This window comes from Phoenix dactylifera, unplaced genomic scaffold, assembly GCF_009389715.1.
Source record: "Phoenix dactylifera cultivar Barhee BC4 unplaced genomic scaffold, palm_55x_up_171113_PBpolish2nd_filt_p 000207F, whole genome shotgun sequence".
Taxonomy (NCBI): Eukaryota; Viridiplantae; Streptophyta; class Magnoliopsida; order Arecales; family Arecaceae; genus Phoenix; species Phoenix dactylifera.
In genome coordinates this window covers 390,456-446,368 of record NW_024067723.1, presented here as the reverse complement: position 1 = coordinate 446,368, position 55,913 = coordinate 390,456, and the positions used below count along the sequence as shown (strand labels likewise).

At 42.3% G+C, this 55,913-nt stretch overlaps 2 protein-coding genes across 3 annotated transcripts; one reads left to right on the top strand and one right to left on the bottom strand.

The window, feature by feature from the left end:
• The first annotated feature begins 29,160 nt into the window (after positions 1-29,160).
• LOC103723958 (threonine--tRNA ligase, chloroplastic/mitochondrial 2) lies at positions 29,161-38,948 on the top strand. Its single transcript, XM_008815057.4, has 8 exons — positions 29,161-29,495; positions 32,462-32,608; positions 32,745-32,892; positions 32,998-33,251; positions 35,484-35,861; positions 36,699-37,007; positions 37,125-37,325; positions 38,406-38,948. The coding sequence occupies exons 1-8, from the start codon at positions 29,190-29,192 to the stop codon at positions 38,664-38,666; spliced, it is 2,004 nt and encodes a 667-aa protein (XP_008813279.1). The 5' UTR covers positions 29,161-29,189; the 3' UTR covers positions 38,667-38,948.
• Positions 38,803-42,347, bottom strand: LOC103723960 (tonoplast dicarboxylate transporter-like). 2 transcript variants are annotated; one of them, XM_017846844.3, is made up of 6 exons: positions 41,446-42,347; positions 40,583-41,063; positions 40,179-40,222; positions 39,981-40,076; positions 39,362-39,872; positions 38,803-39,268 (listed from the first exon to the last, which is right to left on the bottom strand). In XM_017846844.3, exons 1-6 carry the CDS (start codon positions 41,866-41,868, stop codon positions 39,243-39,245), a joined length of 1,581 nt encoding a protein of 526 aa, XP_017702333.1. In that variant the 5' UTR covers positions 41,869-42,347; the 3' UTR covers positions 38,803-39,242. The 2 variants fall into 2 exon arrangements, with proteins under 2 accessions (XP_017702333.1, XP_026656101.1); XM_026800300.2 differs by having other exon boundaries at positions 38,803-39,872.
• Between the last annotated feature and the right edge of the window lie 13,566 nt (positions 42,348-55,913).

Here is a 55,913-nt window from a genome sequence, read left to right as displayed (position 1 = left end):
GACTATCGGGCCCACATGAGGGGAAAACACGGGGCTCCCCTGCCAGATGTTGGCCGGTTCCGGAGCTTCACGCAAGCGTCCTTCACCCCTCACCGATTTTGCTTCTCCCCAAAACGCATCTGCAGGATTTGGAAACACCCGCCTCATATACCCAGGCTCTGAAATGAGCCTCATGATCATGCTTCAAATATCATTTTCATAAAGTATGCATATGAAACCGTGCCCCCGGCATGCCGTGGTCGTGCTCTTAAATGCTACTGCGAAGTCATTCTTGGCCACTGGCGAGACCGGCTCAGTTATTAGGCGGCCACTGGCGGGGCTGGCTCAGTCATTCTCGGCCACTGGCAAGGCCGGCTCAGTTACATTGGGTCAGTAGCTCTTAAGAGTAGACAATGCTTCGTATAGGTAGTACCTCATAGATGCTACGGCGAATTCATTATTGGTCACTGGCGGGGCCTGCTCAGTTATTAGTCGGCCACTGGCGGGGCTGGCTCAGTCATTATCGGCCACTGGCAAGGCCGGCTCAGTTGCATTCGGCCCGTAGCAATAAAAACCCTTAGGTACCCCTTGCAAGCAGTGCACATAACTAGATGCAATTCATTATCTTATTTCATATGGATATCACAATTACATAGCAATGTAACCCAATTCATCTTGCATGCATAATAAAATCTGCATAAGCTCAATACATGCATAATCATACATTATATGGCTAGAACATACCACTCATATACATGATGCATAATTCATAACTCAAGATACATAATTCACAATAAAGTTGGGACAGGTCAATTACATGCATGATCCATAGAAGATTAGGATAGGTTACTTACATTTTATAATACACCCATTCATCAAATATATACACGAATAACACTTTAAAATCTTAATAAACATAGTACTCACATGATCCACAATAAGATTAAAATAGATTACTTACCGTGACTCGCTTTCCAAATTTCTCAAATCCAGGTGACAAATCCTTAATTACCTAAAACAACATCATAGGAATTACATTATTTTCTATTTATTTATTATATAATTTCTCAGTTCATCACACTATGAACTTACTTGCCTGGATCCCATCCAAGGATCTAGCCCAAGTTCAATTTACCCAATTTGGAACCTTTGGGCTCGGTTTAAAACCAGATGGGGTTCATATAGGTCAATTAGGCTTAACGGGTTTCGGACCCGAACCCAGATCTGACCCGATAGGATCTTTTCTTTTTCTTTTCTTTCTTTTTTTTTTCTTTTTTTTCTTTTTCTTTTTCTTTTTCTTTCTTTTTCTTCACTGTTTCTTTTCTTCTCCTTCCCGAAGCTTCCCCTTCTCCTCCCGTTCTTTCTTCTTCTCCCCTTCCCCTCTCTCGCCTTCTGTGACCGAAGAGGGGCGACCCTCTGCCGAGGCTCAAGGGGGGGGGGGGGGGGGGGGGGGGGGGGGGGGCCGGCTTGAGGCCGACGGCGCCGGCTACGCCCGCGGCGGTCGGCCCTCTCTCGATCCCATGGAGAAGAGAGAGCTCGGAAGAACGGCGGTCGGCCCTCTCTTCTTCCTGTGGAGGAGAGAGAAAGCTCGGGAGGGGAAGAGCCCGCGGCGGGGACCAACGGCGCCGGCGACGCTCACGGCCGCACACGGGTGAGTCCCCTCTTCCTTCTCTTCTTTTCCTCTCCTCTCCTTCTTCTTCGATTTTCCTTCTCAAACCTCCCATATTCTCTCTCGCTCCCAAGCCCTCTTTCTTCCTCTCTCTATTCTTCTCCCGTGAAAGACGGAAGCGCGCTTGGGAGGGCCGGGCCATGGCCGGCGGTGCCCGTGGCCGGGCTCGCGGCGTCCTCAGCCGTGCTTGCGGCTGAGCCTGCGGCCACGCCCTCGGCCTGCCAGCAGCCGACGCCCGCGCCGACGGTAATCGCGGCCGTCGCCGGTGACCGTCGCCGGTGGCCCTCGGCCTGCCAGCAGCCCCCTTCCTCCCTTCTTTCTTCCTTTGTTTCTTTCTTTGTTTCTTTCTTTGTTATTCTGAATAAATCAGGAGAAGAGAAGGCATGGGGCTTACCTAGCTTCTGGGGAGTACTAGCGACGATCCTTGCTTCAACGCCTAGGCCGACGGTTCTGAGACTCAGACTCCGTTCTGTGGGAGGAGGAGGAGGAGGACAGAGAGGGGGGTTTGGGGTTTCTTAAATGATGGTAACTGCTCAAGCTGCTGGCAGCTGTCCCTTCCAGCAGCCAGCTGTCCATCCCCTCTATTGACAGTAGGACCTCCCCAAAGGAGGAGGTGGCGACCTCCAAATGGCTGGCTACATTGGGCTAGCCCACAGGCCCAACTGGGTATAGGCTGCTGAATGGGCCGGTCCTCACATTCTTCTCCCCTTAAAAGAAATTTCGTCCTCGAAATTTACTTACTTAAGGCTCAGGCTTTAAAAGTACTCAACCATCACGTCATCCTCAAGATCTCAATTAGTCTCCCTCTCGAAGTACCTACTTAAAAAATTTTGACATAAAAAAATTATGACAAACAAAGTTATGGCATCTCAAAACTTAATCCTTTCCACTTACGACACTTAGGAGTTCTTTGATCTCTTCCAAAAGAAGACTAATCTTCCACCTTAGATTTTAAATGCTATGATTCTTGGCCCAAGAAATTAATTGCTCTCGATTAAGTCCACACAACGGTCGTAATCGGGTTAATAGAAATAGGTGAGAGCATTAGCATCAAATACTTTTCATAATCTGTAATCCTCTTTCTTCTCTTAACTTTGCCTACAATTTAATGATCAACCTTTATCCTAGCAAAACCTCAAACCCCTTTCGAAGAGAAAGATTGAAAATGTTATAGCTAGGTGTAGGGGCCATTCCAGGTCTAAGCCCTAAGGAACCATCAATCCGTTAATACTAAATTTAAGATGCTCAAAATCTTCCAGGAATTGCCACAATAGAAAAACTCACTGGTGAAATTATATAGCTATCTCCAGATTATTCAGAGAATCAACAACACTTTTCTCCATTAGAATTCTAATTCAATTTTTTTTTTTTTTCAATAATTCTATTCATCAATACAGTTTCATCATTAGATCTTATCAAAAGAATAAGGTCTAACATTTTCAGATTTGATTCTTTTGGTAGGTGATCTAAATCAAACTTTTCTCTTATACACAAAAATCTACATCTCAATTCTGAATAAGAACTTCGAGTTTTTTTGTCAAAGTATCAACTGCTCTCGATTACCCGATCTATCACAAGATTAGATCATAAACAACTTCAATCCACCCTTGATAGATATTCATCAAAGTCAATTGACAACCTCAATTTCTTTCAATCGAATAAAGGATGGATATTAATTAAAAAAATTCAAGCTTCAAATTTAGGAGGGAGAAGGTTCATACCAACATATTCTAGATCCAAGATCAAAATCGATGATCTATTAATTCATGTCAAAAGATGCTAAGAAGTTTCTTAGCATGACATAAAACTGGAGAATCTAGGATAGCACAGTGCTATCCAAAAATCAGAACATTCTTCTTTTATTTATCCTGAAAAATCTTACTACACAAGAAAACAGATCAAATCTTTTGTTATTAAAACTTTCCGAATCAAAAGAATAATACTTCTGGCCAACTTAGATAAATAATTCAGATCACTATGTTTTCGCTGCGCATTCTGATCAAATTCCTTTGAATTCACAAATAACTTTTGATCAACATACTATTTGCCTACAAACAGAACTATTTAATTCCTCATCTGTATTTGCATTTCAAATCTTTCCTCCATCTTGATCGAATGTTACTTAGCCAAAACTTCTTTTTACTTTTCCATGAGCGAGCAAAGAAAGGGTATCCCAACATAAGATCCTCTTAAATAAGCGACAACGCTTTAAAATGAATTTTACATTTTCAACAACTTCATTCATTGAAAATAAGCCTTCTTTCCTAATACGAGATAAGCTCTCAAGTCATCTTAGGACATTTTAAGCTCGAAATTGTGTAAACTTCTAAAAATTATTTCTCAATATCCCAATCTTATATTAGGTATCTTTAAATTGCATGAACAATAATCTGCCCTACTTTAGCATTGCTAGAAGGTGATTCTGGATCTCACATCCCCGTTAAAAGAAAAGGATGTATACTTTTGTTGTAAGATCTCTATTTAAAAATCTTCTTCTATTGTACTCTTTCCACTAGACGATGATATGTGGAATTATCATCCATAACTTTCAGCTTCCTCATGAAACAATTTAAACTTGCTTCTTAGTGATAAACGAAAGCATTTAATAATTGCCCTTCTATTAGAGATGAAATAGTTTACTTCAAATCTTAGAAGCAGGGTCACTAAGTACAAACCCCTGAAACATCATGTGCTATTGGGCCTGTTCCCATATCAACTCTATTGCTGATTCCGCTCGCATTTCCTAATGACCCCATGTCATCATCATTTTCTCTTCTTCTTTTTTTTTGTCAAAACATCAACTAATATTCGTTTAATTGATTTATCACAGAATCACAAACTACTGCACTTTATCCATAGTAGAACATTTGAGCCTAAAATATTCTTCAAGATTGAAAATTATCTCAGAATTTACTAAATGACTTTCAATCAAAATACCAATCTTGCATTGTAATTTGAAAAGATCTAATATTTCACATTTCAAGTAAACAAAGGAGAAACTCTTAAATCTCATCCTCAAATATATTTTCTTCTTATATAACAGTTTCATGCATAATTGTCATACAGATTTCGAAGATTCATCTTCGAAGAATAAAAATATCTTTTCTTGTCCAAGCCTTAAACAACTTATGAATGAACACTATCTTGGTATCAAAATAATCAACTTCAAACTAGAAATAATATCCACAGTACTCAGTATCAAGTTAAACTTCCAAAATCACATATATACTGATACGCAATGTACTTTAATACTCCACTTAATATTCGTCAAAATATACTTTAATCATAATCCAAATACAAATTACTCCATCGAGAAATCTCCAAACTAGCTTATTCTTATTTTGGCATGGCTTGCTAGCATCCTGATTCAAAATACCAAAATCCTTAGTAGTCTTAAGTCTTGAATTCTAATACCATACCAGTCACAATCATGCCCCTAGAATGGTTGTGTATTAGCCCTAACTTCTCTCTTTTTTGTTGCTCATTATCACCTATCAAAATATTTGTGTCAAACAATTTTCGTGATTGACCGATGATACGACTAATAAAATCTTTTCTTTCTTTCCAATTATGCGGAATCTCACCGAATGAGACTTAACTACCCATTTCCTTATTAAAACTTAAAATTTTTACTCATGATTAACCTATTGCTCTGATACCACAAGAAATGTCACGCCCCGGACCCGGATCCGTGACACGGCCGTGCTATTGCCGACTACCGCCCACAATAGCACGCAGCCTCATACATGGGTAACAGGGTAGTCAAACCAACCAAATCTTTTTCATATGAAAGCATTCTTAGTACAACATGCTGGTCAGTACCCAAATACAGAGCTTCTATATAGTTTATGTACACAAAAGTATACTTATTTTACCCCAAAGGAAAGAAGCCCTGATACCAAATTAACGTGTCTCTGGCAGCTATCAGTGGTAAGGATCTGAAAGAAAAAGTAAATGAACGGATATGAGCTACACGGCTCAGTAAGTAATCATACATAATCTTACCGGATCGAACATAACGGTAACCATGTTTATGCAGGGTTTGAGAAGCTGACATGCATATTTATCTAATCATCATCATGGCATAATAGGTATGCAATTTAAAGGAGATAGCGGTTATAGCAAAATACAACATTTCATAAGAATATATTCAAAAACCCGTTGTAAAACAATGTATGCTTTGGCCAAGCACGTTCATAAATGTCACGGCCCGCCTGCGCAGGGCACGTGACTATCGGGCCCACATGAGGGGGAAACACGGGGCTCCCCTGCCAGATGTTGGCCGGTTCCGGAGCTTCACGCAAGCGTCCTTCACCCCTCACCGATTTTGCTTCTCCCCAAAACGCATCTGCAGGATTTGGAAACACCCGCCTCATATACCCAGGCTCTGAAATGAGCCTCATGATCATGCTTCAAATATCATTTTCATAAAGTATGCATATGAAACTGTGCCCCCGGCATGCCGTGGTCGTGCTCTTAAATGCTACTGCGAAGTCATTCTTGGCCACTGGCGAGACCGGCTCAGTTATTAGGCGGCCACTGGCGGGGCTGGCTCAGTCATTCTCGGCCACTGGCAAGGCCGGCTCAGTTACATTGGGTCAGTAGCTCTTAAGAGTAGACAATGCTTCGTATAGGTAGTACCTCATAGATGCTACGGCGAATTCATTATTGGTCACTGGCGGGGCCTGCTCAGTTATTAGTCGGCCACTGGCGGGGCTGGCTCAGTCATTATCGGCCACTGGCAAGGCCGGCTCAGTTGCATTCGGCCCGTAGCAATAAAAACCCTTAGGTACCCCTTGCAAGCAGTGCACATAACTAGATGCAATTCATTATCTTATTTCATATGGATATCACAATTACATAGCAATGTAACCCAATTCATCTTGCATGCATAATAAAATCTGCATAAGCTCAATACATGCATAATCATACATTATATGGCTAGAACATACCACTCATATACATGATGCATAATTCATAACTCAAGATACATAATTCACAATAAAGTTGGGACAGGTCAATTACATGCATGATCCATAGAAGATTAGGATAGGTTACTTACATTTTATAATACACCCATTCATGAAATATATACACGAATAACACTTTAAAATCTTAATAAACATAGTACTCACATGATCCACAATAAGATTAAAATAGATTACTTACCGTGATTCGCTTTCCAAATTTCTCAAATCCAGGTGACAAATCCTTAATTACCTAAAACAACATCATAGGAATTACATTATTTTCTATTTATTTATTATATAATTTCTCAGTTCATCACACTATGAACTTACTTGCCTGGATCCCATCCAAGGATCTAGCCCAAGTTCAATTTACCCAATTTGGAACCTTTGGGCTCGGTTTAAAACCAGATGGGGTTCATATAGGTCAATTAGGCTTAACGGGTTTCGGACCCGAACCCAGATCTGACCCGATAGGATCTTTTCTTTTTCTTTTCTTTCTTTTTTTTTTTCTTTTCTTTTCTTTTTCTTTTTCTTTTTCTTTCTTTTTCTTCACTGTTTCTTTTCTCCTCCTTCCCGAAGCTTCCCCTTCTCCTCCCGTTCTTTCTTCTTCTCCCCTTCCCCTCTCTCGCCTTCTGTGACCGAAGAGGGGCGACCCTCTGCCGAGGCTCAAGGGGGGGGGGGGGGCGGCTTGAGGCCGACGGCGCCGGCTACGCCCGCGGCGGTCGGCCCTCTCTCGATCCCATGGAGAAGAGAGAGCTCGGAAGAACGGCGGTCGGCCCTCTCTTCTTCCTGTGGAGGAGAGAGAAAGCTCGGGAGGGGAAGAGCCCGCGGCGGGGACCAACGGCGCCGGCGACGCTCACGGCCGCACACGGGTGAGTCCCCTCTTCCTTCTCTTCTTTTCCTCTCCTCTCCTTCTTCTTCGATTTTCCTTCTCAAACCTCCCATATTCTCTCTCGCTCCCAAGCCCTCTTTCTTCCTCTCTCTATTCTTCTCCCGTGAAAGACGGAAGCGCGCTTGGGAGGGCCGGGCCATGGCCGGCGGTGCCCGTGGCCGGGCTCGCGGCGTCCTCAGCCGTGCCTGCGGCTGAGCCTGCGGCCACGCCCTCGGCCTGCCAGCAGCCGACGCCCGCGCCGACGGTAATCGCGGCCGTCGCCGGTGACCGTCGCCGGTGGCCCTCGGCCTGCCAGCAGCCCCCTTCCTCCCTTCTTTCTTTCTTTGTTTCTTTCTTTGTTTCTTTCTTTGTTATTCTGAATAAATCAGGAGAAGAGAAGGCATGGGGCTTACCTAGCTTCTGGGGAGTACTAGCGACGATCCTTGCTTCAACGCCTAGGCCGACGGTTCTGAGACTCAGACTCCGTTCTGTGGGAGGAGGAGGAGGAGGACAGAGAGGGGGGTTTGGGGTTTCTTAAATGATGGTAACTGCTCAAGCTGCTGGCAGCTGTCCCTTCCAGCAGCCAGCTGTCCATCCCCTCTATTGACAGTAGGACCTCCCCAAAGGAGGAGGTGGCGACCTCCAAATGGCTGGCTACATTGGGCTAGCCCACAGGCCCAACTGGGTATAGGCTGCTGAATGGGCCGATCCTCACATTCTTCTCCCCTTAAAAGAAATTTCGTCCTCGAAATTTACTTACTTAAGGCTCAGGCTTTAAAAGTACTCAACCATCACGTCATCCTCAAGATCTCAATTAGTCTCCCTCTCGAAGTACCTACTTAAAAAATTTTGACATAAAAAAATTATGACAAACAAAGTTATGGCATCTCAAAACTTAATCCTTTCCACTTACGACACTTAGGAGTTCTTTGATCTCTTCCAAAAGAAGACTAATCTTCCACCTTAGATTTTAAATGCTATGATTCTTGGCCCAAGAAATTAATTGCTCTCGATTAAGTCCACACAACGGTCGTAATCGGGTTAATAGAAATAGGTGAGAGCATTAGCATCAAATACTTTTCATAATCTATAATCCTCTTTCTTCTCTTAACTTTGCCTACAATTTAATGATCAACCTTTATCCTAGCAAAACCTCAAACCCCTTTCGAAGAGAAAGATTGAAAATGTTATAGCTAGGTATAGGGGCCATTCCAGGTCTAAGCCCTAAGGAACCATCAATCCGTTAATACTAAATTTAAGATGCTCAAAATCTTCCAGGAATTGCCACAATAGAAAAACTCACTGGTGAAATTATATAGCTATCTCCAGATTATTCAGAGAATCAACAACACTTTTCTCCATTAGAATTCTAATTCAATTTTTTTTTTTTTAATAATTCTATTCATCAATACCGTTTCATCATTAGATCTTATCAAAAGAATAAGGTCTAACATTTTCAGATTTGATTCTTTTGGTAGGTGATCTAAATCAAACTTTTCTCTTATACACAAAAATCTACATCTCAATTCTGAATAAGAACTTCGAGTTTCTTTGTCAAAGTATCAACTGCTCTCGATTACCCGATCTATCACAAGATTAGATCATAAACAACTTCAATCCACCCTTGATAGATATTCATCAAAGTCAATTGACAACCTCAATTTCTTTCAATCGAATAAAGGATGGATATTAATTAAAAAAATTCAAGCTTCAAATTTAGGAGGGAGAAGGTTCATACCAACATATTCTAGATCCAAGATCAAAATCGATGATCTATTAATTCATGTCAAAAGATGCTAAGAAGTTTCTTAGCATGACATAAAACTGGAGAATCTAGGATAGCACAGTGCTATCCAAAAATCAGAACATTCTCCTTTTATTTATCCTGAAAAATCTTACTACACAAGAAAACAGATCAAATCTTTTGTTATTAAAACTTTCCGAATCAAAAGAATAATACTTCTGGCCAACTTAGATAAATAATTCAGATCACTATGTTTTCGCTGCGCATTCTGATCAAATTCCTTTGAATTCACAAATAACTTTTGATCAACATACTATTTGCCTACAAACAGAACTATTTAATTCCTCATCTGTATTTGCATTTCAAATCTTTCCTCCATCTTGATCGAATGTTACTTAGCCAAAACTTCTTTTTACTTTTCCATGAGCGAGCAAAGAAAGGGTATCCCAACATAAGATCCTCTTAAATAAGCGACAACGCTTTAAAATGAATTTTACATTTTCAACAACTTCATTCATTGAAAATAAGCCTTCTTTCCTAATACGAGATAAGCTCTCAAGTCATCTTAGGACATTTTAAGCTCGAAATTGTGTAAACTTCTAAAAATTATTTCTCAATATCCCAATCTTATATTAGGTATCTTTAAATTGCATGAACAATAATCTGCCCTACTTTAGCATTGCTAGAAGGTGATTCTGGATCTCACATCCCCGTTAAAAGAAAAGGATGTATACTTTTGTTGTAAGATCTCTATTTAAAAATCTTCTTCTATTGTACTCTTTCCACTAGACGATGATATGTGGAATTATCATCCATAACTTTCAGCTTCCTCATGAAACAATTTAAACTTGCTTCTTAGTGATAAACGAAAGCATTTAATAATTGCCCTTCTATTAGAGATGAAATAGTTTACTTCAAATCTTAGAAGCAGGGTCACTAAGTACAAACCCCTGAAACATCATGTGCTATTGGGCCTGTTCCCATATCAACTCTATTGCTGATTCCGCTCGCATTTCCTAATGACCCCATGTCATCATCATTTTCTCTTCTTCTTTTTTTTTGTCAAAACATCAACTAATATTCGTTTAATTGATTTATCACAGAATCACAAACTACTGCACTTTATCCATAGTAGAACATTTGAGCCTAAAATATTCTTCAAGATTGAAAATTATCTCAGAATTTACTAAATGACTTTCAATCAAAATACCAATCTTGCATTGTAATTTGAAAAGATCTAATATTTCACATTTCAAGTAAACAAAGGAGAAACTCTTAAATCTCATCCTCAAATATATTTTCTTCTTATATAACAGTTTCATGCATAATTGTCATACAGATTTCGAAGATTCATCTTCGAAGAATAAAAATATCTTTCCTTGTCCAAGCCTTAAACAACTTATGAATGAACACTATCTTGGTATCAAAATAATCAACTTCAAACTAGAAATAATATCCACAGTACTCAGTATCAAGTTAAACCTCCAAAATCACATATATACTGATACGCAATGTACTTTAATACTCCACTTAATATTCGTCAAAATATACTTTAATCATAATCCAAATACAAATTACTCCATCGAGAAATCTCCAAACTAGCTTATTCTTATTTTGGCATGGCTTGCTAGCATTCTGATTCAAAATACCAAAATCCTTAGTAGTCTTAAGTCTTGAATTCTAATACCATACCAGTCACAATCATGCCCCTAGAATGGTTGTGTATTAGCCCTAACTTCTCTCTTTTTTGTTGCTCATTGTCACCTATCAAAATATTTGTGTCAAACAATTTTCGTGATTGACCGATGATACGACTAATAAAATCTTTTCTTTCTTTCCAATTATGCGGAATCTCACCGAATGAGACTTAACTACCCATTCCCTTATTAAAACTTAAAATTTTTACTCATGATTAACCTATTGCTCTGATACCACAAGAAATGTCACGCCCCGGACCCGGATCCGTGACACGGCCGTGCTATTGCCGACTACCGCCCACAATAGCACGCAGCCTCATACATGGGTAACAGGGTAGTCAAACCAACCAAATCTTTTTCATATGAAAGCATTCTTAGTACAACATGCTGGTCAGTACCCAAATACAGAGCTTCTATATAGTTTATGTACACAAAAGTATACTTATTTTACCCCAAAGGAAAGAAGCCCTGATACCAAATTAACGTGTCTCTGGCAGCTATCAGTGGTAAGGATCTGAAAGAAAAAGTAAATGAACGGATATGAGCTACACGGCTCAGTAAGTAATCATACATAATCTTACCGGATCGAACATAACGGTAACCATGTTTATGCAGGGTTTGAGAAGCTGACATGCATATTTATCTAATCATCATCATGGCATAATAGGTATGCAATTTAAAGGAGATAGCGGTTATAGCAAAATACAACATTTCATAAGAATATATTCAAAAACCCGTTGTAAAACAATGTATGCTTTGGCCAAGCACGTTCATAAATGTCACGGCTCGCCTGCGCAGGGCACGTGACTATCGGGCCCACATGAGGGGGAAACACGGGGCTCCCCTGCCAGATGTTGGCCGGTTCCGGGGCTTCACGCAAGCGTCCTTCACCCCTCACCGATTTTGCTTCTCCCCAAAATGCATCTGCAGGATTTGGAAACACCCGCCTCATATACCCAGGCTCTGAAATGAGCCTCATGATCATGCTTTAAATATCATTTTCATAAAGTATGCATATGAAACCGTGCCCCCGGCATGCCGTGGTCGTGCTCTTAAATGCTACTGCGAAGTCATTCCTGGCCACTGGCGAGACCGGCTCAGTTATTAGGCGGCCACTGGCGGGGCTGGCTCAGTCATTCTCGGCCACTGGCAAGGCCGGCTCAGTTACATTGGGTCAGTAGCTCTTAAGAGTAGACAATGCTTCGTATAGGTAGTACCTCATAGATGCTACGGCGAATTCATTATTGGTCACTGGCGGGGCCTGCTCAGTTATTAGTCGGCCACTGGCGGGGCTGGCTCAGTCATTATCGGCCACTGGCAAGGCCGGCTCAGTTGCATTCGGCCCGTAGCAATAAAAACCCTTAGGTACCCCTTGCAAGCAGTGCACATAACTAGATGCAATTCATTATCTTATTTCATATGGATATCACAATTACATAGCAATGTAACCCAATTCATCTTGCATGCATAATAAAATCTGCATAAGCTCAATACATGCATAATCATACATTATATGGCTAGAACATACCACTCATATACATGATGCATAATTCATAACTCAAGATACATAATTCACAATAAAGTTGGGACAGGTCAATTACATGCATGATCCATAGAAGATTAGGATAGGTTACTTACATTTTATAATACACCTATTCATGAAATATATACACGAATAACACTTTAAAATCTTAATAAACATAGTACTCACATGATCCACAATAAGATTAAAATAGATTACTTACCGTGATTCGCTTTCCAAATTTCTCAAATCCAGGTGACAAATCCTTAATTACCTAAAACAACATCATAGGAATTACATTATTTTCTATTTATTTATTATATAATTTCTCAGTTCATCACACTATGAACTTACTTGCCTGGATCCCATCCAAGGATCTAGCCCAAGTTCAATTTACCCAATTTGGAACCTTTGGGCTCGGTTTAAAACCAGATGGGGTTCATATAGGTCAATTAGGCTTAACGGGTTTCGGACCCGAACCCAGATCTGACCCGATAGGATCTTTTCTTTTTCTTTTCTTTCTTTTTTTTTTCTTTTCTTTTCTTTTTCTTTTTCTTTTTCTTTCTTTTTCTTCACTGTTTCTTTTCTTCTCCTTCCCGAAGCTTCCCCTTCTCCTCCCGTTCTTTCTTCTTCTCCCCTTCCCCTCTCTCGCCTTCTGTGACCGAAGAGGGGCGACCCTCTGCCGAGGCTCAAGGGGGCGGGGGGGGGCGGGGGGGGGGGGGGGGCGGCTTGAGGCCGACGGCGCCGGCTACGCCCGCGGCGGTCGGCCCTCTCTCGATCCCATGGAGAAGAGAGAGCTCGGAAGAACGGCGGTCGGCCCTCTCTTCTTCCTGTGGAGGAGAGAGAAAGCTCGGGAGGGGAAGAGCCCGCGGCGGGGACCAACGGCGCCGGCGACGCTCACGGCCGCACACGGGTGAGTCCCCTCTTCCTTCTCTTCTTTTCCTCTCCTCTCCTTCTTCTTCGATTTTTCTTCTCAAACCTCCCATATTCTCTCTCGCTCCCAAGCCCTCTTTCTTCCTCTCTCTATTCTTCTCCCGTGAAAGACGGAAGCGCGCTTGGGAGGGCCGGGCCATGGCCGGCGGTGCCCGTGGCCGGGCTCGCGGCGTCCTCAGCCGTGCCTGCGGTTGAGCCTGCGGCCACGCCCTCGGCCTGCCAGCAGCCGACGCCCGCGCCGACGGTAATCGCGGCCGTCGCCGGTGACCGTCGCCGGTGGCCCTCGGCCTGCCAGCAGCCCCCTTCCTCCCTTCTTTCTTCCTTTGTTTCTTTCTTTGTTTCTTTCTTTGTTATTCTGAATAAATCAGGAGAAGAGAAGGCATGGGGCTTACCTAGCTTCTGGGGAGTACTAGCGACGATCCTTGCTTCAACGCCTAGGCCGACGGTTCTGAGACTCAGACTCCGTTCTGTGGGAGGAGGAGGAGGAGGACAGAGAGGGGGGTTTGGGGTTTCTTAAATGATGGTAACTGCTCAAGCTGCTGGCAGCTGTCCCTTCCAGCAGCCAGCTGTCCATCCCCTCTATTGACAGTAGGACCTCTCCAAAGGAGGAGGTGGCGACCTCCAAATGGCTGGCTACATTGGGCTAGCCCACAGGCCCAACTGGGTATAGGCTGCTGAATGGGCCGGTCCTCACAAGCTTAGCGAGCACGACTACCCCTCCATGGTCAGAGGTGGCGTAGGGCTCCCGGCAGCTGGTGTGGACTAACCACTACATGACGACAACAGAGTTGGCAGTACTCCAATGCCACTTCACAAAGGTGTTGAAGCTGTCAGCCAACCGGGTGGGGAGGGCACGAAAGGCTTGGGCGACGTCTGCGGTGGTCGTCCGGAGTTTGAGACGGCATGTTCTAGGAGGATTGGGTGGCGCGCGACCTTCGGCTACGAGGTAAGCTAGGGTATGATGTTGAATCCTTCCTGATAGCGGAGAACTTCATGACCTTCAGATTCAAGAATAGAGATGATCGGGCAGCTACGCTGGCCGGCGGGCCGTGGCTGGTGGCCGGCCAGCTACTGGTCATGGAGAAATGGAGGCCTGACTTCATTCCAGGCATCAACACGGTGAGCAGAATGGTGATGTGGCTCTGGTTATTATGTCTTCCTCTGGAGTTCTAGGAAAGAGACTCCTTGCTTAACATTGCGGCGGTGGCGGGTTGGCCTCTGGAGCTGGATGACATTTCCGACAAGCTCCAACAAGTAGGTTATGCAAGGGTAAAGATAGAGATCGATGCCCTCAACCCTCTCAAGCCAGGCGTCTTCATCTAGGGAGAGAATATGAGGATCTGGTAGGCCTTTGTTTATGAAGACCTACCGGCCTTCTGCTACGTTTGTGCCCGGATTGGGCACCTAGAGAAAGATTGTTGCCACCCCACTCCGGCGCCATAGCTTGAGAAGGAAGGGACACTGGGTTGCCCTACCTCACCGCAGGTGGTGGAGACCATGGAGCCGTCGGCGGGGGAGTCGAGATTGAAGGATGATGGGCGGACCAGTCGGCCGGTTTTCGGCCTGTGGTTGGCCAAGAGCCGGGTCCGCTAACTAAGGGCCGCCGGCACCAGGGGCAGGGCGAAGAAGGAGGGTGAGAACCACCACGAGTCAGCCTCGGGTCTAGTTCCCAGCCCAACTGCGGTCGAGTCCTCCTCGGAATGGGCCGAGCTCCCCCAAGTCACCATCGGACACCGACGACCGGCAGAAGCCTAAGAAGGTGGCCCAGCGGGGATCGACGGAGAAGTGGCCAGCAGCCGACTCTTCAGTGGAGATCAAGGAGGAGGTGAGTCGGCCTCAACTTGTCAATGTTTAGAGTCAGAAGCGGCCAGGTCGGAGCAGCGAGGTGGGCCAGGATGTGGCCACATTGGAGCTGGGCCGAGCCTGAGGGTGCTGGGTCGGCTCGTGCTTGGTGGCTCCTGGGCATGGGCCTATCCCACTTAAGCGAGCCAGAAGCTTGTCCAAGAAACAAAGGGCCTGTGGGCCTGGGGGCATCGGGTCGTGCTAGGAGCTCGTACCCACTGTGTCGGGCGAGGGCACCTCATGCTAGGGGGAGAGAGGTGCCGGTTCTGGAGTAGGAGCCTCTCTCTGGCAGTGCATGTGGGCGCATCTTGGGCCCCTGAGCCAGCAAGGTGGGGGGCAACAGAAGCCAGCTGCAGGTTGCCAACGTTCTTCCTCCTCAGCAGGGGGTGACCGGACGTGCAGAGGAGGGCGTGTAGCGGCCACAAGTTAAGAAGGCCTTCAGCCGCAATGGGTGCTCAACAATGGGGGTGGCTCCCGACCCGGGCATGTCGATGGCGGACCGGGATGAACCTTTGCTTGGGAGGGAGATGCCGACTACAACACCCATGGTGGATGGGGAGTGTTGGGCTGGGCATTCTGGGGCGGGCCAGGTTGAGGCGGGCTCAATTGGGCCGTAGCATGGGGAGGTGACTCGGCATCTTCAAAGGGTCTTGCTGGGGCCTGAAATGGAGGAGGCAGTGTAGGTTGAGGATGATGGGGAGTCGAGGCCGAAGGGCGTGGAAGGGCCCACCATCTCCTAGCTTGCAGCATGAAGATACTCCTGTGGAACTGCCGGAGAGCTGGAAAACTTTCCTTTAGGCCAGCCTTCCATAGATTGGTGCAAATGCATGATCCTGAAGTATGTGTTCTGTTTGAGACTTGGTTGTTAGGAGCTAGTTTGCAACCGGTGGGATGATTCATTCCCAGTTCTTGGGGCTGCTATGTGGTGGAGTCTCAGGGCCTATCAGGGGGTATCATTATTATTTGGAGACTTGGAGGATGCAACCTCGACATATTCCACAAGTGTAATTAGCAGGTGGTCATGGTGATCTTAGAGGGGAATGAGCCCCCTTGGGTGTTGTCGGCGGCCTATGAAGCACTGATTATAGGGAGAGGAGAGTGTTGTGGGGCGAGGCGACCAGCCGATACAGCAAGGATACCCAATGATGGTAGCGGGAGACTTCAAGTGTATTGATGGCCAGGAGGAGAAGCCGGGGGGGAGTCTTTCACCAACAAGATTGAAGTCAGAGAGTTCCAGGAGTTCATCCTAACCAATGGACTGGCCGACCTTGGGTTCACCAGACCGTGGTTCACTTGGTGCAATAATAGGCTAAGCCGAGGCACGCGTCTGGAAGAGGATCAACAGAGTTTTCTCCTTGCCCAGCTGGATCCAGAGGTTTTCAAACTTCTGGTTGCAGCACCCTATCCCGGGTCGCTTCAGATCACTGCCCGATACTGGTGAGTACTTCGCACGTTCTAGTTCATAGCCCTTTTTGTTTTGACAAAGTCTGGATATCCTACTTGCGGTAGTGGGCGTTGGTGCGGGAGGCTTGGCGGATGCCAGTGTGGGAGGACGTCATGTACAGAGTCACCCGCAAGCTTGAGCTGACTAGGTGTCAGCTACTCAAGTGGAACCGAGTAGAAGTGGAGAACATCTTCAGAAGGGTGGAGGAAGCAGAAACTACTATTGCCAGGCTCCAGTTTCTAGAGGAGCGACAGGGTGGCCTATCCGGCGGAGAGCAGGTGGAGCTCAGAGTCATGCTGTCTAGACATCACTCTCTCCTTAGGCAGCCAGAGGCCTTTTGGAGATAAAAGTCTCGCATTCAATGGATCATGAAAAGAGACTAGAATATGTGGTTCTTGCATCAGTCGACCATCATCCGAAGGCAGAGGTTATGTGGTTCTTGCATCAGTCGACCATCATCCGAAGGCAGAGGAACAAAGTTTGCAGATCAGAGATAGTAGTGGGCAGATGTTTGAGGATCTCAAAACCATCAGGTGGACCATGGAGTAGTTCTTTCGGTCAAGGTAGACTGATCAAGGGGGTAGTACTGGTGGGGGTGTTGAGCTAGCTCCAGTGTTGAGGGTCTTGGAGGTTCAGAAGATCGCCTTGGTCAGTCCGATGTCGATGGCGGAAGTCCAAGAAGCCCTTTGGTCTTTGGGTGAGGACAAAGCTTCAGAGCCAGATGGTTTTCCCTCAATTTTCTTTAGGAGGTATTGACAAATTATCAAGCAGGAAGTTATGGCAGCTATCTAGCAATTCTTTTTGTCGATGATGATGCCTGTGATTGGTAGTGGACCTTCATCACCTTAATTCCAAAAAGGCAGGATCCTACGGAGCCAGCCCACTTACGGCCGATCAGCTTATGCACTACTCATTACAAGATTGTGTGAAGATTTTGGTTTGGAGGATGAGGGGTATCTTGCCTAGTCTCGTCTTTCCTAAGGTTGCAAATGAGTCGGGTTGACCTGTGACCCGACCCAACCCAACCCGACCCAACCTGGTTAGACCTGATTCAATCTGACCCATTTTAGAAGATCCATGGGGTTGGGTTCTAAAATTGGACCCGTTCCATTATTTGGGTCGGGTTTGGGTTTACTGTATCTTGACTCGACCTAGACTCAACCTGACTTGTTGTTTTTTGGGTCAATTTTGGATTGTTTACTCAACGACTCAATCCAACCTGACCCAAACCTAGATTACCCATTTGGGCCTGCAGGCCCATAGGCCGCAGCCGCAGCAGGAGAACCCGGATTACTAGGCCACTAGGCCACTCGGCCATTTGTCGCTCGCTCACTCACTTACTGGGCCTCTGGCTGCTTTAAGCCTTTAACTCTTTAAGGTTTCAAGTTTTCACTCTTTCAGTAGAGGCCCGAGATTCATTCGACTTTTCCTTTCTAGACTTCTAATTTCCATCGCTGCCTCTCTCTCGATCTCCTGATTCTCTCTTGAGGCTAAGGCTAAGGCTGAGGAACATTTGAGCTCTTCCTTCTCGGATCGATCTCCCCCTTCGTGCTTATGCATCAATTCAGCGAGTCTCTTCAGCGGGACCTTTAGCTTTGTCTGCTTAGCCTGATCAAACACATGGGAGGTCAAAACAAAGGGCAGTAAGACATCGATGAAACAAATAGTTGAAGGAGGAGCAAAGGAGGGAAAAAGAAATGGTTGAATCAGGGGCATCTTGGGGCTGGTGGACTCTCGCACGACTAAAGAGAGATGGCTGAGTTTGAACTCCTCCAGCTTCCTCTTGTTCTCCTCCAGCTTCTTCTGGCGCAACTCCTAATAGGATAAGGCCTTGTCAGCCCCCATCTCATAGAGAGATAGAGAGAGAGAGGTGTTGGGAGACAAGGCGATATGCCCTAATCAAGGAGAGCCCGTAATCTCTAGCAACTTCTCCAACCTGTTGGAGAGGACAATCCTAATGCGGAACCGCAGGATCTTACATCTTGCGTGAGACGAAAAACAATATGAAACAAATCGCTATGGAAGACAGTTAACACAACACACCAGAATTTACCGAAGTTCGGCAAAACTTGCCTACTTTCTCAAGACCGCTCAATTCTATTGCAGTTGAGCAATTACAATAGAGAACACAATACCGAGTCAATCACAAACTGATTGCTCGAACAAAGGAGAAACAACCTTCTTCCTTTTACAAGAGAAAAAAAAACTCTTCCCCTCAAACTCTCACGTTTTTAGGACTTTTTCTCTATCACGTTGTAACCCTAGCCATCACAACACCTTCTTTCTCATCCTCATACCTAGAGACTTTGGCCACGAATTTATATCCTTGAGATTTTCCCAAAAATAGCACCCTTTTTGCCTGTTTCAGTAAATTTCCGTAAAATCCATCCGAGCTGGAGCCGACTCCTAGAGTGCTCGAGTCGACTTGCCGACATCGAGTCAGCTCCATCACAACGCGAGTCGACTCGCTCTCAGACGAAACAGAAACGTCTGAAAAACTAGACAAAGCTCGAGTCGACTTCGGCAAAGCACGAGTCGACTCTAGATTGTGCGAGTCGTCTCTCTCAGGCGAGACAGAAACATCCGAAAAATGGACAAAACTCGAGTCGACTCCGGCACGACGCGAGTCGACTCCACTGCTGCTGAAAAAACCTGTAGAAGCTTTCTTCATTCAAGATTTTGATCCGAAATGCATCCATGTGCAATCTGAAACACCTTGCGTCTCCACACACTCCAACAATCTCCCACTTGGAGACCTTAGGTGTGCCTTCTCATAGACTATGGTTTCTTTGCTCCCACTGCAACTGAATCGGAACGGTACCTCCTCAATGTCTTCAAAAAAGACCAGCAGAAGCTGAATTTGCTTTCAGCTTCTCCACTGTGACAACCTTCGTCAACATGTCCGCAGGATTCTTACTGGTGTGGATCTTCTCCAGCCTGACAAGCTTCTGTTCGAGCATCGACCTCACGAAGTGATACCGTATATCAATATGCTTCATCCTCGCATGAAAGACTAAATTTTTTGCTAGATGAATTGCGCTTTGACTGTCGGAGTACAACCTGCAATCCTTCTGCTCCTTCCCAACTTCTTTCATCAAGTTCTAAAGCCATATCAATTCCTTGCACGCCTCTGTGGCTACCACGTATTCAGCTTCTGTCGTCGATAGTGAAACAATCGGTTGTAACCTGGAAATCTAACTGACAGCCCTGCCACCCAGGGTGAACAAGTACCCTGTCGTGCTTCTCCTGCTATCCAAATCTCCTACCATGTCTGAGTCTACAAATCCCTGTAGCTGAAACTCAGACCCTCCATAGCATAGTGCCATACTTTCCGTGCCCTTCAGATACCTGAGTATCCACTTGACTGCTCTCCAATGCTCCAAACCTGGGCAGCTCATGAAACGACTCACTACTCCCACTGCTTGAGCAATGTCTGGTTGTGTACACACCATTGCGTACATCAAGCTTTCTACCGCCGATGCATACGGGATTTTAGACATGTTCTCTGCTTCCTCCCGTGTCTTCGGACTTTTTCTTTTTGAAAGCTTGAAATGAGACCTATCGGCGTGCTAACTGGTTTAGCACCCTCCATGCTGAACCTTCTGAGTACTCGGCGAATGTACTCTGCCTGAGACAGTCTGAGGATGTGCTTGGACCTATCTCTGGTGATCTGCATGCCAAGGATTTGCTTTGCTGCTCCTAGATCCTTCATTGCAAACTTTCTGGATAGCTCCATTTTCAATTTTGCAATCTCACGTATGCTAGAACCTGCAACTAGCATATCATCAACATATAACAGCAAGATAATATAAGATGACCCGAAGTTCTGGAAGTAGCAACAATGATCTTCACTGCATCTCTTGTAACCAATCTTAAGCATAAAGCCATCGAACTTGAGATACCACTGTCCGGGTGCTTGCTTCAATCCATACAAGCTCTTCTTGAGCTTATATACTAAGTCACCCTTAACGTATCCCTCAGGCTGCTGCATGTAGATTTCTTTCTCGAGATCACCATGAAGAAAGGCTGTCTTCAAATCAAGCTGCTCCAAGTGTAGATCTTCTGCAGCTACCGTGCTCAGCACTGTTCGAATAGTGCTCATCTTCACTACAGGAGAAAATATTTCTGTGAAGTCGACACCGGCTCTCTGCTGAAAATCTTTGACAACCAATCTGGCCTTGTATCTTTTCTTACCGTCATGCTCTTCCTTTAGCCTGTAAACCCACTTGTTTGACAATGTTTTCTTACCTTTGGGTACATCCACCAGATCCCATGTCTGATTCTGCTCCAATGACTTCATCTCGTCATCCATGGCAAACTCCCACTCTTTCTTGGCGTCAACCTGCAATGCTTCCTGATAGCATTCAGGTTCACCACTATCTATGAGCAGCAAATAGCTAAGAGTCCCGTCATATCGTTGAGGAGGCTTTTCGTGTGTGGTACGGATGGATCTTCTTAGCTGTGGAGAGGGTGCCATAACTGTAGTTTCCGTCTCTTGCCTAGACTGAACCTTCCGATCAGAATTTGTAGACTCCTCTTCAGGATCTACAAAATTTGGCTCCTTAGGTTTTTCTTTTGAAACTGGGTTCTTCTGCATCTCGTTCTCGTTGAAGATCACATTTTTGCTTCTGATGATTTTTCTATTTTCTGGATCTCAAAGCCTATATCCAAACTGATGACCGCCATATCCAACGAAGATGCATCTTTTTGATTTGGCATCTAGTTTACCTCTTTCGGTGGAATCCACATGGACGTATGCAGTACAGCCAAAAACCCGTAGGTGCGCCAAGTCAATCTTCTTCCCTGTCCATGCTTCTTCAGGAATCCCAAGTTGTAGCTTCTTAGATGGCCCTCTGTTGATTAAATAGGCAGCAGTACTAACCATCTCTGCCCAAAATTGCTATGGCAATCCAGCATGTATCCTCTGTTAGGATTCGATGCATGTTGCAAAAAAATCAAAAAAAATTTCAGATCGCAGCGGAAGAAATGCGCGAGATCCCGTTCATCATATGAATGTATTTTTAAAAAACTTCATTTGTAGATAGATTAGGATTAATTCTTTTAAACCATTTTTAAATTATTATGAAGATCAGATCTTCAGCTTGTGCGGGTAGATGGTCTCCGCAAATCTGATATTCGTGGATTTGTTGAAGGTTCGATGGAAGCCGCACACGTATCCGGCCTTTACGGATATCCACACGAAGTAGTGAACTGATCGAAACTTTCGTATCTCCCAGGGGTGCTAGCTCCCTTGCAGAGATGGGTATTGATGACTGAAATCCTCTTCTTTGAATTAACTCTTTATTGCCTTGAGAGGAGGAAGAAGAAGGAAGGTTCAATGAAAGAAGATCAAAAGCCCTTCGCAGCCTTTTTATTTTGTTTGCGCTAGAACCAACGAATAGGAGGAAGAATGGTCACGCCAAATATTCTTTTTTCCCCTTGTTTGCTTGCGGCTCAAAGGAGGAAGAGGGGAGGAGGGGTTCATGGCTGAAAGGAGGAGAAAAACATCTAAATTTTGCAGCCCCTTGAAGCCCTCCTTTTTGATGGCATGTGGATAGAGATGAGCTCCTAAAATTAGGAGCTCATCTCTATCTCCTTTTAATTCAAAATAGGAGGGGCGTACACCCCTCCCTCTTATCCCCTTTGGTTGGCCCCACTTAATCAAATTAAGTGGAGATTGGGTTAGGACTAGTTCTAGGTCCAATCCTATTCAAAATAGGATTAAGTGCACCCATTTCAATTTCCTCCAAATCCTAATCTAATTAGGATTTAATTGAACCATGACTCTATTGAACTCTTCAATCCTAATCCAATTAGGAGTCATTGGATTAATTAGATTAAAATTAATTAGGACTTAAGAACTCCTAATCTAATTAGGACTTCTCAAATTTCAGCCCTAAACCAATTAGGACTTTAGAAATTCTACTCCAAGTAGGATTCTAATTTAATTTAAAATTCTAATCCAATTAGGACTCCAAAAATCCTACTCCAAGTAGGACTCGTGATCAAGTCCAATTAATTAAATTAAATTGCAATCCGATTGCAATTATTTCTTCTTCAACTCACTAACCTTTAGCGAGTTAACTAATTATCAATCAATTTGATTATTTGTTATTCCTAATCACATTCAACCATCGGATCGGTCAATACCTCTAATGTGTGTGACCCCATAGGTTCTATTCTGTCTGGTAGTGAGATATATTGCGATCTCTATCACAATAGCATTGAAAACTCCTTTCAATGGGTTGAAACAATTTCATCTCAACTCACTAGGGATCATCGACCATCAAGATGGTCCTTGTAAGTTTCACCATCCACCAGTGACACCTAGCAGCATGTAGAGGCTACCCAGCAGAATGGAGGTCATGAATAACTCGTCAAACTCCGTCGTCTGTCATATGTCTAGATTTATTCAACTTGAGTTCGAGAGTGGAAAACTCTTTCTCCACTGTATATACTGCCCTGGCCAAGGTCTTAGAACTCAGTCTTATAAATCATATAGGATCACTCCTGATCTATCAAGATCGATAGATTCTATGTAAGTGCATACCTTACTCCTACAGTGAACCTACTGCAGCCAATCTACACTACAAGGACCCATATGACTGGAGATCATGTATATATGCAATCAAACTACAATAACCTCACTGTGAGTAGTCGAAGCACTGCAAGTCAAAGGACCAATCACACTACTGCAACATCAAGCAAGTCACTGACGAGTGGATAGACATCCAAGTGACTTCTTGTCTTGGTCACGCTCAGTAACCTTATTCTCTAACAAGCACCTATACTTATCACTTCAGTGTCCCTACACTGTGGACTCGAGTCTCGTCCATCCATAAGAAAAGCGATCTGTACATTAATCTCATCGGATCGATCACTGTCCTCGTGATGATCCCTTGATCAGGAGCATTTAGAAATTAACCACCAATGATACATGCCTCAAATTCTCAACTCTTGAGAATATGTATCATCATCTTATTAATTTCTTGGACGATTCATAGGCACGTAAACAATATGAATAAAAAAGATGCCCGTTTATTATTCAATAATAATAAAGTCAAGTACAAAATTATATTCCAGAATTAATAATGTGTCAGCCATATTGGCTTCTAGGGCATACATCTAACAATTTCTCACTTGCACTAAAGCCAATCAGTCATATATCTAAGTCCCATCTTCTCAATGTGGGCTTCAGTCTTCTGCTGACTTAGCTGCTTAGTGAGCAGGTCCGCCACATTGTCCGCGAAGTCTACTCTCTGCACCTCGACATATTTCTTCTCGAGATAGTCGCATATGAGGTGAAAGCGCCGCTCTATGTGCTTGGACTTCTGATGAGCCCTTGGCTCCTTAGCGAGAGCTATGGAGCTATTATTATCGCAGTAGAGTGTTATGACATCTGATGACATTACATTTAGCTCTGCAATAAATTTCTTAAACTAGAAGGCTTTCTTTGCAGCTTCAGAGGCGGCGATATACTCAGCTTTCATGGTAGAATCAACAATGATCGGTTGTTTGGAACTCTTCTAATTTACCGTACCGCCATTGCACAAGAACACATATCCAGATGTAGACTTTCTATCATCAATATTAGTCATAAAGTCTGAATCTGTGTATCTTTCTACCTTTAACTCTGATGCTCCTCCAAAGACCAAGAACAAATTTTTAGTTTTTCTTAAGTACTTAAGAATGTTCTTCACAGCTGTCTAGTGCTTTTCGCCTGGATTCGACTGATATCTACTAGTGACACTCACAGCAAGGGCTATATCAGCTCGTCTACACAGCATGGCATACATGAGGCTTCCTATTGCAGAAGTATAAGGGATCCTGCTTATGCGTTAAATCTCTTTAGATGTGTTGGGGCACATCTTCTTTGAGTGATGAATCTCATGCCTAAGGGATAACAGACCTCTTTTTGAGTTTTCAATGCTGAACCTCTTCAGCACCTCCTCTATGTACATCTTCTGTGAATGTCCATGTATCCTCTTAGATCTATCTCTATAGACCCTAATCCCCAAAATATAGGATGCTTCCCCGAGGTCTTTCATGGGAAACTCTTTTAACAACCAAACCTTGACCGAGGTTAGCATGGGAATATCATTCCCAATTAAGAGGATGTCGTCCACGTACAATACGAGGAACACGACAGCACTCCCACTAACCTTCTTATAAACATACGGTTTCTCTTCGTTTTTGATGAAATCAAACAATTTGATCGCATCATTGAAACGAGTGTTCCAACTCCGAGATGCTTGCTTTAGTCCATAGATGGACTTTGCAGCTTGCAGACCTTGTGATCTCCATCATAGGAAGTGAAATCTAAAGGCTGCTCCATATAGATATCTTCATCAAAACATCCATTCAGGAAAATAGTTTCATATCTATCTGCCATATTTCATAATCATGAAATGCTGCAATGGCAAGCAATGTTCGAATGGATTTTAGCATGGCTACAGGTGAAAAAGTCTCCTGATAGTCAATGCCTTTGCGCTGACTATACCCTTTCGCCACTAGCTTTGCCTTATAGGTCTCTACCTTTCCATCTGAACCTATCTTTCTTTTGTAGATCCATTTACATCCAATAGGTACAATATCTTATGGTGGATCCACTAAGGTTCAGACTTCGTTGGAATACATGGAGTCTATCTCTGACTTCATGGCTTCCAACTATTTCTCGGAATCGATATCTGATATCGCCTCATTGTAGGTATTGGGATCCTGTACGTGTTCCCTATCTCCCATGAGGAACATTTTCTCGGTATCCTCTATAAGCATACCTAAGTATCTATCAGGAGGATGGGAGACCCTACTAGATCTACGAGGTGGAGGAGAAACTTTTTGTATTGGCTCTATGTGAATAGGTTCTGTAGGTTCCATGACTCGTTGCTTTTCAGAGACTTTCTCTTCAAGCTCAATTTTCCTCCCACTGCCTCTATCAAGGATAAACTGTTTTTCTAAAAAGATGGCATGTCGGCTCACAAACACATTGTGATTCTCTGAGACATAAAAATTGTATCCTAATGACTCTTTAGGATATCCAATTAAACGAGCACTTATGGTCCTAGCCTCTATCTTATCCACCTGTAGTCGCTTGACGTGGGCCGGACACCCCCAAATCTTGAGATGATCAAGACTCGGCTTCTTACCATGCTATATCTCATACGGTATGGTAGGAACAGATTTAGAGGAAACTCTATTCAATAAGTAAACTACGGTAAGTAAGGCATCTCCCCAAAGAAACATAGATAAATCAGTGAAGCTCATCATGGATTTGACCATATCCAATAGAGTCTGATTCCTCCTCTCTGACACCCTGTTGAGTTGAGGTGTACCCGGAGGCGTCCATTGTGAGACTATGCCATTTTTCTTGAGATAGTCTCGGAATTTTCTACTAAAGTATTCTCCTTCTCGATCTGATCGAAGAGCCTTAAGGGATTTTTCAGTTTGTTTTTCTACTTCATTTCTGAACTCTTTGAACTTTTCGAAAGATTTAGATTTGTGTCTCATAAGATACACATACCGATATCATGAATAATCATCGGTAAAGGTAATGAAGTATGAATAACGGCCCCTGGCTAGCACATCGAATGGGCCACACACATCAGTGTGAACCAGGGTAAGTATTTCAGTGGTCCTCTTCCCATGTCCTACAAAGAGTAGTCTAGCCATCTTTTCTTGAAGACAGGACTCGCAAACTATATATGACTCGTAAATCAATGAGCCGAGAAGCCCATCTTTCTCCATTTTGTTCATTCTGTCCTCTCCAATATGGCCAAGCCGAGATGCCACAAATACTTCTAGTTTATCTCATCTTTGGATTTTTTGGATCCTATGGCACTCGCTACTTGCTCAGACACATTCACAGACACATCGACATGTAAGTGATAGAGACTGTCAATTATGAAACCATGTGCAACTAATTTATTTTTGAACTAAATAGAACAACAATCTTTGTCAAATGTAAAAACATGACCATCCTGTGCTAAACTCGAAACAGAAATCAAATTCCTGCTAGCAGCAGGGACATAATAACAGTCTCTAAGCAATAAACTAAAACCAGACGATAGTCGCAGAGGATAGGTGCCCACAGCTACAGCAGCAACTCTTACCCCGTTGCCAACCCGAAGGGTTACTGCACCTTCCGCCAGCCTCCTACTTTCCTTTAGACCCTGCATAGTAGTGCACAAATGAGCACTAGAACCAGAATATATAACCCAACTAGAAGTAGAAGAAACCGTAAGGTTAATTTCAATTACGAGCAAGTCTAACATACCTTCTGAAGGTGTGTCTGCCTTTTTATTTTTCAGGCTCTCGAGGTATAAAGGGCAGTTCCTTTTCTAGTGGCATCGACATTGCAGTGGAAACTTTTTCCTTTGTCATTAGCCTTTTTCTTTTAAACTTCCTTCTTTGGCTTCTTATTTTTCTTCTGCTTCTTTGCAGGCTTCTTTTTCTTCTAAGTAGACTTTCTCTTGGAACCAGAAGTCATCTTAGCAGTAAGAACAGAGCCCCTTGAACCTTTCAAGGCCCCCTTAGCAGTTACCAACATGTTCAACAATTCAGTCTTAGTACATTCAATCTCATTCATATGGTAGTTTACTATAAATTGCCCAAATGAATCAGGAAGGGATTGCAGGATCAGATCTATTTGCAATTTCTTGTGCATGGTCATACCGAGCTTCTCAAGCTCCTCTAGATCCTTGATCATAGTCAGACCGTGATCATGGACAGACTGCCCCTCGCACATCTTTGCCTTGAAGAGCCTCTTGGACACTTCAAAGCGTGCTGTGCGGCTTTTCTCACCATACAACTCTTGCAGGTGTGCTAGTATCTCCCTAGCAGTCTTCATATTCTCATGCTGGCATTGAAGTTCATTTATCATAGATGCCATGATGTAGCACTTGACCCTAATGTCATCGTCCGTCCATTTTTCATGCATCTCATGCTGATCATCGGTCGGACGTGATGGTAACCTGGGGATATCATTCTCGAGCACATAGCCTATTTTCTTGCAACTCAGAACAATTTTGAGGTTTCTAAGCCAGTTTTTGTAATTGGTTCCGGTCAGTCGGTTGGTCTCAAGGATACGGGTCAAAGGGTTCGAAGTTGACATTGTGATCTGTAGAGAGTAAAGATTCTAGTTAGACTTTGTACTTGATCTTAATTTGTTCTAAAAATTTTTAAAATAAATGTGCTCCCACTATATTCTCGAATCCCTCATACTCCCCTGATGGAGAAACGAAAACCCTACGCGACTAGGGTTTCTAGTGGGTATTGTGGTCTCACCGATTTACATGCCGCCTCACTTAACAGTTATTGGTGACATATAAATGGTGAGTGTACAACTTTTGTACAATGCTTCTCAAGCAAATTGCAGTGGTACTTGGTCTCTAAGTCGTGAAGATCTCACCTAACAGTTATTGGCCCTATTACTTAGTTAAGTCAGATCCACCGTATAACCGTAGAAATAAAGTCGTCATTGGGTCCTCATCTAATAGTTATTGGCGCCCAACCCTACCTTTACCCCGCAACATCTACAATATAGCTTAGGGTTGGATGATGGTTGGGATTTCATGGGATGGAAAAGAAATGAGGAGCAGACAATATTTGCTATGAATTTTAGAAAAAGACTTAGTGAGATGAGAAAGAATAGTGGCTAGCGACGAATAAGGAGTCTAATAAGAATGTGGAGTTAATATAGGTAGCTTTTCAAATGCATACTTAGTTGTTCTTTTTTTTAATCGATTACTATTTTAAGTTTAAGAAACAACTTCTTAAAGGACTATATTTCTATTTGTTATTGTTATTATGGCTGAAAATTTGATTTGTTATATCCTATATTTTTTATCATTATTTTGTATAATATTATATAAAGTACCAAAATTAATTTTCTATTTTATTTATTTATTTATTTTGTATAAAAAATAATTTTTATAGCTTGATTTATCATCATTTGTCTGATTTGTCTTGATTAACTCTTCTCGTGAGATTAGTTTTTAATTATGAAACATGTAATAGATGCTGGCGAAAAAAGAAAAAAGCACCTCTTTTTTTTTGTTCTTTGTTCTTTATTCTCCCTTATTTCAATTGGAGGGGGATTCGGCCATTGTCATCAGTTGGATTCGGATGACCCTAGGGGCGACGGTTGCATCCACCCTTTGCTACAAGATATCTGGGCTATGGTGAAGGATGACTGGGCCTTTCAGGCCGAGCATGTGTTCAGTGAAACTAATGAGGTGGCGAATTGGGTAGTTGTCCCTGGCACTCCGAGGTATTCTGTTTTTCGATTTTATTAGGTACATCCGTACTCGTCAGGTATGTTTCACCTGCCTTAGCTAAAAAAAAAAAAAAAAACCGAAAAAGTGCAACAAGACAAAATGAGAGTGCGCTTATCAATGCAAATCACAGATGACCTCTCTAACGAGATCACAGCCGTCCATCCTACTACCCTTTTCTTTAATTAAAGTCGGACAGTGGCTCCGAAACAGATAACCCGCAGGGAGAGGGAGAGCGAGGGAGGAATGAACGTTGTTCACAGAATGGCTGCAGCCTCGCGTTCTCTTCCTCTCCTCTCCAGTTTCCAAACCCTAACTTATCCCCTTCCGAGAACGCTCCTCCTCCCAAGCGCCGGGAGAACCTTGGCCGTTGCCTCTAGGGTTCCGGCCGGGAAGACATACGGGCTCTCGCGGTCCTTCTCACCAGTCGCGGTGGCGACGGAGGACGCGGTCGAGACCGAGGAGAGAAGGAAGAAGGAGGATTCAGTGGAGAAGAGGGTCGTCTTGCCTACCAACGAGTCGTCCCAGAGGTTGCTTCGCGTTCGCCACACGGTTTTGCCCCGTCTCCTTATTCCGTTGGCTTCCTTCTTATCTTTTCTGGAGAAAAAATCGGTTTTTTAGTTGTTTGGTACGATGAATTGCTTAATTTTTTGGGTAGAAATGCATATTTAGTTATGTGTGTATAATCCCACGCTTTTTATGGTGTTGTTAATATCCGAAACTGAAATCCATGGTGGGAAATTTAAATTGAGGATTTACACTAGAAATAACGAACTACATATATTAGAACTAGGAGCAGAGAAATTTCAAGAACATTAAATCATGGGCAAGAAGATGAAATGGTGTTTGCATTTTTTAATTTCAATGTAAATCGTCTTTTTTTACTCATCTGTTCATATTTTGACAAGAAAAGCATTTCAAAGGTGGACCTGACAAATTTTGGGGAGAGTGACATTCAAGGCTTTGCCAAAAATTGCCAATGAAGGTAATTTACCTGCAGATTGGGCTGCTAATTGGTTACTTAGACTCCAGTTTTGCCTCTTGAGCTCAGAGATCTTGTTTTTGCTGATATCCTTGGATGACTGATTGTTTCCTCTGAAACTAAAATGATGGTCAATTAGGTTGCTGGAATGCCAGATCGAGCAAATCAATCAATGGTTTCACTCTATCAGGGGACTTGTCTCAGAAGGAGACTTCAAAATTTCTAACACAACACAAATTATACAAGAAATTAAGCTGAAAAGAAAGTAATAACTCACAGAATAAGGGATACAAACCAATGAGATTGATTTTATAAGAGTAGAAGCTTGAAGATTTCTCAAGGTAGAAGGAATGGTTGTCATCCCGAAGAGTCAAGGTACAAGAGGATCGTGGCAAGGTTCATTCCATGGAAACTCTTTGTAAAAGTTGCGGGTAGTTGTTGGAGTGTCTTGAAGATGCCTTCTTTTCGTGGTTTCGCTTCCCTTTAAATTTAATAATTACAAGAAACCGACCATAGATAACTGTTTTAAGAAATTATCAATGCCCGTATTTTAGTCTAAACCACAGTCATTTCTGGAACTGCTTCGTCAGTTATGCGCCATTCTCCAGTTTCTTGTTCATTTGTGCCATTCACCAATAGATTATAGAATCAAACAGGACATAATGTGGTCAAATCGACCTGTATTAGCCCAAATTTTTAATTCCCATCTCTTATCATAGAAATTCAACCATTATTGGTCATATGGCTTGTCTTAGCTATAATAATAATAAAAGAAAGGATGAGGAGAAGAATATCCATACACAAAAGAAATCACGACAAGAAATATGGAGTCCCACTCAACACTGCAAATTTATCTTCTCAACTAATTCTTTGAGAGAATTTTGTTGGTTAGATTGTATGCTCATTTATTTGCTACCTTTAGATGTTCTTCTTATTTTATGTTCTCCCCTTCTATGCTATCCATAATTAGGATGAGGGAAAGCATTTACTTGGTGATTGTTTTGATAGGTTTTCTACATGTACATGTGCATGTAGATTTGCACACCTATGTGCATCATGCACTTCATGGAGCTGCTTATTGTTGGGGACTTGATAAGAGGTCCAATATGTGGTATGCTTTGCATATGGGCGTGGCAATAGAGATCCATAGGCACATGTACATCTAGAATAGCTTTCGTCCACAATATACATCAAGCAGTAATTCTTCAATCAAAATGATTTTGAGAGGGTCATGTATGCGTTTGAGGACCATGAAAAGAGGAGGGGAGGTGGGAAGTTCTAATATTATATTAATGGTCTTTATGGAATTGGTAGAATCAAATTATGCAACAAAGAAGCAATATATGTGTATATACACATGTAAACATATATGGATATTGTTATAGAAAAACACCGAAAAAGAAAAAGTTACACCTGCTACCAAATTCAGACATAGTAGTCGCAAACAAAAAATAAAATTTGTTGGATCTGATCTTCAAGGCCTAAAATTCCTACAAACAATAAATTATATGTTTTTGATATCCATTGCCCATGCATCAAATATTCTAAATTAAGTGTTTTAGTGGTAGAATGCAACGTGTTGATTTTTAGATGACTTGATGCATGGGCAACGATGTCAAAACTTTTTTTTGTGTGTTTATAGATATTCTATGAGAATAGGCCTTGGCATAATAGTAGGGTTGTTCCATTATGATATAGGTATCATAGGTTCAAAATATGGAAGTAGCCTCTCTGCACATGAGGGAACTCTATCGGACCCTCCCTAGGCCTTATAGTGGTAGGAGCCTCATGCACTGGGGCACCTTTTTCTTTTATAGACATTCCATACTTTGTAAATCATATTCTATGACTTTGATATTTATTTTACAAACCCATCTTAGAATTTCGCATTGAGTGTAGACTCTTCTTTTTTGTATTCCTTTGGAAAATTGATCAAAATTGATTCTTATCTTTTTAAACTGTTATATGCTTTTCTTTACTGCTGAGCTACACTCTTACTAAAGTGCTATGTTATAACTATTTAGTCTACTCTAGGCCATCGAATCATGATTCTTGTTCTTTAAAGCTCTCTTTGAAAAACAGATCAAAAAATGAGGATAACCTACTTCTCTTTTAGTGTCCATAAACACCACTGTTGTCTTAGGGGCATCAAACAAAGTATGTGTTGAGTTACCAAAATTGTTGTACCATCATGCCGTTCTCTAATGGTGAAATTGTACTTGTTGGTTAAAGCAAATTTACCATCGCCAGCAGCATACATGTTCTGGTATAATTTTTAGACATCTCTGTCCCCATGATAGCTATGAACAACATCTGCCATTTTTCCATTACAAGAATGTGTCTACCGGATAGCAAGCCCATGCTTTTGCATCGTCAAAATTTGCCAAACAGAATAGGCGCTATTCAACCCCTTGTCTTTTGTTGATTACATGTCAAACAGAGCCCAAGTTTATAATCAGTTCCGCTTGATGCATATATCACCTAGTTAATTTTCATACCCTGCAATTGTGATTAACCAGTATGATCTTTATTGCAGTGTGCACATGTGATGGCCATGGCTGTTCAGAAACTCTTCCCAGGTTCTAAAGTGACTATAGGTCCATGGATAGACAATGGGTTTTATTATGACTTTGATATGGAGCCTTTAGCAGACAAAGACCTAAAGAGAATAAAAAAAGAAATGGTGAGCATGAATTGAGTCCTAGTAAGTTTAATTTCTTTGACTTCTAAAGGAAGGTCAGTGCAATATCCTGTATGTGGAGAATATTCATTAGCTTATTATTTCAGGGTACGGAATTTATTTCTTACATCATCTGTAGGATCGCATCATTAATCGAAATCTACCATTAATAAGGGAAGAACTTTCCAGAGAAGAGGCTAAAAGAAGAATCATGGCCCTTAATGAACCATATAAATTGGAGATTTTGGAAAGCATCAGGGAAGAACCTATCACCATATATCATATAGGTAAAGTTGCTATTCGTTCTATGTTATCACTCAAGTTGCACTCATGATTTTTTTGCTGTATGTCTTGATAATTTGTGCAACTACACTTCTCTTTATTTTAAACAGGAAATGAATGGTGGGACCTCTGTGCTGGACCCCATGTTGATTCCACTGGGCATATAAATAAGAAGGCTGTTGAACTTGAATCAGTTGCTGGGGCCTACTGGAGAGGCGATGAGAACAAACCAATGCTGCAGAGGATATATGGCACAGCATGGGAGACTGAAGAACAACTAAAAGCATACCTTCACTTAAAAGAGGAGGCGAAGCGCCGTGATCATAGGCGTCTTGGTCAGGATCTTGATCTGTTCTCTATACAGGTATTTATCTGAACCACATTATCAGTGCGGTTATTAACTGTCAAGGAGTCAATATTTGTATGTGTTCTTCATAGAGATGAATGTTCACATGATCATGCCACAATTTTTATCAGTCTAGCAGAAAATAGTAAAAGTTGAATAGCTTGTAGCAAACACACCCATATTACAATTATACTTCTATGACTCTTACACTTAAACCGTTTGGTTATATACTTGTCAAGATGGATGTTCTTCCTTAATTACTTTGTACGTTACCCATAGGCAAAAAAATGGCAGTGCTAATTCGTTTTTGTCTAGAAATAAGTTTTGGTGAATCAAGCATCACAGAGACACTTGAGTTTGCTGTCAGCTTGCTCCTTAGACCATGTGTCCATTCAAGGCTGACAAGTTGGATTAGTCCAGCAAGGTAGAAAAGAAAGTTCTTGCTTTAGGCAATTTGCAATTTACACATCTGCTTCCCATCTTTGTAATAATTATGCATTCAACCTACATGACTCTTCAACCATTATTTTGAATAAAGTCTATTACTTGTTCAAATGCAGGCAAGCTTTGTGTATATAATATACCCTTCTTGATGTTAATTTTGGGAATGTTTGGATACACTGGCATATAATGCTTGGATAGCTTCAAGGGTTCTCATGTATCTGCATTTAGCTGAGTTGAAATAACTAAACCACATCCTTATCCATGATTCTACAATCTCTCTATCTGATTTGCAATATTCTAACTCCTTGGGGATCACAGGATCTCCAACCTCTTAGATGCTGGTCCATTTTTCCATTCTATCACTTTATCCTTACTCCTCACATAAGTATATGACAAGGACAGTGTAGGATGTTCTGCCATTAAGATTCCCCCTTGATATGTACAGCGCACTTAACTGCTAAAACCCCAAACGCAGCTTACAACTTTCATTGTTCTGTGCTCTCAAAAGAGCAGCTCTTCTCAAAATCTCAAAAGGTGCTGAGTTGGAAATCCATTCTACAGACTTTTGTGGTTATGGAGAATCCAGCTCCACTGGATATGATATTTCCTCCCTAAAATTAGGATATAGAGATGTTTCTGTATTGCTTTGAAGAAAATATTTCTTGACACTATTAATTTGACCCCAAAAGAGTTGATTGTTAATTGCTTTTTTTAAAAAAAATTAAAAGATTTGAAACAATAGATACTTTGCCACCTTTTATGCACCACTAAAGGTAATAGTTTATTTTGTCTTACATTCCACCACTGTGTTTTTAATTATCATAAGCATTTTTGACTTTGCTTGCTCTGATGAGGACTTAAAAATTAGAGAGATGCTGTGTAGCTGCTCTCTCCACTCTCTTCTGAAGTGTGTACTTGCAATATGTGTATTTTAACATTATATAATCCATGACAGTATCATCAAATGTAATTTTTTCAAAGAGTAACTTGTGTTTCATCCTCCAATCTCAAAGCTGTTAAAATCCCTCAATGTTTTATCTGGTTCTGTGCACCAATTCATTTCTTCTTATGCTAATGCAGCTAAAGATCTTAACTTAAGCCTTGAACCACTGATTGTCATTCTTCATACTGTCCTAGGACTTTATGGCCTTGAAGGACATCCTAAACATTACATTTCATGTATAGTTGAGGTTTTGTTGAAGCTATTGAAATATTTCTTCCTATATGCTAGTTATGTCAGTCCATTCACTAATATATGCAAGTCTACTGTGATTGGAGCAGATTCTGTTGCTGGCAACTGTGACATTTTCACTGTGTTGGAAGAAACTGTATCTTATACTTGTCCTACCTCTTGTACAGCAGTAGTTAATAACTTAAGTGTCTGTATGTCTATTATTTTTTTATATATTTTGTGGTAATATGTTGTGGTTGCACTATTTTCCATGAACTATGTATTAGGTGCTCTGACTGGTATCATTGATCTTACATAGCAATATGAGGCGCCTGTATATCTTGGAAGACATAGTTAGATTATTTGGTATTGTTTGTGTAGAATAATATACATGCAAAAGGGGCCTAGTGCATGCAAAAGTGTCGTCATTTTCATATAGGTAAATAGGCTAAGATTATCTTGTGTCCTTCATCTTCTTGAATATCAAAATTTGGCAATGCTGGTTTTCCTATTTGAAAGTATACCCCTGTTGCTGCATGTTCATGCTGCAACAAGATCCTTTGTCTACATAGTGCCCCATAGTTTGGCTTGAACAAACAAAAGAACATCCTGAACTTCCTCCGAATATTTTGCAGGAAGAAGCAGGTGGTGGACTGGTATTTTGGCATCCAAAAGGTGCCATTGTTAGGCACCTTATTGAAGATTCATGGAAGAAAATTCATTTGCAACATGGTTATGAGCTACTCTACACTCCCCATGTTGCAAAGGCAGACCTTTGGAAAATCAGTGGCCACTTAGATTTTTATGGAGAAAATATGTATGACCAAATGAATATAGAAGATGAACTTTATCAACTTCGGCCCATGAATTGTCCTTATCATATTTTAGTTTACAAAAGGAAGCTGCATTCATACAGAGATTTTCCCATCAGAGTAGCAGAGTTGGGAACAGTGTACAGATATGAGCTATCTGGTAGCTTGCATGGGCTCTTTCGTGTAAGAGGATTCACCCAGGTATTCGTTTCTATCTTTGTGAACTTTTAATTACGAACATCTTGGTTGAGTTTTTCAATTGTTATTTCATACCATCCTGCTGCATCCTTATTTTCCTTTCCTCGGTCCTTGTTTGGCATTCCTTGATTGGTCATCATTGGTCATCCTATATGCAGGCATATCTTTGTAATAGTATAAATTCTGGTTAGTCATCATTATACATGTATCTGTCATTTTCATTCTGGTTACACCAATGTTTTACTTTTGCACAATAAACTTCCAACCAATTCTGTTGATCTTCTTTATTTTTTGCTACAATTAAAAGGACTGCAATGCAATGTTATAAATGATTTGTTTTCTTCTTTTAGCTGAAATCCCCCTTCATCCCCCTTCACGTGGTTTATTAAGTGTCACTCCTATAGTGATTATCCTGATGCTGAAGCTGTGAGCTTTGTCACAAATCTCAGGTCTTGGGTTCTGTTCACGAAGTACATAATTTTTTGGTATATCTTTTGATTTGATTGCACTTTGTTGTAAATTGAGCATCAAATTCAGCATTATATAATGAGTCATGACTGCTCTGGAAGTTCTTTCATTCTTTTGCAAAATGCAGTAGATATTTACAGCTCACACTTAAATGTGCACTCGCTAAATTAATGGCTGCATGTTCTGTGACATCTAGTGAGGCTACATTAGTTGCAGTATTATTTTTTGTTGCTTTGTCACTCAAAGGGGCTGCAGATGCTATCATCATTTTGCTTTCAAAACCTGATATATGCTTCCTTGATAAGATGGTGAAATGAATAACATGCATAAGTATTTGCTTTGCATTTCATAGAATCATCTTTACACATGCAGGATGATGCACATATATTCTGTTTGGATGACCAAATCAAAGGTGAAATCAGGGGTGTTCTTGATCTGACTGAGGAGATATTACTGCAATTTGGTTTTAATAAATATGAAGTAAACCTTTCAACTAGGCCAGAGAAAGCTGTGGGCAATGCTGACATATGGGAAAAAGCAACTGCTGCCCTTAGAGATGCTTTAGATGACAAAGGTTGGGAGTACCAGATTGATGAAGGTGGTGGTGCTTTCTATGGTCCAAAGATTGATCTCAAAATTGAGGATGCTCTTGGAAGGAAGTGGCAGTGCTCAACTGTGCAGGCAAGCTATCTAACATATTGCTTGTTAGAACGCAGATTCTTTCTAGAGGCATGCAAGTTGACATTGTGAATGAGCAGATCACATTTACTAACAAAAACTGTTTATAAAATAATGTAGGTTGACTTCAATTTGCCTGAGCGTTTTGATATTTCCTATGTGGATTCAAATGCTGAGAAAAGAAGGCCTATCATGATTCACAGAGCTGTTCTTGGGTCTTTAGAGAGATTTTTTGGAGTCCTCATAGAGCACTATGCGGGCGACTTTCCGCTTTGGATATCCCCAATCCAAGCTCGTGTTTTGCCTGTCACTGACATAGAGGTATATTTTCCTGTTCCTTGGAAATTTTAAATTATTCTTCTAGAAGTTTTATGGGCAGAAATGTGTGGTTTTCTTAATGCTACTGAATTTTTAACATGTTATCATTCTCTTTTGGCTGACAGTTGTGCTAGTTTTGTCATATTTTTGTTTTCTTTTTGAGAAATTTATCATAATAGTATTTTAGTTTGCATTTCATTGTCATTGAGTTTGCCAGAGAAGTTGCTTGAGGCAGCAAATGCACTTAAGAAACATTTGACTATAGTCGGTTTTTGTGTCCTTGGAAGACCTTTCAAAATGACTCTTACCTCTATGACCTAGAGGAATTTGACCACATTGCTATACTTCCAAGAGATTTTCCTCTACCACTGAATATAAGAATTTGTAATAGCATCTTCCATTGGGTGGTTAACATCGACACAAAATGTTCAAGATCTCCGCTGGATATGCCCTGGCTTATTTCTTCTTTAAGCAGATAGAAAGTGCTAGTTTAATATGTATATGTTTTTGGTACACAGTTTTATTATATTTCAAAACAACTAAAGTATCATACTCCTTATAGGATGTATTGGTAAACAGAGGTTACAAATTACTAGATCTAAATCCTTAAGGATATAAAACTTCCCTTACCTTTCAATTTTGACCATCACAGTAGACTTTCCCCGTCATGTCCTTTAAACTTGATATGGAGATACATGTTGTATTCCTAGGCAAACACCAGAAAGCATGTGCATGTGCAGAGAATCAATAAAAGGAATATTTAGAATTTTTCATTTTGAAATCAATTTAGTATACATTGGAGAGTGATCTTGCACATCCCCCCTTTCCCACATAATAAACCACGGCACCGAAGAAAAAGGTATTGCTTAGAGCCCTCACTCACACTCAGTAAGCTCTTTTAAACTTAATGTTTATCCTTTGAGAATCTGAGATATGCTATGAATGTTAGTGGTAGTGTTATTTTAGGTCCTGCCCTCCAGTGGACGAGTTTGATATACATGAGATGTGCTGGTCATCTATAAACTGGGCTATAAATTGATACAATTGTTGAAAGCTGCTTCATATTTTAGTTGTACATTTCAGGTTAAATACTGCGGTGAGGTGGTGTCGAGGCTGAAATCTTTTGGCATCAGAGCTGAGCTTTGTCATGGCGAGCGCCTTCCAAAGCTTGTAAGGAATGCAGAGAAGCAGAAGGTGCCCCTGATGGCTGTTGTTGGGCCAAAGGAAGTTGAGGCCCAAACAGTAACTGTTAGATCTCGAATGGGTGGTGAGGTTGGGACCATGACTATTGATGAGTTCATCAGCAAAATCCTGTTTACCATTGAGAACAGAACTTCATTATAGAGAGCCTGTTGTACATGTGACTGATGGTGATCCGAAAAGCAGCAATCTTGACTCCAGATAAATTGAATTTACATAGGCAGTAAGTACAGAGGTTCAATCTTAAGTGTGCTACAGGTTGCACCCCCACCCCCGATCCTTTTTTTTTTTGCTTACAAATCCATTTCATGTGTTTTCAACTAATAAATGAAGCTTTTACTCAATTATTTTGTAATAGATGTGCACTTATTACACAGATTTGTATGATATACAGTTTGTATACCTAATTATAATTGTACAAGTGCACAACTCTTCCAGAAAAATCTCCTTACCCATCTAGTATACAAACTGTATGATACACAGTTTGTATACTTTAAAGACATTACCGTATGCTAGAAACATTTGGCATAATTGGAACTTTGGATTACAAATAAGTTATATAAAACTTGAACTAGATGGAGTGAAACTCATATATTCCTTGACCAATAGGGAAACCTATACATAAAAATTCAGCTCAAAATCGACAGATAGGATGCAAAGATTTCGTTACAGATTCATGGACTCTTCACACCTCTGTGCAAATTCAAGATAATGCCAGGTTTACTGGGTCCTGAAGACAAATGCACCTGCACACATGGAAGTAGGTCAGAGCTTGTAAATCAAATTTAGCAGTAAATCAGATGTACCAAATTAGTCCGAGAATATGAAAGCTTCTTTACCTAGTGTGGGCATCAACAGTGATAATGCTCCAATGGCAGCCACCTTTAGCGGCAGTCCAATCTTAATCATGTCTTTGATCTCGATGTGCCCAGTCGTGAATCCGACGATGTTAGATGGTGTGCCGGTGGGAAGTAAGAAGGCGAGCTGAGCTCCAATGCCCCCAGGAACCATCAGCAGGAGAGGGTGGATGCTCATGGTTTTTGCCAGTTGGATGAGGAGAGGGATGACCAGCGTGGCGGTGGCATTATTAGATGTGAACTCAGTGATGCTGCTGCTAACAAGGCAAACCAGGGGAGTGATTGCTAACTGTGGGGCTGTCTTCAGGAAACCCAGGCTTTCAGAGAGTATGTCGGCTAGGCCGCTCGAGCGTACACCATCGGCAATCGCAAAACCAGCCCCCAGTAGCAGTATGACATTCCATGGGATCTTCTTGCATTTGTTCCAGTCCATCAGCTTTTCTCCCTCTTGCTTTCTGTTTGGAATTATGAATAACAAGGTTGCCATCATCACCTGCACCAGAAATGAAAGAGGTATGCCTGTTATATTTATTTGTTCTTTCATATGTTAGGTTAAGCCAGCAATCTATGTTGCAGCTGTTAGCTTCTTTTCTGCACTTACACTAACAGTTCCATCACCCACTCGTCCATGAAATAGAGAACCCCATCCAGGTACTTCATCTGTTATGCTTCTTGTCATCCATAAAACCACAAGCAACTGCACACAAGCAGCCCCACAAGGGGGTTCAGATAAGTCAAAAGAAGTAAATCAGGACAAAAAGAGAACAACTTTTTAGGTGTTAGAAGTTCAGATACTTACTGAAAACACAGCTAGAATCATCTTTTCAGCAAAATCCAGGGGACCTGTCACACACAAATAACACCTGAACTCAAAAAAACACCAATAGGGGGAAAGTAACCAAAGAGAAATTTATTATGTAATTATGATTTTTTATAAGTTTAAGGCATAATTTCTGTCAACTTCCACCCTATCAAGCTACGGCCGCGATATTAGTGAGTGCCAAAAGACTGGTGGGGTGTTTTCTCCCCCCTTATGATCTCTTGATTATTTGAAGAACTTAGGTTGGCAAACCTGGTTGGCCATAGCATAACATTTTCCATGCTTGAGTTCTAAGTCTTAACTTTTATTTAATTATAAACGTAATATCAGTTTAATAAATCTCATAAATCAAGTAAAAGGGACTAATGTAAGTAATTACGTACCTAGCAACTCTTTTTCCCTCTTCAAGCTGCTTTTGTCTATATAACATGAAAGCACACCTGTAGAACCCTTTGACAGATAGCATAGGCAAAGCAGACCCCACAATGCAAAGAATATCACCACTGCCAAGGGAAAACCAAAGAAGAACCAAGTGCTGAAACTGATTGGCATCTCCTCAGGGAAGGAGCTCCCCCACATCCCCACCAGTATGAGGTTGGCACCAGTTCCTGTGAGCGTGCTCATCCCTCCGATGGCCGCCGAGTATATCACCCCTAGTATCACTCCCTTGCGAAACTGGTTCACAGCCGGCTGCACCTCAAGACCCCCTTCTGGGAGCCATTGCAGTATGCCAGTGGCTACTGGCATCATCATCACTGCTGCTGCTGTGTTTTGCATCCACATGCTTATGGATGCTGTCGTGGCACAAATCCCAAGGATCAGCAGTCTGGGGTTCAGAGGGTCCCCGCAGAACAACAAGGTTACCTGTGCATCAAATCATTACTGTGATTAGTTATCAGTTATTTAGGAGATTTAATTGAGTTACAAAGTATAGTGAAAATTTATTAAAGTAAAGAAATAAGTGGAATCAAACAATCTAGCTAAAAACATCGTTAGTTTAAATATTTAGTCTCTTATATTGTTAGATCAAGAAAGAGCAAGGCTTGGCATAATGGTAGGGTTGCTATATTGCGAACAGTATGTCATAGGTTTAAAACACATAAACAATCTATTCATAAGCGAGAGTAAGGCTGCATACTTCTGACTCTTTCCAAATTTTTTACAGTTGCAAGCTTTGCTACTATAATTTCATAATGTACATTCTACTGAAATTTTAACAGACAAGGGCGATGGGAGATCAACTTACATTTAAGGCTAGTCGCCGGTGGATGTTATAATGCTCTACAGCCAATGCTAGTATAAAACTACCTAGCATGAGAGAGATGACATCGTTCATATATGATCTTGTGACTTCCTCGGATGAAGCTATTCCAAAGATGGGGAAGAGAAAGAGAGGGGACATGGAGGTGATTGGCATCGGCACGGCCTCGGTAAGCCACCATATGAAGACCCATGAGAGGACAGCCAGCATGTTTCTGCTCGAACCATGATCATGGAGGTCGACAAAGAGGCATAGAAATGTGCATGCCAAGGGGCCAAGAAGGATGAAGAGATAGTTGGTGGGCAACACTGATTTGAATGAGAAGTGCTGGTTTTGTAGGGGTCTTCTAATTGGTAGAAGTGGGGTTTTGGGGTCATGGGAGCTCGCATGGTTTGGGTGATCATCCATTTTGGAAGGGTCTTTGGTGTGGATTACATCCTATGCCTGCTATATTTATACATCTTCCCCATTGGTGGGCTGTGGAGGGAAGCTGAAGGGAATGTCCCATTGGTGGTCGTTTTGTTGGAGCTCATAGATTGTCAAACAGGTCAATGGAAGGGAAATGGGGTGGGTTGGATGTGTGCAGCTTCTCTCTTCCTGCACGAGTTGCTGACTTGAAAACAATCAAACCTGAAAACCAATGTCCATAAGAGTGTCAAAAGTGGTTTCCTGGTGTTGTATTGATTGCAGGATAAGGATGTGACTCACCTACATATGGTTATGGGGCCATACAGCCCTCTGTCCCTTTCCAGATTATTGGGCTTTTCTTTTTCAGAAAGGGACCATTGGATTTAATATGCATCCTTCTTGGAAATAAATAGGGAAGGATTAAAAAACTGTCCATGGTGATGATATCACTAGTCTTGATTAAAAGATTTGTGGGATGGGGGGGGGGGGGGGGGGATCTGGTTTTTGCATCAGTCATTAGGACTGTGGTTGTATGAACTCGGTATTGGAGAGCTTGGAGTGGTAAAGACAAAATAGTGGCCATGCAGACTGAAGTTTAATACAGATTTGTGGTCCTGTTTTTGTGAGAAAATGGAATTGAGCTAGGGGCTGAACCTTGGAATCCATCCATGAGGGGAAAGGAAAAGGAAGAGAAAAAAAAAAAGAAAAAAAGGAGGGCAACACAAGGAAAGGACTAAGAAATGAAAGAAGAAAAGAAGAAAATGGAAAGAAAGAATAGAGGAAAGAAGGGAGAAGAAGAAAAACAAAAGGAAGAAAGGAAAGAAGGAATGAAAGGCTATCGGGATAGGTGGGATAGCAATGTATCCTGTTCTGCGGAGAAATCAGGATCCATCCAACGGAACTTAAAACTTTGTACCAAGAGAAACTTTGGAAGAGTCCCTACTAAACTATCATCTTGGGTCCACAAAACTTGGACCAGGTAAGTGATAAAGCTGGTCAGCATTTGCTTGTCTTTCCTGCACGATTGATATTTTAGAAACATCGCAAAGAAACAGTGCATGGATTAGTCTAACAAACAAGAAGATTAAGGGATTATGTATAAGTACACGTAGATTGGGTTATCCTTATTGGTTGTGGATTAGAAGAACAAGGAAAGCTCTTAGAAAGCAAAGGGACAAGCATGAGAAATTATATTAGGAAAGGAGGAATATAAATTTTTCTTCAAAAGTGTGGATCAGCTGACACTAGATCCAGTAAACTAGCAGTGCGGCCTTTTGTGCTGCCTGCGAATGCATTGGGCGAGATGCATGTGGTTTTCTCCGTCCCAATCAAGCATATTCCAACAGAATGCCGACTATATTTTGGTGTCGAGCGAGACATGGGAGCTCATCAGTCTCTGGAGAAATGCCGCACACAATATTTTATACTTGCGTTAAAAGAAGAGTCCAATTTTTTTTTCCCATTGAGTACCTTGTTTTGGCTGCCAAAGCCTGTGGCTAGTAGTTTTGGGTAGCACCTCGGTCTCTACCTCAGCTCTTGTAGCATTTTGGATAGTATTTATCATCTAAAAGTCTCCGCCATCAAGTTTCTTCAAGATTAACTTCGAAGGAGATGTGATGGATGGTGGCAGTAGAGATGGAGCGGACTTTATGATTGAAGACCTAAACTCCACACTTGCCACAGTTAGCGATAGCCCAATCTTCGATATTTCAATTGCAGAAGCGAAGTTGAGGGATGTTTGAGCCAGCTTTACCTATGCTCGACTTACTTTGAGAGCTGACTTCATCCTGCTTGAGAGCTAGATCTAAGGGCGGGCTAGAGAGGTGGGTGCTCACCCCTTGCTTCAGAATATTTGGAGTTTGGCGAGAAGGTACATCTCCTTTATGGTGAGATGCATCTACAGAAAGATGAACAAGGATGTGGATTGGGTGGCCTCCTTTATAGTTGACTACTCCGATGGGGTGCTCTAGATCAATGTGATGCTTGCTCCAAGGGTTCTGCTGCTTTCTGACTCTCTTGAGTATATTCACACTAGAATGGTGTAAACGCCCGTCTTAGCAAAATAATAATAATATTTCCTCTCCAAAAATCAAATATTACTCCTCAAAGAAAAGGAGGGAGGGAGGGAGGGAGAGCAAACAACTGATGCCAAATAAAAAGATTCTTCCATCCCCTGGGCGGATTGTAGCAGTATGAAAATGGAGACAGAAGCAATGACGAATAAGATTTATGTGATTCATGCAGTGTGGGCTTACACAGCATGAAATTCTAGTGTGAGGTCAAGATCCTATATCACGTCTTCATAAGTCTAAAATAAATCCATTTTGACCTATCAAGAGTTTTTTTTTTTTTGAAGGAAAATGGAGGAAGTGACTTGATTCCCCCTGATTAAGATTAAAGCTATTTACAGAGTCACATAGTAACAAGGATACACAGTCTCATGATAAAACAATATGATAAGCCCACAAGACAAGAGAGACTAAGGCCCGTTTGGAGGAGCTGTTAGCAGTAGAGCTTTTAGAACTAAAGTTTTTATAAAAAACTGTTTGCTATTTGGTAACTATATTTTTAAAGTGATGTGGAACTTTAACATGTGTTTGGTAAACAATCTAAGAAAATACTTTTGGTATGACAAAATGACCATAAAGAACATTACATAGTATTATACCACAGAGCATAATAAAATATAATATGTATTAATGCAAAAATATATGATATAGTACAATATTATTGCAATATAATATAATACTATTATAATATACTAATATAATATTCTATACTATAGCATAATAAATTAACATAATATTAAATTATTTAACATAACATATCAATGTATTATGTTATAATGTAATATAATATTATATTTATAGTATAATACAATAATAAAAATATAAAATATTTTAATTATTAGCATAAATTAATTTTTTATAATATAACATAATATTAAATTAATTTTTCTGCATCATAATTCACATGGAATGCTCAACATTAGCACATGGATATTTCAGCAACAAAAAAAGCAGCCTTCCTAAAGTCAAGAAATTGCATTCTTCTAACTGCCCTAAATATCAAGATTCTGCATTTGTCAAGATTTGTATTATTGCTTTTGATAGCGATGCATCATCTCTTTGCAGCTTCAAAAAACTTCTAGATATAGTTTGTCTTTTGCTGATTTTAAACAGCAAAGCAGACCTCATTGTGCTACTAAACACATGCAGTGCCTTCCGTTTGGAATGGTTCAAATAGTAGCTCAAAAGCAATCAGCACTGGAAGTATTATTCATCATTTAAGCTTCCCTCTCAACTCCAGTAAAAATCTGCTTAGCCACTTGCATATTTATTAACAAGAGATGAAGCAATCAGCCACCAAAAAAAAAAAAAAAAAACCTTGTATTGGAGTGGCTTACCACCATTAGTCCATATCAACATCCATGATGGATGGGAGGTGACTAAACATGAGGTAGAATATTATCATTTTCCCTCAAAATATGAGCAACTGACACACTCTCCTTGAGACCTCATTGCTCACCTTGTTCTCAGGAACCATAGATCTCTCAAAGACATCTTAAAGATGCCGACAGCTTTCTTGAGATGAGGCACCAAGTAAAATCCTTCAGCTGTTCAAGCTGATCATCTGACTGCAGTAAACTATTTGATGAAAAATCAGTAGAAACTATTGAATTCATTGCATCTTGGTAAGGTTCCTACTGCGGGCTAAAAGAGCATCTTAAACTTCAAGCACAATGCAGTCATCTAGCAGCAGTTGGCACCACCAAATACAATCTTTGAAATTTATTGCAACCCATGTGAGAAAATATGGGTTTCAGCAATGCTTTAATATCACCAATACTCCTTGAATGAACAAAGGCCACCTTTGAAATGGTGAAAATGGATCTTCATTTGATATCTCACAAGAATTTGTTGTGCATGTAATTTTGACACATCCTAAGTCACCCGGTTCTTGTCGATGTAAGCACCTGGTTCTTGTCGATGTAAGCACGGACCCACATCCCCCGATCCAAGGCTGCAAGATGTGGATTGTGGACAAGCTGAGAGCATATTGACCATTGTAACTTCAATGGGCTTTGCACTCCTCTCCATTTGCATCTCTTTAAAAAGGTGCGGTGCCTCCATGAACCTGTTACTCTGCATAACCCGAAATCATGCAGCTCCAAGAAACCACACATCTTTCTGGCATTAGATCAAATAACTCCCTCACCAGATCCATTTACCCATTCAAAGCATACATTGAAACCATCGAATTCCATGACATCACATTCCTCATTGGCATCTTGTCAAACAGCTTCCTTGCCAACAGCAACAACTCATGCCTTGTGAACGCGGTCACCATTGAATTCCTCCCAACTGGCATTTTATCAAATAAGGATTGAGGTACGTCCAGCTCACCCTTTCCGGAATAATCCGAAATGATTGCTCTCCAAGATACCTCATTTTTTATCGGTATTTTATCAAAAAGTCGTCTGGCGACCTACATTCCTCTGAATTTCATGTACCCATCGACTATCATGTTCCAAGAGATGATATCAAATGCCTCGGAGCCGAATCAAAGAGCTTCTAAGCCGAATTCATGACCCGCCAAGAACAATACAAACTGAGAAGAGTATGTACAACATAGACATCGGATTAAAACCCGTGTTTCAGCGCATGGGAGTGGGTCTGCTGGCCTTCTAAGACGAGATGGAGAATGGAGCTGGTCTTCGCAAGAATAGGGAAGGTGAAGCGGTCAGGAAGGGAGCCACCTCTGAGATATTTTGTGTAATTGTTATATTTTATCATCGATATTTTGGTCAAAAAAATAGCTTACCGATAGGACCTAAAAGTACTTTTTCGGAAAGCTTCTCCCAAAAAGCTGTTTTTAGTTTTTTTGGAAAAGCTAAAACAGCTTTTCGAAATTTTTACTGAACACCTCAATTTCATATAAAAGTATTTTTGGAGGGCCAAAAAGCACCCCTCCAAAAACTCTGCCGAATGGGGCCTAAGTTCCCTGATTAGGCAGCAAAGGGCAAAGGAGTTTTACAAGAACTTGATAGCTCTTCTTCCCATTGAATGAAGGAATGAAGAGCTTTGTGGAAGATGGAGTTAAATGGAAGACTTCATTTGTAGGAAAATCCAGAAATTCCTTTCCAACCAAATATGACAACATATTGCCATGGTGAGCTAGTCCCATCTCCTTTAAAGTCTCCTTTGATTTTCTTTCTTTGCCAAGTTGTCCAATAGATCAACAGATCAACAGATCAAGATGACACAATTTGAACCTGACCCGAGTTTTTTTTTTTTTTGGAGCAATATCCATGACTAGAACCTGGATCTCCTCCTCCAAGAGCAAGCTTTTGGATAAAGGTGCCAACTAGCTAAGCTAATAGGCATTAGCAAATCCAATCCCAAATTAATTCGGTTGACTTGAATTTGATTTGTTGTTTCATGTCTTGCACTTTTTATTGCATGGCTAAGCAAACTATGCTATTTATTTTTAGACTTCCTTTGACTATTTTCAACTACTGACTATTTAGTCTAACTCTTCTTAATCTCCACTCTCTCATCAAATGTATATGTCATTGAATCAATATCTAAACACTTGCATCATTCTTTCTGAAAACTATATCATGTACATTAAAATTTAATTTCTATCTATATCCTCATGAGTGGACAAATTGAGTTTTGACATGAGCCTCATTCGACGTACTAGGGAACAAACTTGGACTGACGCCCAAACCAAAACAAATTGGATTGGGCAAGTCTGATGACCTGGTCAAGTGAATAGTTATAGGTTATCACTGCCACCCCTAAGAAATTCCTTTGCAAATTAGAAAGTGAAGATGCAGCCTTATCCAGTGGTTCACATAAAACCAAAATGTGTAATTGGTTTTTCACATATTTATGTATATATACCGCTGTCTACGCGTGCAATGCACATGCAAGGGTAAAAATATTTTTAATCCATGAAATTATTTTTGACTATAGAAGCTTAGTTCTAATCAAAAAGAGTTTTGGAGAAACAAAACCTCTAATTAAAGAAGGTAAAAAAGAAAACTTTTATTTTGGTAGAATGTTAGAAAAGATATATGTTTTCATGGCAGGATTAGGAAATTCATGATATGGCATGCTCGATTTTTCTAAGCAGCAATGTCCAAGATCTCTGAAGTCTCCAATCACAATGTTGGATAATTTCTCCTTTTTTTGAAGGCTTCCTGCGGAGTTGGGATGCTCCAGTTGTTGCAGAGCTCCATGTCAAAGATCTCTTCTAGGTTCTCTCACAGGATGTCCAAACATGGATAGAAACTATAGTTTTTCGGAAGAGGAAATGGGGTTGGCAGGTTGCCATTGCGATATTCTGTTAATTGCCTTGAAAAGCCAAGCAAAAATGAGGCATTTGACTCTTGTAACTAATCATTTTTTGGACATTAGGATTATGAACTAGAAATTTGATTGATTATTTCAATGAGTTCTTCCTTATCTCAATCTTGTTAGTATCGGATCTCCTTCCATATTTATGGATGTACTCTTATTCTAATGTCTGCATTAACATTGCAAATCACTTTTATGGATGTAAATTACACATGTTTGAGGAAAACCTTATTAGCTAATTTGGAAAATTTAAACACCTAAGTTGAATGTAAATTCGGAATCATCTCATCTTAGAATTGCCATTCTATCTTAACAAAACTGAGTTCAGGTCATTAAACTGTTAGGACAACAAGACATGGTCCCTTGAGCATCGTAGCTTCTCACATAACATCTTGTTCTGATAAAAACACGTGTCATTTAATATCTATGAAGCATTGTGCAAATTAAAATAAAAAAGAAGAAGATTAGGACTAGAATTAAATGGAGCATGTTGGAAAGGAATTGTTAGAAAAGAATATGGGAATCTACCGGTCGTAAAACAGTGAGGCGATTGTAAGTCTATCTCACAAACGAATATTGCCTCCTACTAGTTTGCAATTGGAAAAAATCACTTGGCAATTTCGTTATGGGGATACAACACTATTTTGATTTAAATACATGCAGATTGCAAGGCTGAATGTATTTCTGAACAAAGATTTTTTGTAACCATATCCTTCTTCTGTCTCTACAGCCCAAATTAATAACCAACGAATTGTTATAATCCGATGGTTGTGACTGTTCAAAAAATGAACAGTTATAACTGTTCAAATTCAGTTAACTAACCAAAACAGTTTTTGGTAGTTGCAAATTCGAATTTAACAAGGTAGTTAATTAACCACCACTTGTTTAATTCAAAATGGATAAGACACAAATGTACAGAAGCAAAATATTAATGCTCCTTGGCTGATGCATAAAAATTGTTGAAATATTCCAACAATCCCCCACTATTTCAAATAATTTTGCGGTTACCTTAGTATATGTTAATACTTAAAGAGAAAGTACCTTTTGGGTTTGAACTTTCACGTAGTGAAACATTTCTCAAAGATTTATCAGTTGGACAGTAGACTTGATGTCCTTGAACTATCGAACTTTATGATAAAACCGGATAATATTCACATATCAACATATGTGATTCTTTGTTCTATATCAGCTGCGCATTTGAGGCCTTACGCGTTATCCCAATTTCATGAGCGCTCTATGTGGCTAACCAAGCCCCAACAAAAGCGGCCTGACTTTACACTCATATAGGTAGAGTTCTTTTAGGTATTCCTGTAGATTAATACACCTATTATGTGAACTCATTAAGAGTTATACTCAACCTTCCCATTATCATTACAGGACTAGCACTAATACTATATGGTTTGATGGGCTTAGTTTAGTGCTATAACAATCACCTTCAAAACTTGTTTTTCCCTTTGAACCTATGAGCTTGTAGAACAAGTATAGATAGGGTTGCCATCTTTTAGTGACTTATTCAATTGGTCTTAAACCCATCTCAGCCGAAGTTTTATGAATCAGATCCTTATTTAGGCCTTTTGTCAAAGGATCTGCCAAGTTTGTGCACGACTTTATATAATTAATTGTGATTATGTTTTCTTCCAACAATTGTCTCACAGTATTATGTCTAAGGCTTATGTGTCTTGACTTTCCATTGTATGACTTGCTATACACTCTTGACAATGTGGCTTGACTATCACAATGTATGGAAATAGGAGGCAATGAACTTTGCCACAAAGGCAAGTCTATCAAAAGATTTTTTAACCATTCAGCTTCTTTTCCAGCCGCTCCAAGGGCTACTAACTCAGACTCCATTGTTGAGTGAGTTATGCAAGTCTGTTTATTTAATGCCCAACATATGGCAGCGCCACCTAGGGTGAAGACCCAACCACTTGTGGATTTTGAACCATCATCCACACAGTTCCAATTTGCATCACTATACCCTTCCACTACAAATGGACTTCCTCCATGGTGTAGAGCATAGGATTTAGTTCCTTTTAGATAACCCAACACATTGGAGATTGCTTTCCAATGATCTAAACTTGGACAGCTCGTGTATCTACTCAATTTGCCCACGGCAAATGCTATGTCTAGACGTGTGCAATGCATTGCATACATCAGGCTTCCAATGACTTGTGAGTATTCAAGTTGTGATACACATCGACCATCATTTACTCCAAGTTTCAAACTACGATTATATGGAACCTTTGAAACTTTATCAAACATATGACTATATTTGCTCAAAATCTTATCAATATAATGACTTTGAGATATAGCATATCCATTGTCATCTTTATGTATTTTGATTCCAAGTATGGTGTTGGCAATACCCATGTCCTTCATATCAAAATTTGATGACAGAAAATCCTTAGTAGAATTAATGCATGAATCACTATTGCTAAAAATGAGTGTCATCAACATACAAGCAAATAATGATTAATTCATCACCAACAACTTTAGAATAAATACATTTATCCGCTTCATTTAATTTAAAACCATTAGAAATAACTACATTATCAAATTTTTCATGCCATTATTTAGGTGCTTGTTTCAAACCATACAATGACCTAATTAATTTACAAACTTTGTTTTCATGTCCAGGTACTATGAAACCTTCCGGTTGTTCCATGTATACCTCTTCATCTAAAAATCCATTCAAGAATGCTGTTTTCACATCCATTTTATGAATCTTTAGGTTATATATGGAAGGTATGGATATCAAGATTCTAATAGATGAAATTCCTACCATTGGTGCATAAGTGTCAAAATAATCAATCCCTTTGGATTGTCTAAACCCTTTGGCTACTAATCTAGCCTTATATTTGTCAAAAGATCCATCAGGTTTTTTCTTCCTCTTGAAGATCCATTTACATCCAATCGATTTAGAACCAGGGGGTAAATCAACTAAAACCCAAGTATTATTTGACATAATTGATGACATTTCATCATCAATTGCTTCTTTCTAGAATGTGCCATCTCTTGATTTCATAGCTTCTTCCAATGTGGAAGGCTCATCTTCCATATTACAACAAAGTCCAAACTCATACAAAATATGTTTAATACTACCTTCTATAAAATATGTCATAAAATCAGGACCAAAACTATTCTCTTTTCTAATTCTTTTTGACCTTCGAACCACTATATCCTCCTCTTTAGTAGGAATTTCTTCTTCTACAGCAACTTGTTGCTTAGAAGGATTAAATTCAGAAGTCTTAGAATCCTTAAAAGAGACATTTTCAAAAAACTCAGCATCCCTTGATTCAATAACAGTATTAGACTCTAAGTCTAGAAACCGATATGCTTTACTATTAATTGCATATCCTATGAACACACATTTAGTAGTTCTAGGTCCTAATTTAGACCTTTTAATTTCAGGTAATCTAACATATGCTACACATCCCCACAATTTAAAATAATTTAGATTAGGTTTTCGTTTAAACCATAATTCATAAGGTGATATTTGGTTCCTTTTAGAAGGAACTCTATTTAATATATGTGTAGCAGAATATATTGCTTCACCCCAAAAATTAAGAGGTAAGCTAGAATAATCTAACATTGCATTAACCATATCCATAAGTGTCCTATTCTTTCATTCAGCCACACCATTTTGTTGTGGTGTATAAGGTGTTGTTCTTTGGTGTATAATGCCATTTTCTTTACAGAAAATATCGAACTCATTGCTAAAGTATTCTCCACCTCTATCATTTTTAAGAGTTTTAATTTTACATCCAAGGGTGTTTTCTACTTCAGCTTTATACACTTTAAATTTATCTAATGCCTCATCTTTGTATTTAAGCAAATAAACAAAACAATACCTTGATAAATCATCCATAAATGTGATAAAGTATCTGTTGCTGGTGGTCCAAACCGAGAACGATTGGCACTGCGGTGTGAACGGGGTTCCGTCTGAGTTGTCTTGGTTGGTGTTGGCTGCGCTCCACCTTCCGCCAAGAAACCTGCAAACAAGCCTTGCACCACCACCAGGGTGGTGATGGCCCTCCGACGGTCAAGTCAGAGGAGATTGGAGGAGGAGGAGAGGTGATAATCGCAAGTAAGAGAGTGCTCTGGGAGATATTGCTCACCTCCCCCCCTTTCTCCCCCCAGCCGCATATATACCTGACCGGGGGGTCTCTCAGGGGGGTTCGTTATCGTGGGGCACGATGGTGTGGCCACTGACATGGCCGTTACAGGGCGTCGTGGAGCAGCACCGGGTACGGCCACGTCAGGGCATAGTGGGGCTCCGCTTTGTACGGCTGATGCAGGAGATCGTGGAGCAGCATCGGATACAGCCGTTGCAGGGAGTAGTGGAGCAGGAGGCCGCGGCGTGCCTCTGGGGCATAGCCTGTCGTTATCAGGAGATCTCCGACTCGGGGTCGGAGCGCTGGATCAAGGGGCAGCCGACTCGGGGTCGGGCTGCGGAGCCGAGGATGTCCGACTCGGGGTCGGATTGCTGGATCAAAGGGTAGCCGACTCGGGGTCGGGTTGCGGAGCCGAGGATGTCCGACTCGGGGTCGGATTGCTGGATCAAAGGGCAGCCGACTCGGGGTCGGGCTGCGGAGCCGAGGATGTCCGACTCGGGGTCGGATTGCTGGATCAAAGGGCAGCCGACTCGGGGTCGGGCTGCGGAGCCGAGGATGTCCGACTCGGGGTCGGATTGCTGGATCAAAGGGCAGCCGTAGTCTTCCTGGGCACGCGTGCCGGTCACGTGGGGCATGGCGGCTTATTTCCCCCGTAACAGTAGCCCCCCACTTCCGAGCCTGGAACTAGAAGGGGAACAGGTGAAGGGAGTGATGTTTCGGGATTGCCGCCGTTCCTCGGAGAGGCGCGCGCGCTTCGAGCTCCCCGCCCTTTTTATGGCGTATGGCGGTTATTGCTGACCTGGCAGTCTGAGGATTTCGGCGGACATCCTTCCTTAATGGTGTCGATTCGCCTTTGGGGCGCGAGCGACCCTTCGGCAGCCAGGCGTCCTCTGGCGTCATCGAGGCGTCACTTGCCTTTCCGCCTATTTAATCGGGGGTCTTTCCCCGTCCGTCTTCTTCTTTACAGATATTTTCAAGTTTCCCCTTTGCGCAGCTGTTGCTGCCGTCGGACTGTTCACTTGTTTCCCCTTTGGCGCTCTCGGAGCCGTTCTTACCTCTTTTCCGGTGAGTTTTCCCCATTCTTCTACTTAGGGCTCTCCATACTTTCCCCTCTTATACTAGTGTACTCCAGTCGCTCCGGTCTTTCCCCCCTTCCTGTCCCCGTCCTGACCGTAGGTTTATTGGCCATTAGGAATGGGCGAAGTGAGAGCAGACCAAATTAAGTCGGAGCTGGTCGCCACAGACTTAGACAGACTCGTGGCTCGGTACCACCTTCCCGAGGCCTGCAACGCCACGCTCCCGGGGCCTGAGGAGAGGATGTCCCATCCTCCTCCAGGGAAGATCGCCATCAATGAGGGCATTCTCCAGGCCGGGTTCCGCTTTCCCCCTTCGGACTTGGTCATGCAGGTGCTATGGGGTTTAAGAGTGGCACCGACGCAACTGGTGCCGAACTCGTGGCGGGCCCTGACGGTCTTCCAGGTTCTCTGCCGTATGCACGAGATCCCCGCCACCCTGAACGTTTTTTGGGAGTTCTACAGCCTGAGCGGCCACCCCCAGGACAAAGGGTGGTGGTGCTTCGCAGCGCGGCGAGGATGCGGCCTTGTCAAGGAGGCTCCTACCTCCATTCACAAATGGAAGGAGCGCTTCTTTTTTGTTGATGCAGATCCCTCTTGGGAAATCAGGGCGACCTGGGAGACCCCGATGAAGTCTCCGATCGGCCTATCGAGACTGTCAAGGGAGGAGTCCGATGGCTTGGCCGCCTTGAAGGGGTTGGTTGCCGAGGGCCAGCTCCCCCCGGTGGCCCGCCTTATTTCCGAGGATACTTTGGTGAATGTCGGTCTGAGCTCGGTCCCCACCGACCGTGAGTCCGCCACCGATTCTTTCTTGACTTTTTCCCTTCTTTCGTCCCGTTCTTTCCTTTGGTTTCTCCGTCTCCGACTATCCCGTCCTTTTTGCAGAGATCGACGACGTCATGCGGTCGGTGAAGACAAAGGCTGTTGGTAGGGCGTCCCTGCTGGAAGCAGCCCAGAGGAGGAAACGAGCTCTTCCGAGCGGGGCCCCACCGGCGAAGAAGTCCCGTAAGGAGGTGCCTCCGACGCCGACCGACGAGTCCGGGCCCACCGATCAGGGAGACGTCGTGGGCACGGACCGGCAGCTGACGCTGTATCAGCCCTCCGGTGGTAAGATTGCCGCTACTCCGGAGGTATCATCCGAGCCTGCCCGAGACGGACGGGTCGGACGTGATCGGTCCCCGACCCGGCCTTCGACTCGGTCGGCTCCTGATGACTCGAGGAGGGACGCGCCGAGGCCCCGACCGAGCGGGACCCTATCAATTCCTGGGGTGACCCCCGCCCCGAGCGCGATCGGCCGGACTCTTCCCCAGGCGATGGATAGGGGTAAGGCTGCAGAACCACCGTCCGGCTCTGGGGAGAAATCGGGGTCTGCCTTTACTACCGATGGCGCCCGAAATCTCATCGAAACAGTGCTGCTGGAGAAGGACCGTCGGCGGGTCCGGGAGTTGGAGGTCTCTGACGTTGGGGCTGCCAGCTGTGTCTGTCTCATGTCGGTGAGTGTTCTTCTGGCCGCTTTTCACCATTTATTGGCTCTGTTGTTCTCCGCCTGACTTCCTTATTTTTCCTATTTCTTAGCTCGCCCAGTACATGATCCGTCTGGAGGAGTGCTACAAGGAACAGGCGGGGCTTCTGGCGAAGGCCGAGGACCGGCTGAAAGCAGTGGAAAAGGGAGGCCAGGCTGTGGCAGGCAGGACGACCGGGGACTTCGAGGCGAGGCTCCGGGAGGCCGAAGAGCGGGCACTCGGCTTTGCTGCCCTCGAGAAGCAACTGTTGGAGGCTCAGGAGCAGCTCAAGGTTGCCTCGGGTCTCGAGGGCGAGGTCAAGAAGGCGGATGAGCGGGCCGAGAAGCAGTCCCGGAAGGCTGCCGACTACCGGGAGAGGTGGGAGAAGGCCCAGCGGTCAGCCGACAACGCCCGCAACCGAATCCGGTCTCTTGAAGCTAAGCTGGGCGAATTGGAGTCGGCCTTGGAGAAGTCCCGTGCGAGCGATCAGGAGCTTCATTTGCGCCTGACGGAGGCTGAGGCTGCTCGCATTGCTGCCGAAGCGAAGCACAAGGAGGCTCGGGCTGAGCTGCTGAGGGTCTCCACCGAGGCGGAAGGCCGGATTGTGGCGAAGGTCTTGGAGGCGAAAGCCCAGATTATGGAGCGGGCAGAGGCGGCGCTGGCCGAGAGGAGTGCGGAAATCGGGCGTCAGGCGGTAGAGGCTTATCGCCAGTCCGCCGAGTTCGCTCATGATATGTCGGAGGCAGTACAGACCTATCGTCAGTCCGACGAGTTTGTCCGTGACGCGTCGGACGCGGGGGCCGAAGCCTTTATCTTAGGCTTCGAGGAGGGCCTGGCAAGGGTGTCGGCTAAGTACCCCGAAGTTGACCTGAGCGAGATTTCCCTTCTCGACTCCTCTCCGGCGCCATTGCCTGCTGGTTCTCCTGCTGCTTCCCTACCTCCTGCGGACGAGCCCGACGTTCCCGACCCGGGAGTTCCTCCAAGCTGACC

What these genes read in the sequence shown, in the direction of transcription:
- LOC103723958 (XM_008815057.4), top strand. Translation starts at nt 29,190, where the DNA reads ATGAACGTTGTTCACAGAATGGCTGCAGCCTCGCGTTCTCTTCCTCTC. An exon ending in TGCTTCGCGTTCGCCACACG is followed by an intron (nt 29,496 to 32,461) that starts GTTTTGCCCCGT and finishes TCTTTATTGCAG; the next exon opens with TGTGCACATGTGATGGCCAT. An exon ending in AGAGAATAAAAAAAGAAATG is followed by an intron (nt 32,609 to 32,744) that starts GTGAGCATGAAT and finishes CATCATCTGTAG; the next exon opens with GATCGCATCATTAATCGAAA.
- LOC103723960 (XM_026800300.2), bottom strand. Translation starts at nt 41,868, where the DNA reads ATGGATGATCACCCAAACCATGCGAGCTCCCATGACCCCAAAACCCCA. An exon ending in ACCGGCGACTAGCCTTAAAT is followed by an intron (nt 41,064 to 41,445) that starts GTAAGTTGATCT and finishes TTTGATGCACAG; the next exon opens with GTAACCTTGTTGTTCTGCGG. An exon ending in GAGGGAAAAAGAGTTGCTAG is followed by an intron (nt 40,223 to 40,582) that starts GTACGTAATTAC and finishes TGTGTGTGACAG; the next exon opens with GTCCCCTGGATTTTGCTGAA.